Source organism: Muscardinus avellanarius, assembly GCF_963383645.1.
Source record: "Muscardinus avellanarius genome assembly, chromosome: 15".
Lineage (NCBI taxonomy): Eukaryota > Metazoa > Chordata > Mammalia > Rodentia > Gliridae > Muscardinus > Muscardinus avellanarius.
The window spans coordinates 60,343,434-60,404,815 of NC_137801.1; the positions used below are offsets into that span (position 1 = coordinate 60,343,434).

Here is a 61,382-nt window from a genome sequence, read left to right on the forward strand (position 1 = left end):
AAAACATATGTCCCTTCTCTTTCTGTGCTTGACTAACCTCACTGAACATAATGTTCTCCAGTTCGAAAGGTTTATTTTCTTATGGTTTCAGTCCATTTGAGTCCTCCTGGGACCCCAGATCTCTGGGTATGGCAGCAAGGGGACAGAAGAAAGATGTGTTCCCCATGTCATGGAAGCCGGAAGCAAGAGAGAGAGAGCGCAGGAGAAGGATGAACCGCATATAACCCCCAAGACCACACCCTCAGGAATACTTCCTACAGCCACGCCCGACCAGCCCAGGCCACTACCAGATAAATCCACTACAATAGACTTATTCACTGCTGGGTTTACAGCCCTCATGACTCAATCACATCAGCTCCGAACATTAGTAAGTGAGCTCTGTAGGACACATTTTATATCTAAACATAGTACGCTTTTCTTATTTTTAAGGAACTTTATTTTCTAATTTATTTTATTTTATTTTGCAATACTGGGGATGAAACCCAGAGGCATTCTACCTTTGAGCCACACCAGCCAGCCCCACATTTTATTCTTTATTTTGAAAGAGGGTCTCACTGAGTTGCAAAGAGCCTCACTTAAGTAGAGCCTCACTGAGGCTGTCCACGAACCGCGATGCTTCTGTCTCAACCTCCCAAATGCTGAGATTATAAACATGCACCACCATGCCCAGCAAAAAACTAATTTTGTATAAACTTATTTTCTAAGTTTTTCTTCATTTTTTTCTATATTTCTAGGCTGAGCGGTTTGTCTGCAAGTTTTTCAAACCGTGCAAATCTAAAAAATAAAATCCACTTATAAGCGGACCTGTGTGGTACAAAGCTGTGCTGTACAAGAATCAACTGTACTCAGGCATGGTGGCACATGCTTATCATCCCAGCACTCAGGAAGCTGAGACAGGAGGATTGCAGTTCGTGGACAGCCTCAGCTAATTAGTGAGGCCCTTTGCAACTCAGTGAGACCCTATTTCAAAATAAAGAATAAAAAATAGGGCTGGGGACATAGCTTGGAGGTAGAATGCTGCTGGGTTCCACCCCCAGTACTGCAAAAAATAAAAAATAAAAAAGTCAACTGTATATTAGTTATTCCACCATTTAACCTCAATGTACTTCAGTCTATTCATCTTTAAAATAAGTGCACCAGCCAGGTGTGGTGGCACAGGCTTGTAATCCCAGCATTCCAGATGCTAAGACCAGGGGATTACGGTTCACAGCCAGCCGCAGCTACTTAGTGAGGCCCTCCGCAACTTAGTGAGACCCTGTTTCAAAATAAAAATACAAAATAGGAAAGGAGGTGTAGCTTGGAGGTCAAATGCCCATGGGTTCCATCCCCAAACCCACAAATAAAATAAAATAAAATAAAATAAACGCACCAAAAAAAAAAAAAATCTCAAAAGCTACCCTGAGGCAGGCACACTGTAATTACAGGCATACCCCTGTAATCTCTGCTACTTTTTTTTTTTTTTTTTTTTGTGGGTCTGGGGATGGAACTCAGGGGCATTTGACCTCTGAGCTACACCCCCTGCCCTATTTTTTTATTCTTTATTTTGAAACCGGGTCTCACTGAGTTGCAGAGGGCCTCACTAAGTAACTGAGGCTGTCCGCGAACCGCGATCGTCCAGGTCTCAGCCTCCCGAATGATGGGATTACAAGCATGCGCCACCACGTCCGGCTAATCTCTGCTACTTTGGATACTGAGGCAAGAGAATCACGAGTTTGAGTCCAGCCTGGACAACTTAATAAGACTGTCTCAAAATTGATTAATAAATTGAAAGGGCAGAGGTGGTATAACTCAGTGGTAGAGCACTTGTTTAGCATGAGAGAGGTTTGGGTTCAATCCCCAGCACCACAAAATAAATACATAGATAAAGTGAGGAACTGTAACACATCTGCAGGTTTCTCCATTCCATAAAAGAACAGTGATAATGATTATTTCAGGGCACATTCAGGTGTTGGAGGCATGTGTCAGGCAGTCTTCTACACTTGCTGCAGGGAGTACTGTGCTCTGCCGGGCAGGAGCTCAGAATGACTTGTTGGACCTGTCGGCCCCCAGGAAGCACACACCCTCCCAGTAATCACTCACAGGCAGAAGTCGATGCAATTTGCAAGAGGTTTTATTATGTCCAGCGCTGGGGTCGCCTCTCAAGTTGAGGAATCGACCCTTAGCAACAGATGTGGGCAGTTTTTATACACTTTAATTACAGAGGCGCGGTTACCATTAGGTGTTTTATTATCATTGGTTCTTATTTTTAACCTGTCTCAGGATTGGGTGGTTTGGCCAGAGATATCATTTTTTAGCTTTAATGACAGTTTGTGGTAACCAAGGTCCTGTTATTCTGGTGAGTGGAAAGTCCCTGAATTGTTACTTTTGTCTTCTAACAAGGGCTGATGGGGAGCTAGTTCCTGGAACACAGGGAAGTAAAGTCCGAGTAACGGCGAGTCCCAGTACCTGCAAACAGGGGCACTGGGGTGGAAAGTTCCGAATGCCGAGGTGGTTGGTGTACTGGGGTCCTACAGACTAGCCAAAGCCGGGCTCAGCAGTGTATGCCCATTGTCCCAGCTACTTGGGACAATGAGACAATGAGGCTGAGACAGGAGGATCATTTGAACCCATGAGTTCAAAACCAGCCTGGGCAACCTAACAAGATGGGAGATAGAGATGATAAAGATAGATAGATAGATAGATAGATACATATGTGTGTGTGTGTGTGTGTGTGTGTGTGTGTGAGAGAGAGAGAGAGAGAGAGAGAGAGAGAGAGAGAGAGAGATTTGCAGTCAGCCTCAGCAACTTAGTGAGGCCCTCCACAATTTAGCTAGAGCTTGCTTACAAATTTTTAAAAAATAGAGTTCAGAGGTAGAATGCCTCTGGGTTCAATCTCCAGTACAAGAAAAAAAGAGAGAGAGAGAGAGAGAAAGAGAGAGAGAGAGAGAGAGAGAGAGAAAAGAAAAGATCGTGAAAAGAAGTGTCGTAGCACTTCCATGATACCTGTACTTAGGAGACTAGAACAGGGATCACAGATTGGATGCCAGCCCCAGCAATTTAGGAGACTCTGTTGCAAAGTAAAAAGGGTTGGGGGTGCAGCTCAAAGGTAGAGTGCCCCTGGGTTCAATCCTCAGTACCAAGAGAAGAAGAAAGAGGAAGAGGAGGAAGAAGAAAGGAAGAAAGAAAATAGACAGCTTAAATCAAACAGCAGCAAAACGCCCTCCATGATATCTTCACGCCGCCGCACTCAATTGCTATTGTTGCTTTAGATTGGTGAGGAAAAGGAACTCCAGCTCCCTGCTCTTTTTTACTTGTTATCTGAAAGTGAGGACTAGAAAATGAGCCAGTTCAAAGAGAGCTGCTGGGAGCTTCCCGGGCACTGCAGGTGAAGATCTCATCAGGACTCATCGTCATAGAGCACAGGTAAGAAGTCCCCCAGGGAAGGAGAGCAGAGAGAGCTTAGGCTGCGAGGCCAGCCCACGGGAGGATCTGAGCTGAGCCTTACTGGGCTCTATTTTTACTTCCATAAATTCACATATTTTTATTTTAGACTTGTTTGTTAAGCTTCAAGGCCTGAAACAGCTTGTGACAATAAGCTCTTGATGTTCCCGACACGGCTGCCGGGGGGACTTGGCTGTGGAACATGTCCCCTTTTAATATTTCATTAGGAATTTAAATTTACCACTGCCCCCACAGGCCTTGTGTGTGTTCTCTTTTTAATGGCAAGTTAGTAACATCCAGATTTTCACCACCAAGTTGAAGCCATAAAGTATCTTATTTAGGTTATTAATACGCAAATCATGAATTAAATCAAAGTTCATGCGTCTTATCTAGATAATTTGAGTGATCCTTCAGTTCCTTTGCTGTTGGTCTCATCATTCACTTTTCTTTTAGTGATCGGCAAAATAGAAGTTGGAAGCTAGTATTTTGATGTTAGGTACTGTTGTCAGGCACAATGTTTTCCCCTTAAATAACATGGAAAAAAATCCCTCAAACTTAGTTATTTTTTTTTCTTTTCATTTCATTTTTGCTACTGATGATTGAACCCAGGAGAATTCTACCTCTGAACTATAACCCCAGCTCCATTTGATTTGGAACAATGCCCCACTAGGTTGAACCTCACTACTTGCTGAGGCTGTCCTCGAACCAGCAATCTTCCTGTCTCAGCCTCCCAGGTACTAGAATTAAGAAGCACGTGCCACCACGCCCAACTAAAACTTAGTAATTTTAAAAACTATTTAGAGCCAGGCATGGTGGCGCATGCTTGTAATCCCAGCATTTGGGAGGCTGAGGCAGGAGGATTGCAGTTCGTGGACAGCCTCAGCTACTTAGGAAGGAGGCCCTTTGCAACTCAGTGAGACCCTGTTTCAAAACATAAAGAATAAAAAAAGACAGGGTGTGTAGCTTGGAGGTAGAATGCCACTGGGTTCCATTCGCAGTACTGCAAAACAAACAAACAAACAAACAAACAAACAAACAAATAATTTAGGGCTAGGCATGCTGATGCATGCCTGCAGTTCCAGTACTAGGGAAGGCTAAGATAAGAAGAACACAGGTTTGAGGGAAGCTTCAACAACATAGGGACACTCTCAGCAATCTAGCAAGACACTGTTTAAATAAATAAATAAATAAATAAATAAATAAATAAATAAATAAATAGAGCTGGGGGTGTAGCTTAGAAACAGAATGCCCCTAGGTTCAACCCCCAGTAACAAAACAAAACAAATGTATAGGCAACTAGACCCTTATTGGAAAATCAACTGCTCAAAGTAAAATGCTTTCCTTTTTTTTTTTTTTTTGGGGGGGTGATACTGGGGGTGGAACCCAGAGGCTTTCTACCTCCGGGCTATATTCCCAGCCCTATTTTATATTTTATTTGGAAACAGGGTCTTACTAAGTTGCTGAGAGCCTCACTAAGTAGCTGAGGCTGTCCATGAACCAGATCCTCCTGTCTCAGCCTCCCAAGCGTGGGGATTACAAGTGTGCGCCACCACGCCTGGCTTTCAAAGTAAAATTCTGACTCCAATAAAAATGACTTAGATCCTCTAGGCATAGATTTTATCATATGTATGTTGTTTGTATGTAAGTGTGTGTATGTGTGGTAGTGCTGGGGATAGAACCCACTAGAATGTTACATTTGAGCTGTACTTCCAGCCCTATTTATTTATTTATTTTTTATTTTTTATTTTTCATAGTACTGAGGATGGAACCCAGGGGCATTCTACCGCCAATCTACACCACCAGCCCTATTTTAAAAAATTCTTTATTCTTTATTTTGAAACAGGGTCTCGACAACCAAGATGGTGGCAGCAGAGGCGGAGGCCAGTATTCAGGACTGGCAGACAGATCCAATCTAATTCACCTTGAGCTCTTGAAGAAATCTTCCTGGAAGTAGACTGCTCCTGTCTCACATGCTCAGGAACTCTGGACAACATACCATGCAAGAAAAATGTTCAGGGTGCACCAGAGGGAGCCCCGCATAGCCGGGTCAGGCAGCCACGCCGCGCATCCGGGGAGACGTCAGTGCTCATGGCCGCTGCATTCTTCTGCACAGCGCTGGGGGCCAGGGTGCTCTTGGAGGAGCAGATCCCGCTCTGCATGGTGAAGCTTAGACCTCTGCCTTTGGAGGGGAGACAAAATTCATTGCTGCTAGATAATTGGGCTCCCAGCTTTTGCAAAAGACACATACTATTTTCTCCTACTAAAAAAAAAAAAAAAAAAAAAAAGATAGGAGACGCAAGATGGTGGCGGCCAAATAGGACATGCATTCCTCTGAGAAACCCTGGACATCAGATTTTGGTTTAATATCTGATTGGGACAACATATAGAGACATTTACAGCCATGACTTCCTAGCTAAAATATAAGAGAGAAGATTTCAGCAAATGGGAAATAGTGTGGAAAATAAAAAAAAGGACTTCCAAGGAAGAGATAAACTGTAATTGACCGGGTGTGGAAAAGTAGAAACTAATACATTATTGGTGGGATGGCAAATTAATGCAACCCCTTTGAAAAACAGCATGGAAGATCCTCAAAAGAATGAAAACAAACTTACCATATGACCCAGCAACACCACCTATGAGTATCCACCCAAAATTGAAAACAAACTACCAAACCAATGCACACGTATTTATGATCATAGCTGCACAATTCATCATTACCAAACTATGGAACCAGCCAAGATGCCCATCAACAGATGAGTGTATTACAAAACTACGGATATGTACACAATGGAATCTTACCCAGCCATAAAGGAGAACAAAATTATGGTATCTACAGGGAAATGTCACAAAAAATATAAAATCAGATGCTTTCCCTAATATGCGAAAACTAGAGAGAAATGGGTAATAGGAGGAACTCTAGTTGAAGAAGGGGTCCTATAGAGGAGCAATTAAGGTGACCTATCTGAGGGGATGGGAGGAGGAAGAGGGAAACCAAAGCACACGATGTTCTTAAAACATATCAATCACTAAATCAAGCATGGGAACGAGGGAGGGGAAGGAATGTGATGGGGATTGGATAAAGGCTAATTGGATGAGGTGTGCATGTATATCTCCACAAGTTTTTTTTTTCCATTAAGAGGTTTGACTACAATGCACTAATAAAAACATATTTAAGAAAAGAATTAACAGTTTCCAGGGCATTAAGAAAATGATCTTAACTGTATTGGTTAATAGAAATACATTTGCATAAATGTTGAGAAAAAAAAAAGGGTCTCACTGGGTTGAAAAGGGGCTCACTAAGTAGTAGCTGAGGCTGTAGTGAACCGTGAGCCTCCTGTCTCAGCCTCCCAAGTCCTGCGATTACAAGCGTGCGCCACCATGCCCGGCTTTCTATTTTATTTTTATTTTGAGACAGGGTCTCTCTAGGTTGATGAGAGTCTCACTACTTGCTAAGACTGTCCTCCAACCTGCGGTCCTCCTGTCTCAGCCTCCCAACCAAGTACCGGGATTATAAGTGTGTACCACCACACCTGGCTCGGATTATCTCTTTTCTATATTGAGTCCCTAGTCTCCCAGTTCTGGTGATTCCATATTTCTGGAACAACTCCATCATTTCTAGGAGTACATTCTTCAGTAACTTCTTGAGAAAGGGAAAATACCTAGAAAATTGTTTTTTCAATTCTGCTTTTTGGTTTGTTTTTTTAGCCATTCTGAGGATTGAGCCCTGGGGTGTCCTACCACCAAGGTTCAGCCTCAGCCTTTCTTTTATTTTATTTTGAACACAAGGTCTTGCTAACTTTCCTGGCCTGGCCTCGTTTTTGTGATCCTTCTGCCTCAGTCTCCCAAGTAGCTGGCGTAACAGGCATGCACCACTGCACCGCACTCAGTTTGTTTCTAAACTTTTGAAAGCAATATTATGTTTTTTTAAAAATAATTTTTCTCTCTTTTCTGTTTTTTATTTTCCTGGAAATTCTATTATTCAGAGATTGGTCTGATGACTCTAGACTATCCAATCTTTTTTTTTTTTTTTTTTGGTGGTACTGGAAACCCTTCTACCTCGAGGTTATACTCCCAGACCTATTTTATACTTTTTATTTGGAAACAGGGTCTCTTAAGCCAGCGCAGCTGGCTTTGAACCTGGGCGATCCTCTTGTTTCCGCCTCCCAAGAGTGGGGATTACAAGCGTGTGCCACCACGCCTGGCTATCCAATCATTTTTAAAAATAAAACACAAACTGGGGCCGGGCGTGGTGGCGCACGCTTGTAATCCCCGCGCTTGGGAGGCGGAGACAGGAGGATCGCGCAGGTTCGAAGCCAGCCGCGCGTGCTGGCTTAGGAGACCCTGTTTCCAAATATAAAATGTAAAAAGAGGTCTGGGAGTGTAGCCCGGAGGTAGAAGGGCTTCCAGGAACCCCAGTACCACCAAATAAATAAATAAATAAATAAATAAATAAATAAATAAATAAAACACAAACTGGGCCTGTTGGTGCACACCTGTAATTGCAGTAGTTGGAAGGCTGAGATAGGAGTATGGCAGGTTTCAGGCCAGCCTCAGCAATTTAGCGAGAACATGTTTCAAAATAAAAAGGGATGGGGTGTGTAACTTGGAGGTAGAATGCCCCTGAGTTCAATACCTAGTGTTACGTTGAAAATAGAGTTAGGGGGTTTAGGAGGGAGGTAAAAACACCAACCGGGTTATCAGAGACCACTGTTTTATTAGGCCCCAACCCTAGTACCCTCTGGAGAGTCAGCCGGCCAGGGTAAAGGGACCAACGGGCCACGCATCTGGAGAGTTGCGCATAGTCCTGATCGGCCGACTGAGTCACGGGGCAGATCGGAGGCACCGATGTTTTATAGGCATGCTGATTCTCGCGCGGCATCCGGAGTCTCGCGATGTTTGGAGTCTCGAGGCCCCTGGAGTCTCGTGACCGCTTCTGGCTTCCGAGTTCCGCTGCGAGATCACGTGGGGGAGGGACCCAGCTTATCACCTAGTGCCAAAAAAAAAAAAAAAAGAAGAAGAAAAAAAGAAAAGGAAAAAGAAAAAAGAAAAGGTAAAACACAGGCATTAATTGCAAGCATTGAGTTAGCTATTGAGTCTTGCTGACTACTAGACTGTATTGCGCTGTGTTTTATTTATTTTTTTGGTGGTACTGGGGTTCCTGGAAACCCTTCTACATCCGGGCTACACTCCCAGACCTATTTTATAGTTTTTAAATTTGAAACAGGGTCTCTTAAGCCAGCGCAGCTGGCTTGGAACCTGGGCGATCCTCCTGTCTCTACCTCCCAAGTGCGGGGATTACAAGCCTGCACCACCACGCCCAGATTGCACTGTGTTTTAATAGGGATGTAGGGACCCCCAGCTATCAGTTCTTGTGGGTCTTCCCTTTTTGCCAAGGGAAGAAGGAGAGTAGGCGGGGGAGGGGGTGAAAAACTGGTCACTGGCTTATAGCATCCCAATAAGAAAGAGCTGGGTTTCTTGAATCTATTTGTGTGTGTGTGCGCGCTACCGGGAATTGAGCCCAGGGGCATTCTCCTTCTAAGGTACACGCCAACCCTTTTTATTTATTTTTTATTTTATTGTGAAGCTCAATTTTTTTTTTTTTTTTTTTTTTTTTTTGGTGGTACTGGGGTTCCTGGAAGCCCTTCTACCTCCGGGCTACACTCCCAGACCTATTTTTACATTTTTTAAATTTGGAAACAGGGTCTCCTAAGCCAGCGCGCGCAGCTGGCTTCGAACCTGTGCGATCCTCCTGTCTCTGCCTCCCAAGCGCAGGGATTACAAGCGTGCGCCACCACGCCCGGCTGAAGCTCAATTTTTTATTCTTTATTTTGAAACAGGGTCTTTCTATGTTGCAGTGGCTGGTCGAGAACCCAGATCCTCCTGGCTCAGCCTCTCAAGTACTGAGGTTACAAGCATGTGCCACCATGCCTGGGTTATATATTTTTTATTTATTTTTAAAAAATTATTTATTTATTTATTTATTTATTTATTTATTTTGCAGTACTGGGGATGGAACCCAGGGGCATTCTACTTCCAAGCTACACTCCCAGCCCAATTTTTTAATTTTTTAATTTTTAAAAATCTTTTGGTGGTACTGGGGGTGGAACCCAGAGGCTTTCTACCTCCAGGCTATACTCCCAGACCTATTTTTATTTTTATTTTATTTATTTATTTATTTATTTATTTATTTATTTATTTTGCGGGTCTAAGGATGGAACCCAGGGGCATTTGACCTCTGAGCTACACCCCCTGCCCTATTTTTTATTCTTTATTTTGAAACCGGGTCTCATTGAGTTGCAAAGGGCCTCGCTGAGGCTGTCCACAAACCACAATCTTCTTGTCTCAGCCTCCCAAATGCTGGGATTACAAGCATGTGCCACCACACCTGGCTTCTAATTGATATTTTTTTCTTTTGGTGGTGGTATTGGTGTTCCTGGAAACCCTTCTACCTCTGGGCTACATTCCCAGACCTATTTTATATTTTTATTTGGAAACAGGGTCTCTTAACCCAGCGAAGCTGGCTTCAAACCTGCGCGATCCTCCTGTCTCCGCCTCCCAAGCACAGGGATTACAAGCGTGTGCCACCATGCCCGGCCCAATTGATTTTTTTAATGCATTTCAGTCTGTTCCTTTTTGGGATTCTGCCTTACAAATAGGTTTGCTCCCCCCCCCATTCTTTTTTTTTTTTTTTTTTTTTTTGTGGTACCTGGGCTTGAATGCAGGAACATTCTACCTCTGAGCTACATCCCCAGTCCCTTTTTTTTTTTTTTTTTTTTTTAATGAAACAGGATCTCATGAAATTGCAGAGGACCTCACTAAGTAGTTGAGGCTGTCCTCAAACCTGGATTCTCCTGTGTTCTAAGTACTGGGATTACAAGCATGCACCACCATGCCGGTTTGTTTTTGTTATTTCTTAAGGTGTTGTTATAAAATGAAACCTTCCAAAACTGCTTAGAACCTTCTAAAGGATGTCACTGAACAGAAATAAAATGTAATATCCCTTTGGTTTCCAAAGTCCTTTTTTTTTTTTTTTTTTTTTTTTTTTAGTACTGAGGATTGAAACCAAGGGCATTCTCCCTCTGTTTACATGCCCCAGCCACACCAGCCTTCTTCCACATGCCACGTTCATTTTTTCATTCCCTTTTCTTTAAAGATCACTAGTTGCCCCACCATGTCATTCTCTCTTCTTCTCTGGTAATAAGACCCCTAATTTTTAGCTCAGCACATGGCCATCCAGAACAGAGACTATATTTTGTAGCCTCTCGTCCAGAGAGCTGTGGCTAGCAACGTTCTAGCCACAAGGTGGAACTAGAAATAACTTAGGTAACTCTCAGAAGAGTCTTTAAAAAGCAGAAGTTTGAAGCCGGGCGTGGTGGCGCATGCTTGTAATCCCAGCATTTGGGAGGCTGAGACAGGACGATCGTGGTTAACAGACAGCCTCAGCTACTTAGTGAGGCCCTTTGCAACTTAGTGAGACCTGGTATCAAAATAAAAAATAAAAAATAGGCTAGGGGGTGTAGCTCGAAGTTAGAATGCCCTTGGGTTTCATCCCCAGTACAAAAAAAAAAAAAAAAAAGAAGAAGAAGTTTGACCTTTTTCATTACTTCTACAAGCCAACCCCAGCCCGTTCTCCTCCCTGCTGGCTGTGATGCAGAAGTCAGCACGCACTGTGAAATAGAAGCTGTGCGGTGAACGTGGCCAGCAGCAAGACACGGGTGGCAGATCCCTGTCACCAGGATGTTCACTTACAGGATACATTTTTGTGGCAGGGACATAAATACCAATTTTCTAAGTCACCGTTATCTGGGTTTCCTGTCACTCACAGCTGAACCTAACCAGCACACAAAAGTTCAGGCTCTATGTTACCTCCTCAGAGTGGTGTCCCCCATCCTAAGTCACATTCTATTCCTTTCTTTCTTTCTTTCTTTCTTTTTTATTCTTGTGTGTGTGTGTGTGTGTGTGTGTGTGTGTGTGTGTGTGTGTGTGTGTGTGTGGTACTGGGGTTCCTGGAAGCCCTTCTACCTCCGGGCTATACTCCCAGACCAAAACAGTATCTCTTAAGCCAGTGAATCTGGCTTCGAACCTACGTGATCCTCCTGTCTTGACCTCCCAAGCGTGGGTATTACAAGTGTGCGCCACCAAGCCCAGCTCTATTATTTTCTTTATAGCCCTTCTCAGTATCTGAACTTACTGTATTTTCCAGTCTACTTATTTAATATTTGTTTTTCCCAACAAGAATGTAAACTTTGAGCCAGGCATGGTGGTGCATGCTTGTAATCCCAGCATTTGGGAGGCTGAGACAGGAGGATCATGGTTTGAGGACAGCCTCAGCTACTTAGTGAGGCCCTTTGCAACTCAGTGAGAACCTGTTTCAAAATAAAGAATAATAAAAAAAAATAGGGCTGGGGTTATAGTTTGGAGGTAGAATGCCCCTGGGTTTCATCCCCAGTACCGCAAAAAAAAAAAAAAAAAAAAAAAAAAAACTATGGGAGATTTTTTATTTTTTATTTCATGTGTTGGAATCCATAGATAGTTAAATTTGAATAAAGCACTGTATGCCTTTAGAAAGGTTTGGAAACCACTTTTTTTTTGGACTGAGGACTGAAACCAGGGGACAGTTATACCGCCAGCTCTTTTTAAAATGTATTTTTGTGGTACTGGGGATTGAACCCAGGGGCACTCTACCTCTGAGCTACACCCCAACCCTATTTTTTATTCTTAATTTTGAAACAGGGTCTCACTGAGTTGCGGAGGGCCTCACTAAGTAGCTGAGGCTGGCTGCAAACCTGAGATCCTCCTGTCTCAGCCTCCCAAGTACTGGGATTAAAAGTGTGCACCATCATGCCTGGCCTATTTTTTGTTTTGAAATAGGTTCTTACTAGGTTGCTGAGAGTCTTGCTATGATGCGGATGCTGTCCTCAAACCTGCAATCCTCCTGTCTCAGCCTCCCAAGTACTGGGATTACGGGCATATGCCACCGTGCCCAGCTGAAAACCACTTTAATAAAAGATCAAAGTGAAAATCTGCTAGTCTTATGGAAAGGATGCTGAGCTGAGTTGGGGTGTTCATGGTCACATTTTATTGTGAATGCCCTTTGTGTACAGCCACGTGGGAGGCACAATTTTCACTTTTGAAGATGATGCCGCTTTTTCTATGTGAAGATTAATGTCATTTGTCCAAGAAATATTTGTGGAGTGTAATAAGCACAATGTTATCCATATATCTGTAGTAGAGTAATGGCAAGGAGGGGGGTGAAGAACATGTTGAGGGATCAGCAAAGTCTGCAACGAGATTGACAAGCTGAGTCTTACAGCACGAGTACAAGTCTGCCTCTTTCTTTCTTTCTTTCTTTCTTTCTTTCTTTCTTTCTTTCTTTCTTTCGTGGAGATTGAACTCAGGGGCATTCTGCCTTTGAGCTACACTCCCAGCTCTATTTTATTTGGAAACAGGGTCTCACCAAGTTGCTGAGGGCCTAGCTGAGTTGCTGAGGCTGAACTCTCCTGTTTCGGCCTCACCAGTACTGGTATTATAGGCTTATACCACCGTGTCTGGTTTAAGTCTACCAAATGATTAAAAAAAAAAAAAAAAGGATAGGGGCATTTCAGGCAGGCTCAAAAGCATACAATTAATAATAAAATGACCACTGAATGCCTACTTTATGCACAGAATTTTATCCTTACAACCAACCATGGAGATAGAAGTTGTCATCCCTTGACAAACATGTACCCACATCACGAAACTCTTTACTGGCAGGAACAGATTTGAAACTGGGGTTGTGTGATTTCAAAGCCAAGGCTCCAGGTTCAAACTGGTACCTGTATTTAAGAGGTACGTGCAACACGGGGCTAAGGAAATGGTGGGCGATGAGGCTGGAAACAGGCCCCCACTCTCGCTCACTTGACCACAGGGCAACTTGAGCAAAGAAGAGTTGGGCTGGAACTGGAGGTATCAAATAAGCGCAAGATTTCAAGTGTGTGTGTGTGTGTGTGTGTGTGTGTGTGTGTGTGTGTGTGTGTGTGTGTGTGTGTGTGTGTGCCATTCCAGAGCTGTGCACCGCAAAGGCCTAGAGGTAATGACATCCTAATCCACATTCAATGGTGGGCCAGGCAAGGACCTCCAGGTTTGCTCCCCGCCCAGTGCCACCTCGAGTAGAGCCGGTGTCCTTCACCTGCCTGCCTCTTCTGCAGTACGTGAAACTGTGCCCTTAAACCTGCCCCCAACGCCGGTTTCGCCCGCCATCAAACCAGGCAGAGCGCTGGGAACCATAATCCCGAACAGCACCAGAGCCAGACAACCCTGACGGCGGAGCTGGAGGAGCCGTTTCTTATTGGGCTTCACCGCTGCCAGTCACGGCCTCCCACATCTATCCCCGCCCCTTCCGCTGAAGCTGTCAGCTAAATGTTGGGCGGGGGCCGGCGGCGACTTCCGGTTCGGGGAAGAAAGTTGGGCCGAAGGAGGGGCCACGCAGAGGGCGGAGGAGGAAGAGGCTCGAGCCGGGCGGCGGCGGCGGCTGTAGGTTCGGCGACGGCGGGGGCTTTCTCCGGGGCGGACGATGGACAGCCAGGGCAGGAAGGTGGTGGTGTGCGACAACGGCACTGGGGTGAGTACCGGGCGAGGAGGCCGCAGGCCCGGCGGGGATGTGCGGGGGCCTGGGCCCTCGGGAAGAAGGGGCGCGGGCGGCACTTCCCGCCTCCGCGGCGCGGGGAGCGAGCGGCGGGCCTGGCCTGCGTCTCCCCGAGCCCTCCACCCCTCAGCGGGCCACCCCGCGCCCCCGGCCCGGGCGGCGCTCGCGAGCGGACCCGGGACCCCACCTGCTGCCCCGAGGCCCGGCTCCGTGGGGAGCGGGCGCGGCGTGCTCTCAGTGCCCCGGTAGGGAGAAAGCTGGGCTTCTGCGTTCGGAGAAGGGCTCCATTTTCCAGATTCGCCGGTGTGTAAAAAGGAGAAAGACCCAGAGGCCTTCCTCTTCCTGTATAGTTGAAGATACCGAATGAGAGGCAGGAAACGGGCTCACAGAAAGAAGAAGAAGAAAAAAAAGGGGGAAGTGCTGTCATGCAACTGGCCTCAGACCTTTCGCAAGTGCCTCTTGAGGGTATTCATTCTGTCAGCCTGTCTTTTTGAAAGATCGGCAGCGCACCATTTACTTTTTCTTCTGCCTGCTGGTGGTTTGGCCCAGGTGCAGCCAAGCAGAGACTTAGCAGCGTGCTCCATGAGTTGATTTTAGGAGATCTAAGTGTTCATTCCACTGACTGTGGAGTCAGTTTTAGGTCCTCCTTCCTGGCCTCCCCCCTTACCCCTAAGCACAGAATACAGATGTTAGTTTTGAAGATTCTGGTTAAAATCCAGACAAGCACTGATTTAGAAATTATTGGAAAGTGATTTATTTCCAGCCCCTCCCTTTAAAAATTTATTTTTTGAGCGCAGCAAATTAAAGACAAATTCAGCCATCTAGTAATACTCTTAGCAATATAGGGAGACCCTGTTTCAAAACAAAAAAAGGGCTGAGGGTATAACCCGGAGCTACGTAGAATATCCCTGGGCTCAATCTCCAGTATACCCCTTTCCCCCCCACAGAAGAACAGAAACGGCTGGGTTCAATCCCCAGGCCTCCACCCCCAACAGAAATGTCCAGACATGGTGGCGAAGGCAGTAATCCCAGTATTTGGAGACTGACATAGGAGGATTGCAGATTTGAGGCCATCCTCAGCAACTTAGCCAGATCCTGTTTCCAAATAAAACATAAAAGAGCTGGAGGTGTTGGCTGGGAGGTAGAATTTCCCTGGGTTCAATCCCCGTTACAACAACAAGAAGACAGAAATGTTTTATTTTGAGTGAATTCTATGGTGATTTTTAGTCTTTTTTGGCTTTTGCCCCTCCTTCCCATGAATGTGACATATGAATTTAAATAGATTTTTCTTGATTTTTAAAACACGTTGGATTGCTGGGGGGGGGGGGAGAACTGGTCTTTACTGTCATAATAGTGTCTTTACTGGCATAATAGTGCCCTTGATTGAATTTGTTACAGGCTTTTAAAAGCAGTAATTGTGCTAGCTTTAACCGAACTAAGTTAAAAATGCAATACAGCAGAAGAGTGTTATAATACAATTGAGACATCCGTACAAAATACTTTGTGTGTCTATGTGTGGTACAGGAAATTGAACCCAGGAGCAGAACGTTCCGCTTCTTAGCTAGACCCTCAGCCCTTTTTATTTATTTTTAATTAATGAATGAATTTGGCTCTGGGAATTGAACCCAGGGCCATTCTACCTCTCAGATATACCCCCAGCATTATTTTATATTTTATTTTGAAGCTGACGCTGGTTGTGAACCTGTAAGCCTCCTGTCTCAACCTCCCAAGTACTGGGATTACAAGCGTATGCCACCATACCTGGCATTTATTTATTTATTTATTTATTTATTTATTTATTTATTTATTTATTTATTTATGGTACTGGGGGTGAAACTCAGAGGCTTTCTACCTCCAAGCTATACTCCCAGCCCTATTTTATATTTTATTTGGAAACAGGGTCTCGCTAAATTGCTGAGAGCCTCACTAAGTAGCTGGGTTCGAAACTGTGCAATTCTCCTGTCTCAGCCTCCCAAGTGCAGGGATTACAAGCATGCGGCACCACATCCGGCCTGGCTTTTATTTTATTATTTATTTTGAAACAAGGTCCTGCAGAGTGGCTGAGACTGTTCTGGAACCTATGATCCTCCTGTCTCAGCCTCCCAAATGCTGGATTTGAGGCATGGGCCACCACACCCTGCTCAAAATACTTTTTTTTTTTTTTTTTTTTTTGCGGTACCAGGGATGGAACCTAGGGCATTTACCTCTGAGTTACTCCCCCAGCCCTGTTTTTTATTCTTTTTTTTTTTTAATTTTTTATGCGGGTCTGGGATGGAACCTGGGGGCATTTGACCTCCGAGCTACACCCCCTGCCCTTGTTTTTATTCTTTAATTTGAAACAGGGTCTCATTAAGTTGCAGAGGGCCTCACTAAGGAGCTGAAGCTGTCCACGAACCGTGATCCTCCAGTCCTGTATTTTATTCTTTACACATATTTTTTAAAACAGTGTTTCACTGAGTGACAAAGGGCCTCACTAAGTAGCTGAGGCTGTCCTTTAACCACGATTCTCCTGTGTCAGCCTCTCAAATGCTCACATTACAAGCATGCACCACCACACCTGGATTCTCAAAATACCCTTTAAAAGGAAGCAGATCCATTGGTAGGGAAGTATGTGTAAAATTTATTAATCTTGCTTTATTTATTTATTTATTTATTTATTTATTTATTTATTTATTGTACTGGGGTTCCTGGAAGCCCTTCTACCTCTGGCTACACTCCCAGACCTATTTTTTTTAATATATTTTTTTATTTGGAAACAGGCTTTGAACCTGCGGGATCCTCCTGTCTCTGCCTCCCAAGCTTGGGGATTACAAGCATGCACCACCACGCCCGGCAAATTTAATACTTTAAAAATTGAATTTAAAATGTTTTGTAGCTGAATGTGTTGGTGCACATTTGTAATTCAGTACTTGGGAGGCTGAGACAGGAGGATCACAGGTTTGCAGCCAGCCTCAGCAACTTATTGAGGCCCTCTGTAACTTATTGAGACCTTGTTTCAAAGATAATATAAGGCTGAGGGCCATATATTTGTAGTATGTGTATATAAGATTTTTGTTAGCCAGGTGTGGTGATGCACACCTGTAATCCCATAACTTGGGAGGCTGCAACAGGAGGATTGCAGGTTTAAGGACAGCTTCAGCAAGTATCGAGACACTCATCAACCTAATGAGACCCTATTTCAAAATGAAAATAAAATAGGCCTGGGAGTATAACTTGGAGGTAGAATGCTCGTTTTACTTTAGTTTTGAGACAAGTTCTCACTAGATTACCTAGGCTATTCTGGAGTTTGCTGTCTTCCTGCTTCAGCTTCCTAGGAGCTGGGATTACAAACTTGTACTACCGTGACCAGCAGGAATTTTGATAAATTCATTTAGAACAGGAATGTTTGCCTCTGGGTGGTTCATCCCTGTAACCCAGCTAGCTGTTCCAGAGGCTGAGGCAGGAGAATTGATCATGTGAGCCCAAGGAGTTCAAGGCTAGACTGAGCAATTTAGACCCTGTCTCAAAATAAAAAGTAAAAAATGGTTGGGAATGTAGCTCAATGGTGTGTATAGTGTGTGTGTGTGTGTGTGTGTGTGTGTCTATCAAATTTCATCAAGCTTGCCTTACATGTTTGAGGCCTTGGGTTCAATCCTCAGCCAGGCCTGGTGGCTCATGCCTGTAATCCCAGTACTTGAGAGGCTGAGACAGGAAGATCACAGGTTCAAGAATAGCCTTAGCAAGTAGTGAGACGCTCATTAATCTAGCAAGACCCTGTTTCAAAATAAGAATGAGATAAGAATGCAAGTGTAGCTTGGAGGTAGAATACCCCTGGGTTCAGTGCCCAGTACCCCCTCCCCATGATAAAGTGGTAGTGGTGGTGGTAGTAGAGTAGTGTGTTGCTGGGCATTAGACATAAGCTAATTTTTGTTACTATTTCATTAGTTTAGCTAATATTAGAAGACTAATTATATGTATTGTTGTGTTACATGTAACACATAATTCTAAAATCCTGTTCTGTATATCAAAATGACATAAATAAAAAACATATAACTAATTGAAACAAAAATTTATGTATTTTGGTGTTATACGGTAGCATATTACGTCCATATTTATGTAGACATGATTGGCTGTAAATGAAGAGCTCTGATGTAATATGTGAATCATATAACAATCAGGAATGCAGTGATACTTCAGAAAATTTAGAGGAATAGGAACCTCTTAGAGTCTGTATTCTCTTTCTTACTACTTACTCTTCTAGACACAAATGGCTGTCTATTTAGGAACCTGAAGTTATGATTCCTTTACAATTATTAAAGAGATATTCAGATTTTATTTTTTACAATTTAGGAAATAGCTGTTACCCAAAGTAACATTTGCCTCTTTCATGCTTTAGATTCAGGGGTTTTGTGTTTGTTTGATTTTTTTTTTTTTTTTTTTTTTTTTTGTGGTGCTACGGGTGGAACCCAGGGGTGAGCTGTACGCCCAGCCTTTTTTTAAAAATCATTTTATTTATTTATTTATTTATTTATTTATTTATTTTTGCGGGTTTGGGGATGGAACCCAGGGGCATTCAAACTCTGAGCTACACCCCCTGCCCTATTTTTTATCCTTTATTTTGAAACCGGGTCTCACTGTGTTGCAGAGAGCCTCACTAAGTAGCTGAGGCTGTACGTGAACCCCGATCCTCCGGTCTCAGCCTCCTAAATGCTGGGATTACAAATGTGCGCCACCATGCCCTGCTTATTTTTTGTTTTGAAAGGAGGTCTCCCAAGGTTGAAGTAGCTGAGGCTGGCCACGAACCTGGATCCTTTTCTCTTAGCCTCCCAAATGCTGGGATTACAAACGTGCATCACCATGCCTGGCTGCCCCAGTCCTATTTTTTGCTTTATTTTTTAAATTTTGAAACAGGATCTCACTGGGTTAATAGAGTCTTACTAGCCGGGCGTGGTGGCACACACTTGTAATCCCAGCACTTGGGAGGTTGAGACAGAAGGATCGCACAGGTTCGAAGCCAGCCTCAGCTACTTAGGCTCTCAGCAATTTAGTGAGACCCTGTTTCCAAATAAAATATAAAATAGGTCTGGAAGTATAGCCCCAGGGGTAGAAAAGCCCCTGGGTTCCACCCCCAGTACCACACACACAAAAAAAAAAAAAAAAGAAAAGAAAAAAAGAAAAAAAAAGTCTCACTACTTGCTGAAGCTACTCTCGAACTTCCTCCTGTCTTAGCCTTCCAAATATTGGGATTAGGAGTGTGGGCCTACACACCTGGTTTATTTTATTTTTTTTTATTTTTTTTAATTTTTTTTTATTTTTTTTTATTTTTTGCGGGTCTGGGGTGGAACCCAGGGACTTTTGACCTCCGAGCTATACCCCATGCCCTATTTTTTATTCTTTATTTTGAAACCGGGTCTCCCTGAGTTGCAGAGGACCTCACTAAGTAGCTGAGGCTGTCCACAAACTGCGATCCTCCAGGTCTCAGCCTCCCGAATGCTGGGATTACAAGCATGTGCCACCACGCCCGGCTTTGGTTTAGGTTTTAAAAAGCCTGCGTGTGGTGGCACATACCTGTAATCCCAGTACTTGGGAGGCTGAGGATTCCAGGTTCAAAGACAGCCTCAGCAATTTAGTGAGATCTTGTTTCAAAATAAAAAAAGAGCATGGGGGTATAGCTCGGAGGAGGAACACCCCTAATTCAACTCTCAGTACAAAAAAAAAAAAAAAAAAAAAAACAAGAAAAAAGAAAAAGAAAAAAAACCCCAAGCCACATGAGAACTTAATTTTTTTCTTTCAGTGATGGAAATTGAACCCAGGGCCTTCAGTATGCTAGGCAAGTGCATTATCACTAAGCTGCCTCCCCATCCCCAAGAAGTTGATCTTTTTAACCCATCAGGCAGACCCAAAGTTGAATGCTCTAAATGTAGGTGCATTGTTTTGATCACATGCCATATTGGTCCTGATCCCTTTCATCATCTCCCAGCTAGACCAGTGTGTCAGTAAGGTGGTCTGGAGGAGGAAAGCTCTTCTGATTTCAATAATTTATGTGCTTCTCTCTCTTAATCATTCAAACCTACTTTCTAAAATAGAGCCAGTAGAAAATAAGATGGAGCCGGGCCTGGTGGTGCAGGCTTGTAATCCCAGGATTTGGGAGGCTGAGACAGGAGGATTGCAGGTTTGTGGCCAGCCTCAGCTACTTAGGCTCTCAGCAATGTAGTGAGACCTTGTTTCAAAAAAAAAAATAGGGTTGGAGGTGTAGCTTAGAGGTAGACTGCTCCTGGGTTCCATCCCCAGTTTCACAAGATTAAAAAAAAAAAAAAAAAAGGATAAAATGGAGTCAATAAAAGAGGCAAGATAGGCAAAAATTGGAGATCTGTGAATCTCTAGGTTTTAGTCTCTTTACAGTTGGGCTCAGGTTCCTGGAGTTATGTATCCCATTACCAAAGAGAGTGATTTTATCAGCAGTGAGTTCATTCACAAACAAAATGAAGACTTCTGAGTGCCTGCTGTGTTCCTGGCACAATAGTGTGTGTGTGTGTGTGTGTGTGTGTGTGTGTGTGTGTGTGTGTGTGTGTGTGTAAGAGACGCAGACAGACAGACACTGGGGATTGAACCCTGGGGCTTTATACAACTGGGCTAGGCTTATAATGGGGGTGGAATCCAGGACCTTCTACCTCCGAGCTACACTCCCAGCCCTATATTATTATTATTATTATTATTATTATTATTATTATTATTATTATTATTATTAGAAACAGGCTCTCACTGAGTTGCAAAGGCCTTACTGAGTAGCTGTGAACCGCGATCCTCCTATCTCAACCTCCCAAATGCTGGGATTACAAGTATGCGCCATCACGCCTGGCTAATGTCTTTTATTTTATTTTATTTTATTTTTTGTTGTATTTGGGATAGAACCCAGGGGCACTCTATCTCTAAGTCACACCCTTAGCCCTATTTTATTTTTTATTTGGAAATAGGGTTTAGCTAAATTGATGTAAGCATCACTGAGTTGCTGAGGCTGGCTTTGAACCTTTAATCCTCTTGTCTCAGTCTCCCAAGTACTGGGATTACAGGCGTGCACCACCACTCCCGGCTCCCCCCTGCCCTCTTTAATTTTTTATATTCAGAGTCCTGCTAGGTTGCCCACAGTCTCGCTAAATGGCTGAGACTGGTCTCAAACCTGCAATCCTCCTGCCTTAGTCTCCCAAGTACTTAGTCTCTCCAAGTAGTAGGAGGTGGTGTGCACCACCACACACAGCTCTGACAATGCTTATTAAGATCTAGCACACTTGTAATCCCAGCATTTGGGAGGCTAAGACTGGAGGATCGTGGTTCGCAGACAGCCTCAGCTACTTAGGCCCTCTGCAACTTAGTGGAACCCTGTTTCAGAATAAAGAATAAAAAATAGGGCAATAGGTGTAGCTCTATGGTCAGATGCCCCTGGGTTCCATCCCCAGACCCACACACACACAAAAAGATCTAGTGAGCCGGCCGGGCGTGGTGGCGCATGCTTGTAATCCCCACCCTTGGGAGGCTGAGACAGGAGGATCACACAGGTTTGAAGCCAGCCTCAGCTACTGGATGAGGCTCTCAGCAACTTAGTGAGACCCTGTTTCCAAATAAAGTGTAAAAAAATAGGTCTGGGAGTGTAGCCCGGAGGTAGAAAGTCCCTGGGTTCCATCCCCAGTACCACAAAAACAAACAAACAAAATTCTAGTGAGCCAGGCATGGTGGCCCACATCTGTAATCCTAGTATTTGGGAGGCTGAGACAGGAGGTTTGCAGGTTTGGGGCCATCCTGGGCAATTTAGCAAGACCTTTAGCAACCTAGTGAGATCTTGTTTCAAAATAAAATAACAATAAAGGGCAGGAGGGTATGTGGCTCAGAGGTGGAATGAATGTCCCTAGGTTAAATCCTTAATACACACACACACACACACACACACACACACACACACACAATCTAGTGATGCAGAGAAGCTGATAGTCCTAGTATATTTTCTTTTATAATTCACATTCATAGTTGATTGTGGTCTGCTTTACCAGGCTTGTGTTAATTTATATGTTGAATTTAGGAGTGTTTGAAATAGAAACAAATCAGAACCTTTGGTTTCACCCTGTGAACTGCTTTAGGATAATAGAATGTCTTGGTGGCCAAGATAAGGACAGTCATTGTAAGGGAAAAATAAAAAGTAAGCAAGCCCAAATGGGCTTTATAAATCTCTCCCCCCTTTTTTTTTTAAAGTAAAAAGGTACTTTCAGAACAGATGTAGACAGTTATTCCTCATTCTTTCTTGAAGGAACATACTATTCATGCTCTTACCAGTTGATGACTCAGTGGGAAGTAAGAAAGCCAGTGTAAACCACACTGTTACGAAGAGGAAACTATATATGGTAAAATCTATTCCCTAAACATGGCCGTTGCATACAATGACAGAACCAAGTCACAAAGTCTTAAAATGATTGGCCGGGGATAGGAATTTCAAGGATTTCTTTCTTTCTTTCTTTCTTTCTTTCTTTCTTTCTTTCTTTCTTTCTTCCTTTCTTTCTGTACTAAAAGTTGAATCTAGAGGCAGTGTACCTTCGAGTTCCATCCCCACCCTTTATATTTTTATTTTACAACAGGTTTGTGCAAAGTTACTAAGAGTCTTGCTAACCTACTACTGGCCTCAAACCTGCAGTCTTCCTGTCTTAGCCTCCTAAATACTGGGGTTACAGGTGTGTGTTAACATGGTTGGTGAGCTAGATTTTGAATTAAGGACAAAAGAGAGGCATATGAAGAAATTTTGTGAGGTTTTCTTTCATTTTTCTTTTTTTAGTTTGAACTTCTAAAAAGTACTAGGTATTATTCTCCCCCCCCCTCTACTTCTAAAAAGTACTAGGTATTATTCCCACCCCCACCCCCCTTGTGGTACTGGGGATGGAACCCAGGGGCATTCTACTTCGGAGCTTTACCCCCAGCCCTATTTTTTATTCTTTTATTTTGAAATAGGGTCTCGCTGAGTTGCAAAGGGCCTTGTTAAGTAGCTGAGGCTGTTCGCAAATCGTGATCCTCCTGTCTCAGCCTCTCAAATGCTGGGATTACTTACCAGTCCTGCTTAAGTGTTACACTGCTACCCATTTCTAAAAGTGTTACACTTAAATTGTGTGTGGTGGCACAAGCTTATAGTCCCAACATTTGGGAGGCTGAGGATCATGGTTCGCGAACAGCCTCATCTACTTAGCGAGACCCTTCACAACTAAGTAAGACACTGTTTCAAGTATAAAAAGACTAAAAAATAGGGCTGGGAGTGTAGTTCAGAGATACAATGCCCCTGGGTTCCATCCTCAGTACCACAAAAAGAAAAAAAGAAAAAGAAATGGATAGCAATACCTGAAAAATGCTCTAGTTTTGGTGGCTCAGTGGTAAACAACTAGGACTAGGTTTTGTGGGTTTAGAAGAAAACATCTAAAAGCCAGATGTGGTGGTACACACTGGTAATCCTAGTACTTGGGAGGCTGAGACAGGAAGATCGAGGTTTGTGGACAGCCTTAGCTACTTAGTGAAGCCTTCTGCAACTTAGTGAGACCCTGTTTCTAAATAATGTAAAATAGGGTTGGGGGTGTAGCTTGTAGGTAGAATGCCCCAGGGTTCCATCTCCAGTACCACACAAAAGAAGAAAACATCTAAATATTATGTTTTATTAAAGTTCTGAAATTAAAAATTAAAAGGATAAGAATTAAGGTAGTATTGGGAATATGAAATTCTCTCATTTCAGACAGATTTTTCATAAAAGCTTTAATTTGTTTTAAAAGCTGTCTTTATAAAAGAGAATTCTAAGACAGAATGTTCTAGGCTATTTATAATTAAGTGTGGTTCATCAACATTTTCAATAAGATTGCTGTAGAAATATTTGAAATTTTTTATATTTTCGAGGGTAAGTCAAAAGTCAGTGAGCTTGAAAGCCGGGCGTGGTGGCGCACGCTTGTAATCCTCGTGCTTGGGAGGCTGAGACAGGAGGATCGCGCAGGTTCGAAGCCAGCCGTGCACGCTGGCTTAGGAGACCCTGTTTCCAAATAAAAATGTAAAAATAAGTCTGGGAGTGTAGCCCGGAGGTAAAAGGGCTTCCAGGAACCCCAGTACCACAAAAAAAAGAAGAAAAAAAAAAGAAAAGTATATGATAGCTGGGCACCTGGGCACTGTGGTACATACCTGTAATCCCACTTGAGAGGCTGAGACAGGAGAATTACAGGATCAAGGCCAGTCTCAGCAACTTAAAAGTGCTTTTTTTTTTTTTTTTGGTGGTATTAGAGATTGAATCCAGGGGCATTTTACCTCTGACTTATACTCCAATATCCAGCTTTATTTTATTTTATTTTATTTTATTTGGAACAGGTTCTTATTAGGTTGCTGAGAGTCTCACTACATTGTGGAGGCTGTCCTTGATTCTACAATCCTTCTGACTCAGCCTTCCAAGTATTGGGATTGTAGGCATGTGCTACCATGCCCTGCTAAAATTACTATGTTAAACTGGGCATGGTGGCGTACACTTGTAATTCCAGCGCTTGGGAGGCTGAGAGAGGAGGATCAAAGGTTCACGGTCAGCTTCAGCTACTTAGTGAGGCTCTCCACAATTTAGTGAGACCCTGTTTCAAAATGAAGAATAAGAGCTGGGCGTGGTGGTGCACACTTGTAATCCCAGCGCTTGGGAGGCTGAGACAGGAGGATCACATAGGTTCGAAGCCAGCCTCAGCTACTGAGTGAGGCTCTCAGCAACTTAGTGAGACCCTGTTTCCAAATAAAATGTAAAATAGGTCTGGGAATATAGTTTGGAGGTAGAAAAGCCCCTGGGTTTTACCCCCAATACCACATACACACAAAAATGAAGAATAAAAACATAGGGCTGGGAGTGTAGCTTGAAGGTTGAATGCCTCTGGGTTCAAGCCCCAACACCACATTCAATCAATAAAATAAAAATACTATGTTATATATGTTAAAAAAAAAAATCCTTATTTAGCCGGGCGTGGTGGCGCACACTTGTAATCCCCCGCTTGGGAGGCGGAGACAGGAGGATTGCGCAGGTTCGAAGCCAGCCGCACTGGCTTAAAAGACCCTGTTTCAAAAAAAAAAAAAAAGTATAAAATAGGCCTGGGAGTGTAGCCCAAAGGTAGAAGGGCTTCCAGGAACCCTAGTACCACCAAAAAAAAAAAAAAAAAAAAAAAAAAAAAAAAAAAAAAAAAATCCTTATTTTAAGTTTTATCATCATTGTTTAATCTCCTAGAATATTAGTTCCTTATACAATAAACAGAAGTATTATTAGAATCAATGATGTTCCCCTTTGGGAGAAATATACTACCTGAAAATGAAATTATGTTACTTGGTGTTACTAAGTATATGTATCTAAATATAAAAATGAAAGTAGCCAAAAATACCTGAGTAATATTTATTTTCACCTGATACTAGTTCAGATGCTGTTTGGTTTTCCCATTGTGGACAATGAGATCAGTGGTGCATGCCTGTATCCCAGAATCTGAGAGGCTGAAAAAGGAGGATTGCAGGTTTGAGGCCATCCTCAGCAATTCAGTGAGACCTTGTCTCAAAATAAAGTAGGGTTAGGGGTGTATCTCAGAGATGGAATACTCCTGGGTTCAATTCCCAGTACTGCATAATCAGAAAGAGAGAGGGAGAGGGAGAGGGAGAGGGAAAGGGAGAGGGGGAGGGAGAGAGAGAGAGAGGGAGGGAGGGAGGGAGGGAGTGAGGGATATGGATGGATGTTGTTTAACTGAACCAGCCAAGATAAATGAAAGTCTCCTTTAAAGTCAAAGCTCTAGTTTTGTTCATTTTTTTAAAAATTTCTTTTTGTGGTACTGGGGTGGAGCCCAGGGGCATTCTACCTCCGAGCTACACCTCCCAGCCCTATTTTTGATTCTTTCTTTTGAAACAGGGCCTCACTGAGTTGTTGCAGAGGGCCTCACTCAGTAGATGAGGCTGTCCGTGAACCCCGATCATCCTGTCTCAGCCTCCCAAATGCTGGGATTACAAGCTTAGTTTTGTTAAATTTTTAACACTTTTTAAAAATACTTCGCATTTGTTGAGTGAATTTGTTTATGCCCCAGGTATTGCTTGAATGACCACTGTGTTCCAAGGCCTCGGAGAGGCTCCAGCATGAACCGCTCAGCTTAGCGACCTGCTCCTGTGCGGTTTCCCTTTAGTGGGGGCACTTAGGCCTAAGTCAGAAGTTAACTCGTAAATAAACATGAACCGAAAGGTGCCATGAAAGAAGCAAAGGGGATGGTGCTGGAAGTGAAGTGAGTGTCTGCTCTGGGTGGTTTTGAATCACCAGGAGTTTATAATATTGTGCAAACGCGAAGTATATAGGTCGGGTGTGGTGGTGCGTGCTTGTAATCCCAGTATTTGGGAGGCCCTTCGCAACTTAGTAAGACCCTGCTTCAAAATAAAGAATAAAGGGGGAGTGGTGAGTTGGCCCGGGCCACTCTCCCCCCTCATGCCATTTTGGCATGGGGCTGTAACTATTTTCTGTATTTCTATCTTTTTAATAAACTTCTTTAAATCTTCAAAAAAAAAAAGAATAAAAATAGGGCTGGGAGTATAGCTTGGAGGTAGAATTTCCCCAGATTCAATCCCCAGTACTGCAACAAACAAACAAACAATAACAACAACAAAAAAAAAACCCAAAACAAGGTAGTGTTTTTCAGATACTGTGTTTATTTTTATTTTTTGTGGCACTGAGGGTGGAACCCAGGGGCTTTTCTACCTCCGGGCTATACTCCCAGACCTATTTTACATTTTATTTGGAAACAGGGTCTCACTAAGTTGCTGAGAGCCTCACTCAGTAGCTGAGGCTGGCTTCGAACCTGTGTGATCCTCCTGTCTCCGCCTCCCAAGCGCGGGGATTCCAAGCGGTGCCACTACACCCGGCTTTAGATACTGCATTTAAATGAATATAGTAAATCCTTTGATACTAACCCACGTTTACCATTTCCTTCTAGTTTGTGAAGTGTGGATATGCAGGCTCTAACTTCCCAGAACACATCTTTCCAGCTTTGGTTGGAAGACCTATTATCAGATCAACCACCAAAGTGGGAAACATTGAAATCAAGGTAATGTTTTATTTATTATTAAAGTGATCATCAAGACTTGTGAAGTACTCTTTGACATAAGCAGTTTTAAAGTATGATGCCTTAAAAAGCAGAGGGGGGACAATGGGTCATATTTTAATTTAATCTGCACCTGAACCGAGACACAGAACCGAAGTTGATTTCATCTAGTTTGTGCATGGCTTGACGTCATCGGTGGCTAGAGTATGACTTAGGTTTTTACATTGACGCAAAGCACTGTGCTAGTGACTGAGTCTTAGTATATAGCTTCATTTTTTAAAAGAAAAGTGAATTTTATGTCTTTCAATTGATATAATATTTATTATTATACCTTAGTGTCTCTTTGGAACTCTAGACTGAACCCCTCCGTATTTTCTTGGCTGGGTTTCCCTACTTTTTTATATTAGGAAGACAATACGCATCTCACTGCTTTCTCTTCTCACGAGTATGATAACTGATTTGCATAAGTGTCGAGGAAGCCGTGCAGATTTCACTTGGCCTTGCACTAGAGCTCTCACCACAAGGAGAGAGGGAGGAAAGTGTCGTTGCCCACTCCCTGCACCTAAACCTGAGAGAGTCTACATCAATGTCGATAAGTTTTTCTCCCACAGGGATACATATCAGGCAGGAGTTAGATTATTTTAGAAGAAAGAAATAGAATAATCAGAAAGACAGTGGTCACCAATTGACTAAAATCTTCAGGTGGCCTTAGGGGCTTTTCAGTGAATTGTTGGTGAAAAAGGTAGTGTTGGTCCTATCTGGACTGTCTTTGGCAGGATGTCAGTGAGCTAGCTGGGCATGGTGGCACACACTTGTAATCCCAGCATTTGGGAGACTGAGATAGGAGGATCTTGGTTCGCAGACAGCCTTAGCTACTTAGGTTTATTGCAAGTCAGTGAGACCCTGTTTCAAGATAAAGAATAAAAAGCCGGGCATGGTGGCGCACACTTGTAATCCCCTTGCTTGGGAGGCTGAGACAGGAGGATTGTGCAGGTTCAAAGCCAGCCTCGCTGGCTTCAGAGACCCTGTCTCCCCCCACCCCCCCAAAAAAAAAGTATAAAATAGGTCTGGGAGTGTAGCCTGGAGATAGAAGGGTTTCCAGGAACCCCAGTACCACCAAAATAAATAAAGAAAGAAAGAAAGAAAGAAAGAATTAAAAATAGGGCTGGGAGTATCGCTCACAGGTAGAATACCCCTGGCTTCCATTCCCATTACTGCAAAAAACAAAAAAGATGTCAGTGAACTGTTAGGTTATGATTTAAAATGTAAGTTAGGATGTACCTTTTTAGGACTTTTGATTTGAGATCGCTAGGAAAGTAGTAATAGATGGTAGAAATTTGCTACTTGGTAGTTCTCCACAGTTGGGACTAGAGAATTGAGTTACACAATGAATAAAAATAGAAACTAAAGAAATTTAGGTTCTCTGTCAACTTTTAAAGATAAAGTAGTAGATTCTGGCCTCTGTTATGTTACAAAAATTAAAATAGTACTGAGAAGGCTTTTTTAAAAGGAGGTCTTTTCTATTGGGAAATTTATGGGATTGCTTTTTGTGAATGCTTTTTATTCTGATTGAATTTTATTTTAAATGAACTTCAGACAGGCGTGGTGGCACATGCTTGTAATCTCAGCGCATGGGAGGCTGAGACAGGAGGATCGCACAGGTTCAAAGCCAGCCTCAGCTACTGAGTGAGGCTCTCAGCAACTTAGTGAGACCCTGTTTCCAAATAAAGTATAAAATAGGTCTGGGAATATAGCCCAGAGGTAGAAAAGCCCCTGGGTTTCACCCCCAGTACCACCAAAAAAACAAACAGACAAATAAATAAATAAAAATAACTTCAGCTTGAAATTTAGCTAATAATAGTGATAAGAACAGATTTGTTTGGAGGTAATACTTTTGTTTAGTGTCTGGCTTTTATTTTTATTTTTCACTTTTTTGTACTGAGGATTTTATCTAGAGGCATTTTACCTCCAAGATATACTCCCAGCCATTTATTGATTTTTTTTTTGGGGGGGGGGTCTGAGGATGGAACCCAGGAGCATTGAACCTCTGAGCTACACCCCTGCCCTATTTTTTTTTTTTTTAATTCTTTAGTTTGAAACAGGGTCTCACTAATTTGCAGAGGGCCTCACTAAGTAGCTGAAGCTGACTGCGAACCGTGATCCTCAGGTCTCAGCCTCCCAAATGCTGGAATTACAAGCATGCGCCACTCCTGGCTTTGATTTATTGATTTATTTAGTGGTAGTAGAGATGGAATCCAAGGGCATATTCTACTTCTGAGCTATACCTTCAGTCCTATTTTATTTTTATTTTTAAACAGGGTGTTGCTAGGTTGATGAGTTTCGCTGCTTATTGAGGCTGTCTTCAAATCTGTGATTCTCCTGTCTCAGCCTCCCAAGTACTGGGATTACAGTACCACTATACCTAGCTAGCCTTTAACCTGCAATCCGTTCTCAGCCTCTCAACTACTGGGATTACTCATGGGCCACCATGCCTGGCAGGTTTTTTTGTCTTCTTTATGGTCAATAAAATTTTTGAGATATAAAGATAACATTGTGTACAGCCATCTTTACTTTTTTTTTTTTTTTTTTTTTTGGTACTGGGAATGGAACCCTGAGGCAGTCTACCTCTGAGCTACACCTCCAGGCCTATTTGCTTATTCTTTATTTTGAAACAGGGTGTCACTGAGTTGCAAAGGGTCTCACTAAGTGGCTGAGGCTGTCCTCGAACCAGGATCTTCCTGTCTCAGCCTCCCAAATGTTGGGATTACAAGGGTGTGCCACCATGACTGGCTGTGTATAGCCATTTTTAATCATCAAGATAGGTACAAATAATTAAACATCTTTTGATGCCCACTTTCTTACTTTTTGAAGCCAAGAAGTAGAAATCACAAAGTCACACTTGTCAGTTTTCTAAAAAGACATATTAAGCAACAATCCCCCTGTATCCTTGCTAAATCTGTATTCTGTTGGCTCAGCTCCTTTTACTCAGCTCAATCTTGTTTTTATTTATTTATTTTTGTGGTACTGGGAATGGAACACAGGGGTGTTCTATCTCTGAGCTGTATTTTCTTTTTTTAAATTTGAAACAGTCTCACTGAGTTGCAGAGGCTGGTTTTGAGCCTGTGATCTGCCTGTCTCAGCCTCCCAAGTTCTGGGATTATAAGCGTGTACCACCACTGTCCAGTCTTTTTAACCTTTCAGGTTAAGTTGCTTTTTTCCAGCAGAAAATAATAAAAGATATCTGTGTTAAATTAACATGAATACTAGGGCTTGGGCAAACAACCCCGAACTATCTTTCTATCTACTCAGCTAGACCTTTGCTGTAGTCATTTATTGTCCTTAAAGTTCTTAAATTCATTTATGAGTTAAACTTGACTTTGGAATTCCTGTGCATAGTGGATTGACTTGTACTCTGTGTCTTATTAGCTAAAGTGTGATAGACTAGAAAACGGAAATTAAAATCATTTTTGTAGTTAAGTTTCATTCAGGAATAATAACTGTCCATGTTAACTTGGCCCTAATTATTAGCTCCATAAAATATAGTAGTACTGCATCTGACCTCAACCTAATTTGTCTCTGTTGCTTGTGTGTTTAAAAATTTCAGTGAGGATTTTATTTAGGCCTTTTCTGACTCTTACTTCTACCTTCTCTTTCTTCACCTTTCTTGACCTGTTGAAGTAGAATAACAAAAAGATGGTAAGTGAGGTTACACACATGCTCTGTTTGTTTTCCACTTTTGCTTGGTGGGACAGTAGTTGTTGTTTTGTGTCCCTTTAGTACTGGGGAGGGGGGTAACTCATATTTTTTATTTTAAGTACTTTAATTTTTAACCTTTTTTCATTGCTTCAATTTGGTATCAACTAATTAAGTCCTATTACTTTCCTGATTGCATACAATGGACCAAACAAGAACTGATTACTAACATTGTAGATGAATGTTGTAATTAAAATGGAATGTGGTGTGTATAATGTTAGAAGCCAGGGCTTTACAGGCTATGTATGTTTTAGGAAACGGGTGAAGTTTGGAAAAATTCACTTTACTGACTGATGTTAAGCTTTGTCTATTATACCTTGCATATATATTGGCATACAGTGTAGTATCATATATGTACTTAATAAACTGAGTAGAATTTAATATGCAAATGTACCATAAATGGAAATAAAAAAAGAATGACTTGTTTCTATGTCATCCTGAGGGGTGAGCAGATTTGACAACATGATCTGAGAATGAATAAAAAGCACAGTACTTGTAGGGCTCCCCCAAACAGCAAACCCCCAGTTAATACCATTTTGTATTTGCTGCCGTCTTTATTTTCAAACAGAAGTTTGCTGGGCAGCTTATCACAAACATTTGATTTGATTCTTACTACATTTTTCTGTGATAGTTTTAAGTGCTTTTATAGTAGGTATTTTCCAAGTTTGTTTTTAATATTGTTTGTAAGCAACTTTGACAAAAGTAAATAAAAAAGTAAACATTAAGCATTTCTAAATATATGATATATTTTAACTGGTAACAGTAACTTTGTGAGATTTTATTTTAAATAAACAGAATCTTGTATTTATTTATTTATTTATTTATTTATTTATTTATTTTTGGTGGTACTGGAGGTTGAACCCAGGAGTATTCTTGAGCTATACCCCCAGTCCTATTTTATTTTGAAACAGATGGCCTCAAACCTACCATCCTCTGTCTGTTTCCCAGGTACTGGTGTTACAAGCATGTGCCACCATGCCCAGCTAAATATATTTAAAAGGGGGAAATGTCTATATTTCTCCTAATTAAAATATTATACATTGGTCTTAAAACCCAAAACAGATTTTAAAAGGGGTGTACTTGTAGAGAATAGCATAGCTTAACTTAGCAAAAATTTTAAGTGGGATTTCTTTCTAGGGTTGTAATTGTGGTTTTTAAACCTGTGTTTGTTCTGTTTATAATTTGAGGTAACATTGTTCAAAATGATTCTTGGCAAATATAGACTCTATTGCCCAGCCGGGAGTGGTGGTGCACGCTTGTAATCCCAGCACTTGGGAGGATGAGACAGGAGGATAGCGCAGGTTGGAAGCCAGCCTCAGCTACTTAGTGAGGCTCTCAGCAACTTAGTGAGACCCTGTTTCCAAATAAAGTATAAAATAGGTCTGGGAGTGTAGCCCGGGGGTAGAAAGCCCCTGGGTTCCATCCCAGTACCGAAGAATAAATAAATAAATAAATAACCTCTATTGCCTGTTTTTAGTAAAGTATAAAGGCCTTTGAAACTGTGTCCCAAACAGTTACTATGATTTTTTTATTCTTTCAAGTAATAGGTGATGGTTTAGGGTTCGAAGCCCAGTGGTGGAGCCATGGTAAAGTCCTAAGGCCTGCTGGGTGTGTGACACACACCTGTAATCCCAGTATTTGGGAGGATTGCAGATTCTAGGCCAGCCCTAGCAATTTAGTGAAGCCCTCTGCAATTTAGCAAGATCCTATTTCAAAACAAAAGTAAAATAGGGTTGGATGTGTGTAACTGATTCCAATCTCCACTAACACAACCTGGAATGTAATCTGATCCTTTAAAACTTGGTTCTGAGGGATTAGAGCGAAGTTACATAATAGCATTTTTGAATTTTGAAAGTTGAAGGGTACTAGGGAGGATTATATATGGTCTAGGATTCTAGGATTTTTTTTTTTTTTAAAGAGAAAATCAAACTCGTTAAGTTGCCCAGTCTGGCCTTGAACTCTTGATCTTTTTGCTGCTTTCTCCAGATTTGCTGGAATTACAGGCATATACCACCTTTCCCAACTGTTCTAAGATTTTTTAAATTAAAATTTTAGCTACAAGCCGGACGTGGTGGCACACGCTTGTAATCCTAGCATTTGGGAGGCGGAGACTGGAGGATCATGGTTCACGGACAGCCTCAGTTACTACTTAGTGAGACCCTTTGCTACTCAATGAGACCCTGTTTCAAAAGAATAAAAAATAGGGCTGGAGGTGTAGTTCAGAGGTAGAATGCCCCTGGTTTCCATCCCCAATACCAAAATAATTTTTTTTAGCTACTGAGTCCAGTGTGGTGGCACACGTCTGTAACTCCAGTACCTGGGAAGCCGAGATAGGAGGATTGAAGGTTCAAGGACAGCCTTAGCAAGTAGTGAGACTCAGCAACTTAGCAAGAAAGACCCTGTTTCAAAATAAAAATAAAATATAGGGGTGGGGGTATAGTTCAGAGGTAGAATGCCCCTGGGTTCAAACCCCAGTACCAAACCAAACAAAACAAACTTTAGCTACAGAAATTTTTCAGTTAGGCAGCTTGAGTTTCATTTATCTTTATAAATTATTTATTCATTTAGTAAGTACTGAGGATTGAACCTAGGGCTTTACATATGCCAGGAAGATGTTCTACCACCTAGCTCCATCCCTGATCCTTTTTCTTAGCTCCATTCCAAGCCCTTTTTCTAAATTTTACTTTGAGACAGTTTTGGTGTGCTATCCTGACTGGCCTCAAACTTTTGATCCTCTTGTTTCAGCCTCCCCAGTAGCAGGATTACAGGTATGAGCCACCATGATTGGCTTTGAATTCCTTCCTTTCTCCCTCTCTCCTTTCCTTCCTTCCATGGTACTGGGGATTGAACCCAGGAGCACTCTACCCCTGAGCTACACCTGCAGCACTTTTTATTTTTATTTTTAATTTTGAAATGGTCTCATCTTGTTGAGAGTCTTGCTATGTCACTAGGGCTGGTCTCAAACTTGTGATCTTCCTGTCTCAGCCTTCCAAGTGCTGGGATTACAGTGTGCGCCACCATATCCAGCCTGGTTTTGAATTTCTACTTAAGAAATTTTGCACTTCTCAAATAAATTAGTAGTTTTTTTCTTCCATTTAAAATGTCCTTTTGAGCCGGGCGTGGTGGCGCACGCTTGTAATCCCAGCTTTCGGGAGACTGAGACTGGAGGATTTCGGTTCGCGGACAGCCTCAGCTACTTAGTGAGGCCCTCTGCAACTCAGTGAGACCCTGTTTCAAAGAAAAGAATAAAAATAGGGCAGAGGGTATAGCTCGGAGGTCAAATGCCCCTGGGTTCCATCCCCAAACCCGCAAAAATTAAATAAATAAATAAATAAGTAAATAAATAAATAAAATGTCCTTTTTGTTCAGAGAAAGCTAAGGATACTCAATGCCAGATGTTTCTTTCAGTTAATCCTGTATAATATGTGTAGTCCTAGCAGTAGCTGTGTGAGGCTTTTAGTTGGCATTGGGTCAGACATGTCTAAGCCCCTATTCTTGCATGGAATAAGAAGTAAATGTTCTGTTGAAATCAGACTCATTCTAAATTGGATGAAATAATACTATTTACATAAACTAGCTAACACAGAAAAATATATTTACTATAGAGGAAAGTACGTAAAACAGATATGAGATTAAATTTATTAATGGCCCAAAGTAGTGTATATACTTAAAGGTACATGTCTTTTTCCTAACATTTTATTAAGCAGTGTTTAAAAACTTGCAGCAAAAAGAAAGGAAAAAGGAAAAAGAACTTACAGCCGTGTCAAAAGAATTGTATAGTGAAACCTCTCAGCCTTTCACCTAGAGTCTGATACTAATATATATTACACTGATTTATCACATATCTATTCAACTATCCACTGTTACATTATCTTGTTTTTTGATGTATTTCAAAGAAAGATACAGATATCAGTATACTTCTCCCTAAATACTTCAACATACTCATGCCATTAACTAAAGAGTTCACAGATACATACGCTTTAGTTTTGTAGTTTTTCCCCCTGAAGATTCTAAATAGCATATAAGAAATTGGGTGTTAAGTTATGAGAAATTTAACTTTATAAGAAAGTAGTTTAGCAGCCTCTTTGATACTGCTTTCAGTGGGTTTCCCAGAATGTATTTTAATAATTCCTCACCCTGAGTTTACCTCTGATTTTTTTTAAGTTTAAAACTCAATATTTTACAAATCTCCATTTTTAAGTCATCTCATGTTTATTTTCCTCCATCTTCATTTCCTAATAATTTGAACTTTATATTATAGCAAATAGTAGTTACTTTTGATACTAGTTTTTTAAGTTGAATTCATTAGCACATATGGAAATTAATATATTTAATATCTCCATAACCTGATTTCTAAAATAAGTTTAAATTCTAGGACATCATTAGCTTTAGCCTTATTATACAAAATGTGATTTTTTTTCCCCCTAATGTGGGTCATCTTAAATATATTCTCATTAGAGACAAAAGTTGTGTTTTATATGTGATAGTATTGATTTTCATTATTATACTTTAAGATGGAAAATATTGCCCATGAATTGTTCTGTTGTGTCCTAATTTTTGTATCACTACAAATTTTCGTTCATCTTGGTGAGACATATGTAGAAATTTAATTTAAATTTTAGTTTAGACATTACGATAGGAGGTTATGCAAATTACAGGTTAATTGGTACATATATGCATTACTATAGAGTGATCATGTTTTGCTTCTTATGTTGTATAAGTTACATTTATCATTTTTATATTTAGTACAAAGAAATGTGCTGCATGCGTTGAGCATTTTTCTACAAGTCTTTTTCCCCTGATGTACTATTTCACATATCACAGGACTTAGTTTTTGAACATTTGAGCAAAAGAAACAGATGAAACCTCATACAAACCCCTCCAAAATATGAAAATATGGGGTTTATTTGTGCTAATGTTCTTCTTTTGGAAACATATGTATTAAAGGTAAGGTCAATTTATGATTTAAACCACATAGTACATAAAAATGTATTCTCCATGATTAAACTTTGCAAGATATTTTGAAAGAAAATTAACTTGTAGAATAAAACTTTTTGTGAAAGTGCCAGAAAGCTTAAAGTTAATTATTCCCAAGTTTTCTGAAATATGAGAATGTAATTTTCTGAAGGCACTTTTACACAAAAATTGATTGGCTTAAAACTTTGATGTAATTTTCTAGGATCTCATGGTCGGTGATGAGGCGAGTGAATTACGCTCAATGTTAGAAGTTAACTACCCTATGGAAAATGGCATTGTACGAAATTGGGATGACATGAAACACTTGTGGGACTATACATTTGGACCAGAGAAGCTGAACATAGATACCAGAAATTGTAAAATCTTACTCACAGAACCGCCTATGAACCCAACCAAAAACAGAGAGAAGATTGTAGAGGTAAGCTTTTAGATGAGATATGTGTATGTGTCTTTCTGTGATATAATGTTAAATCAGAAATTCTTTTGTCTTACCCTTATTACTATGCATAAACAGAATAAAAAGAACTCTTTTCCCCCAGATTCTATTTGTTTTACTCTTACTACAGTTTGAGCATTTCTAATCTGAAACCTCTTAAGCACATTTACATAATGCTCAAGAAGTTTCGATTGTAGAACTTTTTAGGATTTAGATTTTGGCATATGGGATGCTCAGACTGGTAAAGACTATGCAAATAATCTGAAAAACTCTGAAACAATTCTGGTCTCAAGCATTTTAGTTAAGAGATACCCAACCTATATATACTAGTCATTGTTCTAAGAAGAAAATAGTAAACAAAATAAAATCCTGTTGACATGAAGTTGATGTTTGAACAGGGTAAAATAGACCAAAAAAGATTAGTGGTTTGTTAAAAGGTAATAGATGCTAACGGAAAAAATGTAGAGGAAGTTAAGGGGAGTGGGAGGCTTCAGTTGTAGATAGGTAGTTGTAGATAGGTTGTGGTAGTAGGCCTCCACGTGAAACTATCGTTTAAACAGAGACAGGAACTAAGGTGGATAAAAAACAACATTAGGGCCTTGTAGGCCCAAACGGGGACTTAGACTCTGCAAAATGAGGGCCGCTGTAGGGAAGAGTGCCAAGATTTAGATTTCTATGGCTGCTGTGTTTTAAACATACCAAAGGGAGGCAAAGGTGGAAGAGAGACCCGTTTGGAGACTTTTTGAGTTAGTTAGGCAAAAGATAATGATTTCCTGGACATGGTGACTCGTGCCTCTAATCCCAGTTCTTGGAGGCTGAGACAGGAGGATTGCAGGTTCAAAGCCAGCCTCAGCAACTTAGCTGAAAACCTTGTTTTAAAATAAAAAAGGCTGAGGGTATAACTTGAAGTTAGAGCACCTCTGGGTTCAATCTCCAGTATGCCCCCCACCCCCCCCCCCGCTCACACACATAGAAAGATAATGACTGTTAAGATCAGGAATAGTAATAGTGGAAGTGTAAAAAGTGATGGAATTGTAGCTTTATTTTTAAGGTAGGGTAAAGAATTTTCTGATGCTTTAGATATGAGTAATAGAGATAAAATAGTCAGCAAAGTTTCAAATTGAATAACGAAATACAGTTCCCATCAACTCAGATGAGGGGAAAACTGAGACTAGTAGAACAGGATTTAATGGAAATGATCAGTTTATTTTTATTTTATTACTATTTTTTATTTTTTATTATATTTTTGTGGTACTGGGATTGAACCCAGAGACATTATACCTCTGTGCTACACCCCCAGCCCTATATGTTTTTTATTTTATTTTGAAACAGGGTCTCACTGAGTTGCAAAGGGCCTCTCTAAGTAGCTGAGGTTGTCTGCGAACTGCGATCCTACTGTCTCAGCTTCTTGAAAGGAGTTCATTTTAGCCGGGCGTGGTGGTGCACACTTGTAATCCCTGTGCTTGGGAGGCTGAGACAGGAGGATCGCACAGGTTCAAAGCCAGCCTCAGCTACTTAGTGAGACCCTGTTACCAAATAAAATATAAAATAGGTCTGGGAGTATAGCCCGGAGGTAGAAAGCCTCTGGGTTCCACCCCCAGTACCACAAAAGAAAGAAAGAAAGAAAGAAAGAAAGAAAGAAAGAAAGAGAGAGAGGGGGGGGAGGAAGGAAGGAAGGAAGGAAGGAAGGAAGGAAAGAAAGAAAGAAAGAAAGAAAGAAAGAAAGAAAGAAAGAAAGAAAGAAAATTCATTTTTAGACATGTTAATACCGGGCATGGTGGCTCACGCTTGTAGGAAGGAAGGAAGGAAGGAAGGAAGGAAGGAAGGAAGGAAGGAAGGAAGGAAGGAAGGAAAGAAAGAAAGAAAGAAAGAAATTCATTTTTAGACATGTTAATACCGGGCATGGTGGCTCACGCTTGTAATCATGGTGCTTGGGAGGCTGAGACAGGAGGATCACACAGGTTCGAAGCCAGCCTCAGCTACTTAGTGAGGCTCTCAGCAACTTAGTGGGATGCTGTTTCCAAATAAAGTATAAAGTAGGTCTGGGAATATAGCCCGGAGGTAGAAAGCCCTGGGTTCCATCCCCAGTACCACCAAAAAAAATAAAACAAAAATAAATAGACATGTTAAGTTTGAGGTTTTCATTAGACATCCAAGCAGAAGTGTCACATGTATAGGTAACTTTTTTTTTTTTTTTTTTTTTTTGTACTGGGGATGGAACCCAGGGGAATTGTACCTCCAACCTACACCTCCAGCCCTATTTTTTAGTTCTTTCTTAATTTTTGAAACAGGGTCTCACTGAGTTGCAAAGTGCCTCGCTAAGTAGCTGAGGCTGTCAGGGAACCTCCTGTCTCTGCCTTCTAAATTCTGGGATTACAAGCATGTCTGGCCTGGTAAAGGGGTTTTAAGAGATTAATTCAGGAGAAAAGCCCGGAGCTAGAGATATAAGCTTGAGAGTATGGAGATACAGTTGAGGATGTTCACCAAAGAAGTGAGAGTAAGCAGTGTCAAGAAGGCCAAGGAAGGGAGAGCTGGCGCCAGTGGAGAGACTGGCAGGGCCAGTGGATGGTGGGCAGGGAGTCTTGGGGGGCTGCACTCCGCAGGCAAGAGGAGCCGCTCTAGAGTTCTTCTTACACGTGGAGAAGCTTTTGATAGTTTCTGTGTTTTAATAGCTTTCTAGTTATTATGCATTGTAAATAAAACATTTTTACATGTTTTGTTTTACCTGAATCTTTAGATGTTGCAGGTTAATTTCATAGAGGCTCTAGAAGAAATTGCTGTTAGACAATATTTAAAAAGTTTGAATTAATCTGGCCATGGTGGCGCATGCTTGTAATCCTAGCTTTCTGCCTTGGAGCTATATTCCCAGCCTTTTTTATTTTTTGTTTTGAAACAGGGTTCACTAAGTTGCACTGGGCCTTGCTAAGTTGCTGAGACTGGCCTTGAACCTATGATTCTCCTGTCTTAGCCTCCCAAGTACTAATATTATAGGTGTATGCCACCACATTCAGCATGGTTCATATTTTGATACTCTTGCTCGTGAGTGCAAATTTAGTTATAACTGATAATGTTCTACTTTAATCTCATCTAGAAAATTGTTTTAGTAGTACACAAGTACTTTAGAGGTCTTACAAATAGAGACTCTCAGATGATATGTGCATACATAGCATCATTCTTCTATTTTCATCCCGGTGGAGGGGATTTATTCAAAGGATAATGGACTAGAGTACTAATCAGACTATCTTCTTGTTTAATTGATGAGTATGCGTGTCAGAGTTGTAAAAACTACATTCTATATAATTATCACTGTGATCAATTGAAACATTTCTAAATACCCAGATATTCAGCGGCAGCCTTACCCGTCAAGGAATGCTCACTGGAGATGAGCAGAGGAAGTTATGCAGGAGATTCGCAGCTGACGTGGGCTGCAGAGAATGAGCGTAGGTGTGCCAGAGAGTTTTTGGGGAGATGGTGTCACAGCCTTGGTTCAAGTTGGGAAGATGAGCTCAGCAACCAAGTGGTTCTTAATCCGCAGCTATTAGCTCTGTTAATTTTGGTCTTCACCTTCTCATTTTACTTTTAGTCTGTTCATTTTGAGGTTTTTGTTTTTGTTCTCTTTTTTGGGGGTTGGGTTGTACAGAAACTTTTCTTTCTGTACTTCACTGTAATGCACTCAGAAATATTTGCTTTATAGCACTTAGAGATGCTTGTAGACTCAGTGTGCATACAAGGTCTGTCCTCGGAGCTGGAGCTTTGTGACAGCAGGACTTTACAGACGAGATGAGCTGATTAGGATGGAGAGCGCTCCAGCCCTTTGACTCTATTTGGGTAAACTAATCACTCTATGAGCATGAAGAAACCATATAAATGTGTGTTATGTACCTTTGTAAACACCACTCTTTTCTTCCTCTCTGTTTTCAGGTCATGTTTGAAACTTACCAGTTTTCCGGTGTGTATGTAGCCATCCAGGCAGTTCTGACTTTATATGCTCAAGGTAGGTGAAGCTTAACCATTAGGAAAATGAACTCATCAAACACTTATTGGATGTATTTTGTGCCACAGATATTTGATTTCTCATTAAGTTACAAATCCCAGAAAAACACATTTTTATATGCCTCTTTGAAACATTTTGCAATTTCTGTTGTTTGTTAAATAAAATATTGTGTATATTTTATTTGTTTTACCAAACAGTGAAGATTTAGGGTAAAAAGAGTTATTACTTAGCCAGGCATGGTGGTGCACACGTAAGCCCAGCTCTTGGGAGGTTGAGACAGGAGGATCACAGGTCTGTGGCCAGTCTCAGCTGCCTAGTGAGGCCCTCTGCAGTTTAGTGACAGTGTTTCAAAATAAAGATAAAACATAAGCCTGTCGCGGTGGCACAGGTTTGTAATCTCCATGCTTGGGAGGCTGAGACAGGAGGAGGATCACACAGGTTTGACAGCTACTTAGTGAGGCTCTCAGCAACTTAGTGAGACCCTGTTTCCAAATAAAATAGAAAATAGGTCTGGGAGTATAGCCCAGAGGTAGAAAGCCTCTGTGTTCCACCCCCAGTAACTAACACACACACACACACACACACACACACACACACACACACACACACCAAAAAAAAAAAAAAAAAAAAAGAATAAAAAATAGGGCTGGGGGTGTAGCTTGGAGGTAGAAGGCTCCTAGGTTAATTTCTTAGTACCTCAAAAAAAAAAGAGCTATTACTTTTTTAAATTATATTTTACTTTTAAAATTTATAAAATAAAATATGGCACTGGGGATTGAACCCAGGGGCATCCTACCTCTGAGCTACACTCTCAGCCCTATTTTATTTTTATTTTGAAACAGGGTCTTCCTGGGTTAATGAGAGTCTCAGTATTTGCTGAGGCACAAAGATAGGCATGGTCTTTTTGCCGTTAAGGCGATTTATTTATTTATTTATTTATTTATTATTTATTATGGTACCAGAGATAGAACCCAGGGGCTTTCTACCTCTGGGCTACATCCCCGACCTATTTTATATTATATTTGGAAACAGAGTCTCACTAAGTTGCTGAGAGCCACACTCAGTAGCTGAGGCTGGCTTTGAACCTGTGCGATCCTCCTGTCTCAGCCTCCCAAGTGCTGGAATTACAAGGGTGTGCTACCACGCCCGGCTTGTCCTTAAGGTGATTTTAGTCCAGTTCTGATAATTTTTCTTTGAAAGAGAAATAAAAATCATATAATAGCCAGGCATGGTGACCCACTCTTGTATTTATTAAGGTGCAAAAAGTGAAACATTTTTTTGCAGCCATTTTTACTTTCCAAGACAGCACATGGAAAGGCAGTTTCCTTGCTGATCTTTTATTATAAATAAAGCTTAACTGATAGTTTTTCTGGTTTCCAGTAAATAACTGAAGTGATGCTTGGGTTAGGCAAAATTACTTTTTCATAGGTCTAGTGTAGACATCTTTTTTTTTTTTTCTTTCTTTCTTTCTTTTTTTTTTTTTTTTTTTGGTGGTACTGAGGGTGAAACCCCAGAGGCTTTCTACCCTGGGACTATACTCTCAGACCTATTTTATATTTTATTTGGAAACAGGGTCTCACTAAATTGCTGAGGGCCTCACTAAGTAGCTGAGGCTGGCTTCGGACCTGTGTGATCCTCCTCCTGTCTCAGCCTCCCAAGCGTGGGGATTACAAGCGTGCGCCACCACACCTGGCTCGCTTCCTTCCTTCCTTCCTTCCTTCCTTTCTTCCTTCCTTCCTGGTCTGGGGATGGAACCCAGGGGCATTTGACCTCCGAACTACATCCCCTGCCCTATTTTTTATTCATTATTTTGAAACAGGGTCTCACTAAGTTGCAGAGGGCCTCACTAAGTAGTAGCTGAAGCTGTCCACGAACCGCAATCCTCCAGTCTCAGCCTCCCGAATGCTGGGATTACAAGCCTGCACCACCACGCCTGGCTCTTATTCTTTATTTTGAAACAGGTTCTAAGTAGCTGAGGATTGCCGTAAACCCAGATCCTCATGTCTCAGCCTCCCAAGTACTGGGATTACAAGCATGTGCCACCATGCCTGGCTCAACACAGTGTTTTAAATATACTGTGTCAAAAATGATAATTTCAGCAGATTCACTTAACAACTTGTAACTTAATACTCATATTATTACTTTTAACTGTTAATACTCTTCACTATGATTTTCATAAAAGTTATTTCTGATACTTTAGAAAAATTTATTTTAAGGGAAGTCACCAATCAAGATTAAGTTGGAAAGAAAAATAATTGTACTGAGATTTAATAATATGTCCTATTTTTAGTCCTAGGTATTGGAGTTTGTCTCTATCTCCTTGGGAAGTCAAATGATTATACTGAGTCTCTCTTTTGAGAGCTGATGAGAGAATGCTCACTTTAATATCTATTTCTTAGAAACAATCTGCAAAATAAATTAATAAGGAAGTGCTGGTTTCTAGACCTTTTCATTTTGTTAATTTTTCAGTTTGGCTTTATACTATGTTTGAAACTTGCTAGCTCTGATTTTTCTGATTTGGTTTTTTACATAAAATCTACTGCTTCTTGTATAGGTTTGTTGACGGGTGTCGTCGTGGACTCTGGAGATGGTGTAACTCACATTTGCCCAGTGTATGAGGGCTTTTCTCTCCCTCATCTTACCAGGAGACTGGATATTGCTGGGCGGGATATTACCAGATATCTTATCAAGGTAAGTAAAAGGAAAATATCTTAAACACTACTTTTGTAGCTTGTTTATTGATTTCACATAAAAGTCAATAAGTATTCCAGAAAATCCATACCTCCTGGGAAATTACTCAGTTACTCCACTATTCATGTAAAAATCAACATAAGATTCCTACACAAGCTAGGTCTGGTGGCGCACACTTGTAATCCCAGTACTTGGGAGGCTGAGACAGGAGGATTGAAGGTTCACAGCCAGCCTTAGCTACTTAGTGAGGCCCTCCACAACTTAGTGAGACCCTGTTTCAAAATAAAGAATAGCTGGGCATGGTGGCACATGCTTGTAATCCCAGCATTCGGAATGGAGGCAGAGACTGGAGGATCATAGTTCATGGTCAGCCTCAGCTACTTAGCAAGGCACTTTGCAACTCAGTAAAACCCTGTTTCAAAAATAAATGGACTAAGCCGGGTATGGTGACACACGCTTGTAATCCCTGCACGTGGGAGGCTGAGACAGGAGGATCACACAGGTTCGAAACCAGCCTCAGTTACTTAGTGAGGCTCTCAGCAACTTAGACCCTGTTTTCAAATAAAGCCCAGAGGTAGAAAGCCCCTGGGTTCCACCCCTAGTACCACAAAATAATGAATGAATGAATAAACTAAAAATAGGTCTGGGTGTATAGCTGGGAGGTACAGTGTCCCTGGGTTCCATCCCCAGTACTGGGAAAAAAAAAAAAAGAATAAAAAATAGAACTGGGGGCTTACCTTGGAGGACGAATGTTCATGGGTTTAATCCCCAGTACTAGGGGAAAAAACAAACAAGATTATCACACAATCAGTCTTTGCTATGCTGTTGAGAATGTATTATTTACTGCTATTGAGAAATGCTAACTGTGCATTAATATGGGTTATAGTCAGTCTACACCTTGATATTGGGTTCCCTTGGGCTCATATAGAATAGTCTTCATCATGTGGGGAGATGAAGGTAATGAGAAGTTTTATATTCTCACTCTAGGCCAAAATTCTGTGTGAAGTAACCAACAAAATTTCTGGGGGGTCTTTTTGAATAAAAACACAAAAATTAGAGCCGGGTGTGGTGGCGCACGCTTGTAATCCCTGTGCTTGGGAGGCTGAGACAGGAGGATCGCACAGGTTCGAAGCCAGCCTCAGCTATTAGTGAGGCTCTCAGCAACTTAGTGAGACCCTGTTTCCAAATAAAGTATAAAATAGGTCTGGGAGTATAGCCTGGAGGTAGAAAGCCCCTGGGTTCCACCCCCAGTACCACCCCCCAAAAAAGAAATCAATAAATAGATCAACGCAAAGATTAGGGAAATCCTTCTTCTATACAAAAAATCCAGTTGTGTTTGTGATGCTTATGTTATTTTCTCTTAGCAGTTTGCCGTATTTTCCTTTTTCTTTTTTCTTTTTTCTCTTTTCTGTGTGTGTGTGTGTGTGTGTGTGTGTGTGTGTGTGTGTGTGTGCGCGCGTGCGCGCGCATTACTATGAATTGAACCCAGGGGCACTTTTACCACAGAGCTACATCCACAGCCCTTTTTTTGTTTTGTTTTGTTTTGTTTTGTTTTGTTTTTTTGGTGGTACTGGGGTTTCTGGAAGCCCTTCTACCTCCGGGCTACACTCCCAGACTTATTTTTACATTTTTATTTGGAAACAGGGTCTCCTAAGCCAGCACGCGCGGCTGGCTTCGAACCTGCGCGATCCTCCTGTCTCTGCCGCCACCACGCCCGGCCTTTTGTTTTGTTTTTTAAAGTTTTGGGACAGAGTCTCACTAAATTTCTCAGACAGTTCTTGTACTTGTGATCCTCCTGGCTCAGCCTCTTGGGTTGCTGGGATTATAAGCATGTGCCTAGCAGGTTGCTTATAAAATAATATTTTCTATCTATCATTTGAGAAATGAAGAAGCCAGCATGGTGGTACATGCCTGTAATATCCCAGTCCTTGTGAGTCTGACACAGGATTGCAGGCTTAAGGCCAGGTTTATTGCAGGTTTTAAGAGGGCTAGGGGTGTAGGTCAGAAATAGAATGCCCCAGTGTTAAATCCCCAGTATGAAAGGAGGAAGGAAAGAAGGAAGGAAGGAGGGAAGGGAGGGCCATTAAGGCACACCTGTAGTCCCAGCTACTCAGGAAGCTGAGGCAGAGGATCACTTGAGCCTAGAATTCAAGGCCAGTCTGTGCAACATAGCGAGACCTTGTCCCTAAATAAAAGAAGGGAAATAATAGAGAAAAATCTTCAAGCCGGGCATGGTGGCGCACGCTTCTAATCCCCGCGCTTGGGAGTCAGAGACAGGAGGATCGCGCAGGTTCGAAGCCAGCCGCGTGTGCTGGCTTAGGAGACCCTGTTTCCAAATAAAAAATATAAAAATGGGTCTGGGAGTGTAGCCTGGAGGTAGAAGAGCTTCCAGGAACCCCAGTACCACCAAAAAAAAAAAAAAAAAAAAAAAATCTTCAAGTATATCAATAATTCTCTTATTTAAGAAATTCTGTTGCCTTGCTGATATATGCCAGATACAGTATTAGAAATAGAGATAAAACTTTCAAAGACCAAGGGGTATTTCATAAATATGGCATTGGTTGAGCAAATTGGAGGCTCTAGGAGTCCAGTACTGATAAAATATTTATTCACTAATATTCTTTTGGTTGTTAAAAACACTATCTAAACATTAGTAAGCAAATAGTTCTCTTTAAAAAGTGGCAGTTTTTTTCTATCGTGTTTTACCCATTTATGATTCAGAACTGTTAATTTTATTACTCTCTGTGAAAGAGAAATATAAAACCTTTTCTGGCTGGGCATGGTGGGTCACACCTGTAATCCCAGAACTTGGGAGGCTGAAAGAGAGAATGGCAGGTTCAAGGACAGCCTCAGCAAGTAGTGAGACTCTGAGCAACCTAGCAAGACCTTGTTTCCAAATGAAAATAAAATAGGGCTGGAGGTAGTTTGAGGGTAGAATGTCCCTGGGTTCAATCTCTGGTGCAACAAAAAAACAAAACAAACAATAAAAAAATGCCTTTTATGGCAGGTAAGATCCCCACTTCTGACATATTCAGGAGGAACTGGGGATATACTGCCATTGTACTTGTTATTGATGTGACATACTTAATGAGCATTAATAACTTTTTCAGAGTAGACCTCATTTGGATCTATTATGAACTTTGTGGTATTCTTTTTGTTTGTACCAGCTGCTTCTGTTGCGAGGATATGCCTTCAACCATTCTGCTGATTTTGAAACGGTTCGCATGATTAAAGAAAAATTGTGTTATGTGGGATACAATATTGAGCAAGAACAGAAACTGGCCTTAGAAACCACAGTATTAGTCGAATCTTACACAGTAAGTATAACTAGTGCATAATATATATGTGGTTTAAAAGTGGGCAGTCATATACCAGTTGTGGTGGTGCATGCTTGTAATTCCAAAACTTGGGAGGTTGAGAAAGGAGGATCACAGGTTCAAGGACAGCCTCAATAAGTAGTGAAACTCTCATCAACGTAGTGAGACCCTGTTTCAAAATAAAAATAAGACTGGTGGTGTACCTCGGAGGAAGAATGCCCTGGGTTCAATCTCCAGTACCACAAAAAAATTATATAAATAAAATAAAAATGGGCAGCCATGATTATTGGCATTATCCTAATTTTGGGTTCTATTTTGTTTTGTGTTTGCTGGGGTTTGAACTCAAGGGCCTTATACATGCTAGGAAAGCACTTTACCACTGTGCTCTTTCTAGCCCCTGGAATCAGTATTTTTATATAACTTAAATATTTCTTCTTATATTAAGATCTATGATTTAATTATTTGGGGGCATAATAAATGCAGATTAAGTCAGAATCATAAATTACTTTCTACTTTAGGATATAATTAGATATGAGAAGCTGAGCGCAGTGGCACATGACTGTAATCCCTCCAAGCTACACCCCCAACCCTTTGTTTTTTTATTTTGAAGCAGGATCTCATTTAAGTTACTAAGGGTTTCACTAAATCTCCAAGGCTGACCTCAAACCTTCAATCATCCTGTCTCAGCCTCCACTAGGATTATTGGCTGATTTCTTAAACCTTTTATGGTTATTTATTTATTTAATTTGCAGTACTGGGGATAGGACCCAGGGGCATTCTACCTCCAAGCTACACCCCCAGCCCAATTTTTTTATTTTTTATTTTGAAACAGGGTTTCACTGAGTTGCAGAGGGTCTCATTAAATAGCTGAGGCTGACTGTGAACTGCAGTCCTCCTGTCTCAGTCTCCCAAATGCTGGGATTAAAATCATGCACCACCACGCCTGGCTAATCTTAAATTTTTTTATTTTTTATTTTTGGTGGTACTGGGGGTGGAACCCAGGGGCTTTTCTACTTCTGGGCTATATTCCCAAACCTATTTTTTTTTAATACTTTATTTGGAAACAAGGTCTCACTAAGTTGATGAGAGCCTCACTAAGTAGCTGAGGCTGGTTTTTAACCTGTGAGATCCTCCTGTCTCAGCCTCCCAAGCACTGAAATTATCTCATATGAATTGAGATTATAGAACAGGAAGAGTTAACATACACCAGTGATAGAATAGGAGGGCGAAGCTGGGCGTGGTGGCGCACGCTTATAATCCCAGCATTCGGGAGGCTGAGACAGGAGGATCGCGGTTCGTGGACAGCCTCAGCTACTCAGTGAGACCCTCTGCAACTCAGTGAGACCCGATTTCAAAATAGAGAATTAAAAGTATAGGGCAGGGGGTGTAGCTCGGAGGTTGAATGCCCCTGGGTTCCAGACCTGCAACAAAAAAAAGAATGGGAGGGCGGTCAGTCGGTGACTCCTTGCTTTGCTGCACGTGCCATGAATGCATGCACTGATGCTTGCTCCGAGAAATTCCTGATATTTTGGGATATGGCAAACCATATGTCTTACTTTTTTTCCCTAAAAAATGCTTTAGGAAAATTTAATTACTTTTAATGATTTTGGTTACAGATGTATTTAAAAGTACTGATATTCAGTGAAACACTGGGGAGGTTTAATCTTTTGCTGACTAACACCTGGTTATTTATTTTTAGCTCCCAGATGGACGCATTATTAAAGTTGGGGGGGAGAGATTCGAAGCACCGGAAGCTCTGTTTCAGCCTCACTTGATCAATGTCGAGGGAGTTGGTGTTGCTGAATTGCTTTTTAACACAATCCAGGCGGCTGACATTGATACCAGGTACGTTAGAAGATCTTCAAATTGTCAGAAATACAGGATTGCTCATCACCTCGTTCATATTTTTAGAAAAATAAAGCAAACACATTTTTGATAGGGTAATTCTGGATTTGAACAACACATATTAAATCATTGTTTCTCAAAAGCCACTTTAAACTTATTTTGAAATAATTTTATATATACAAGAAAGTGAAACCAGGCGTGGTGGCACACGCTTGTAATCCCAGCATTCGAGAGGCTGAGACCGGAGGATCGTGGTTCGTGGACAGCCTCAGCTACTTAGTGAGGCTCTGTTTGAAAATGAAGAATAAAAAAGAGCAGGGGTGTAGCTCGGAGGTCAATGCCCCTGGGCGCCATTCCCAGACCCCACCAATAAAGGAAGTGACAAGAATAAAAAAAAAAACTCAGCTACTTTTGTGGCTTGCACATTCACTTTATCATTGTTGCTTTTTTCCTGAACCACTCAAGAGTGGGTTGAATGCATCCTTTCTCTGTTTGTGTTGCCTAAGGAAAAAAGGAAAAAAAGGTATTCTCTTACATAGTCACAGAGTAGTTATCAAATTCAGAAATTTTTAATTAATTAATTAACTGGTGCTGGGGATTGAACCCAGGGACAGTCTATCTCTGAGCTACACCTCTAGCCCTTTTTAAAATTATTTATTTATTTAGGTATTGGGAATTGAGGCCAGCGGTGTTCTGCCTTCAAGGTGCACCCCCAGCTCTATTTTACTTTTACTTGGAAAAGTAAATAAAAAATAATAAAATAATATTAATATAAAATATTATGTTATATTAAAGTTAATTAAGAGCCGAGTGTGGTGGCTCACGCTTGTAATCCCCGCACTTGGGAGGCTGAGACAGGAGGATCGCAGGTTCGAAGCCAGCCTCAGCTACTTAGTGAGGCTCTCAGCAACTTAGTGAGACCCAGTTTCCAAATAAAATATAAAAATAGGTCTGGGAGTATAGTCCTGAGGTAGAAGGGCTTCCAGGAACCCCAGTACCACCAAAAATGATAATAAAATAAAATAATATAAAAGTAAATAATAAAAAGGAGCCTGATCCATTTTTTTTTAATTTTGAAACAGGATCTTGCTAAATTGTTAATGCTGGTCTCCAACTTGCTGTCTTCCTGTCTCAGCCTCTAAAGTACTGGGATTATGTGCCACTACATCTGAACTTTGTATTTTTCTTTTGACTCAGTTGTTAGTTGCCTCTTTGCTGTTTCCTTTGGTGTTGAGAAGCTTTATATCTTGATGTGGGTTGTGTAGTTTTTAGGTGTCACCGGGCTCCCTCTATGGGAATTGCACCGTGCTTCCTCCTCAGTAACATGTGAGGGTTGTTTGCTCACAGCTTTGCTCACAGTTTTGTTATTTTTATGCCAATCTGGTAAACAAGGAATTATCTTGTGGTTTGAGGGGTTTAATTTTGTTTTTAGTACTGGGGATTGAACCCAGGGGCATTCTACCTCGCTCATACTGCACTCTCAGTCCTACAATTTTTTTTTTTTTTTTTAAACAGGGTCTCACTAAGTTGCAGAGGACCTCACTAGGTAGCTGAGGCTGGCTGTGAACCTGTGATCCTGTGATCCTCCTGTCTCAGCCTCCCAAGTACTGGGATGACAAGTGTGCGTCACCACACCCGGCTTTTGTTTTATTTTTTGAAATAGGATTTCACTCATAGGATTTCATAATAAGAGAAACACAAATTAAAACCATACAGAAGCTAGGTACAACGGCACACACCTGTAATACCAGTACCTGGGAGGCTACAATAGAAGGATAACAGGTTTGAGGCCAGCCTCAGCAACTTAGGCCCTCTGCAACTCAGGGAGACCCGATTTCAAAATAAAGAATAAAAAAAAAGGGCTGTGGTTGTAGCTCGGAGGTCAAATGCCCCTGGGTTTCATCCCCAGACCTGCAAAAAAAAAAATCTGAACACCAGATTATATGGTTAAGGCCCCTTTTTTTGCTATGTTTCCCTACCATGGTGTGTATGTGTGTGTGTGTGTGTGTGTGTGTGTGAGTGATAGAGGGAGAGGGAAGAGAGAATTGTCTGTTCGTGGCTTTGTGGGTTTTTTTTTTTTTTTTTTTTTTTTTTTTGGAGGGAGTTTGTTTTGTTTTTTTTTGGTGGTACTGGGGATGGAACCTTTCTACCTCTGGACTACACTCCCAAACCTATTTTATATTTTATTTGGAAACAGGTTCTATTAAGCCAGCAAGGCTGGCTTCGAACCTGTGCGATCCTCCTGTCTCCGCATCCCAAGCGCGGGGATTACAAGCGTGTGCCACCACACCTGGCTTATTCTTTATTTTGAAATTTGCAGAGGGCTTCACTAAGTAACTGATGTTGGTTTTGAACCTTCTTGCTATCTTTCTGTCGCAGCCTCTCAAGTACTGGGATTACAAGCATGTGCCATCATGCCTGGCTTACTCATGGCGTTTTTAACCATGCAATTTTTTTTTTTTTACTTAGCTTTATAGAAATATTTATAATTTTATCTTTTATTGCATCAAGAGCTTGAGTCATAGAAACACCCAGTTTTTGTGTGTGTGCCCGTGTGTGTGTGTTACTGGGGATTAAACCTAGCATTATTCTACCTTTGAACTACCCCCCCAGTCCTATTCTTTTTTTTTTTTTTTTTAAACGGCTTCAATAAGGAGGCTGTTCATGAACCTGTGATCCTCCTACCTCAGCTTCCCAGATATTGGGATTACAAGTGTGTACCACCATACCTGGCTTACCTAGAAGCACATGTTTGTTTGTTTATTTAACCCTGAATTAAATAATTTTGGTAGGATGGCTGGGGAGCCAGGATTATAACGGAAGTTAATAAAAATAGTTAACTCTCTAATAAACTATCACTGTCTACCAGTGGAAGACAGTTAAAAAATTTATGTTTTTCATGATTATGACTGGGTTTGGTTTTTTCCCCTATGTAGTACTGGGATTAAACCCAAGGGCATTCTACTTCCAAGCTCTACCCCCAGCCCTTTTTTATTTTTTGCTTTGAAACAGGGTCTCACTATGTTGCTGAGGCTGTCCTCAAACCTGTGATCCTTCTGTCTCAGCCTCCCAAGTATTGGGATTACAGGTATGCGCCACCATGCCTGACTCATGGTACAGATTTTGGTAGATCTTTTGTGCTCTGATTAAATCATTAACAACAGAATTGTATTTAATAGTACATGCTTGTTGGTGGTGATTAATGTTTTGGTTGTTCTGGGTGTTAAAAGCATACATGCACATATCACACGTAGCTGTACCTCACCTACTTGGTTTATGCCACCTCCACAGCACCTGTCTCCATAGTTGAATAAAAACACTTGTCTGGAAGATGGAATTACAGTAGCCTTAGCTCTTGAGAACTTGAAAGCAAGTAAAAACTTAGAAGTTGTGTGTGTGTGTACGCACACGTGTGCGCACATTACTGGAAACTGAACCCAAGGTCATTGTACCTCCAAGTTAAACCCCTAGCCAGCTGGGCGTGGTGGCGCACGCTTGTGATCCCCGCGCTTGGGAGGCTGAGACAGGAGGATGGCACGGGTTCGAAGCCAGCCTCAGCTACTTAGTGAGGCTCTCAGCAACTTAGTGAGACCCTGTTTCCAAATTAAAAAAAAAAAAAAAAAAAAAAGGTCTGGGAGTATAGCCCGGAGGTAGAAAGCCTCTGGGTTCCACCCCCAGTACCACAAAAAAAAACAAAAAAAAAAACCCTAGCCTATTTTATTTTGTATTTAGAAACAGGGTTTCAGTAAGTTGCTGGCGCTGACCTTGAACCTGCAATCTTCCTTTTTCGGCCTCCCAAGTGCTGGGACCATAGGTGTGTGGCACCACGTCCAGTTAGAAACCGATTTGAATGGCTAGGATAAATGAGGCCTATCTCTAACCCTAACACCCAGCTTCCGGACTGACTGAGAGGAGTTTGCCAGCCTTCACGCAGACTCCATTACTTTTACTCCATGTGCAGCTATTTCAGATTTGATTTTCCGAAATCATGTCCAAGCATACTTTAAAAAAAGGGACTGTTAGAAGCAAATACATCTGTCTAGCCAAAAATAATAGCAGACAGCCTCAAGGAAAGAAACAAAAGGAAAAACTACAAAAGGCAAATGGAAAAATTAAAAAGAAATTCAAAGGAGAATATAGCTAATTATAGTAAACAAAACATTTCAGTGGCTCCAGGGAAGCACTGTGATAACACAGTCCAAATACTAGACGTTTATAATATAAACCCTTGTCATTATTAAGACTCAACCTATTACATTTATGAGGTGTCAAGTGCTTTTAGGAGAGGTCGTTATCCAGCGATAGTGGACATATAGCCCTGTGAGCTCTGTGTGGAATTTTACTTAATTTTCCCAGCAACTTCCTGAGTCTGAAAAAATAACAGCAACTCTAGCACCAGGTTCTGTGCTGAGGCTGAGGCTGGGGCTGGGGCCAAATGGAGAATTGCTTGAGCCCGAGAGTTCCAGGCCAGCCTGGGCAGTCTAGTGAAAGACTGTCCCTAGGAAAAAAAAGTAAAGAAAATAACAGGGGCCAGCCTTAGCAAGACTCTGTCACAAAAAATAAGCTGGGCATGGTGGCACACGTCTATAATCCCAATACTTGTTTGAGAGGTTTGAGGATAGCCTCAGCAAATAGTGAGACTCTCATAAGCATAACAAGACCCTATTTCAAAATTAAAAAAAAAAAAACACATAGGACTAGGGGTATAGCTCAAAGGTAGAATGCCCTTGCGTTTAATCCCTAGTACTGCTAAAAATAATAGTAAATGAATAGCTGTCACCTGAGGATACTGTTTTCCTAATCCAAACCTCACCTGAATACCCACTGTCTTCCTAGGTCTGAATTCTATAAGCACATTGTGCTTTCTGGAGGGTCTACCATGTATCCTGGCCTGCCATCTCGGTTGGAAAGAGAACTCAAGCAGCTTTACTTAGAACGAGTTTTAAAGGGAGATGTGGAAAAGCTTTCTGTAAGTATTAACAATGCTCTTAAAATCCTGTGAAGTAGCTTGTGAATCTTGTCAGCCACCAGAGGGAGCAAGAAATCTTCCTAACTGAACTCCAACTGCTTTAAGTATAGCCTGGAAGAGATGGGGAAAAAGTGAATGGTTCAAGATAAACTCTGTCCCAGACAGTGTTTCCACCAGTCACATCCTTAGCAGTGGATGGAAGTAACTAGGTCCAGGGCAGAATGTCCTGGTTCACATCTAACATGGCCTGGACGCCAACTCTTTGGGAGAGCCTGATGTACTATGTATAGAGAAATAAATACTCTGTTCTTGGGGTTTTGTTTTTAACTTTGAGTGTATAATTAGCCGTTAGTACTACTCTTAGCCTATCTCATAATTCTTATTTTAGGTTCTTTTTTTTTTTTTTTTTTTTTTTGCTGGTCTGGGGATGGAACCCAGAGGCATTTGACCTCCGAGCTACACCCCCTGCCCTTTTTTTTTTTTTTTTTTTTTTTTTTGCGGGTCTGGGGATGGAACCCAGGGGCATTCAACCTCTGAGCTACACCCCCTGCCCTATTTTTTTAGTCTTTACTTTGAAACAGGGTCTCACTGAATTGCAGAGGGCCTCACTAAGTAGCTGAGGCTGTCCATGAACTGCGATCCTCCTGTCTCAGCCTCCCAAATGCTGGGATTACAAGCGTGTGCCACCACGCCCGGCTATTTTTGGTTATTTTTCTGGCTGTTACATATGACTTATCTCCCCAATTATGTTTTTAATTCTTTTCCATTGTCAAGCCGGACGTGGTGGCACATGCTTGTAATCCTAGCATTTGGGAGGCTGAGACAGAATGATTGCAGGTTCACAGCCAACCTCAGCTACTTAGTGAGGCCTTCTGCAGCTTAGTGAGACCCTGTTTTAAAATAAAGAATTAGCTGGCCATGGTGGCGCACGCTTGTAATCCCCGCGCTTGGGAGGTGGAGACAGGAGGATTGTGCTGCCTTGCTGGCTTAAGAGACCCTGTTTCCAATTAAAAATATAAAATGGGTCTGGGAGTTTAGCCTGGAGGTAGAAGGGTTTCCAGGAACCCCAGTACCACCAAAAAGAAAGAGAGACAGAGAGAGAGAAACAGAGACAGAGAGAGAGAGAAAGAGAGAGAGGAGGGAGGGAGGGAGGGGAGAAAAATAGGACTAGGCATGTAGCTTGGAGGTAGAATGCCCCTGGGTTCAATCCCTAGTACTCAAAAAAAAAAAAAAAAAAAAACCCTGCCTCCCAGTAACGATCATAGCTCTTGAAACAGAATATAATGGATAATTGTTGATGTGTACAATAGGAACTTTTAAAGTAAGCCGGGCATGGTGGCACGTGCTTATATAATCCAAGTACCAGGGAGGCTGAGACAGGAGGACTCCAGGTTTGAGGCCAGCCCCAGAAATTTAGTAAGGCCATCAACAACTTACCCTGTTTCAAAGTAAAAAATAAAATTGGGCTGAGGTGAAGTTTAGAGGTAGAATTGCCCTTGAGTTAAATCACACACACACACACACACACACACACACATGTTTCTCTGGCATACCCTCAAAAAACTCTGGACTGTGTACAGTATACTGTATATGTTATGCACCTAACCAAAGGTCATTTAATCTGGGGTCACTCGCTGATCTTGTCTTACTGTCTTTGGTCATCTCTTTTAGATAAGGAGATTACATATTATGGAGTATTGCAGGTTTTGTAGACACTAATGTTTTATCTTTTATATATGTCTTTTAAAAAAAATTTTTTACTGGTGCATTGTAGTCGTGCATCTTAATGGGATAAAAGACTTGTGGAGACATAAATGCACCCATCGTGCCATTAGCCCGCACCCGATCCCCACCCCATCCCTCCTTCCCACGCTTGGCTTAGTGGTTTTGATGTGTGTTTAAGTACATCCTGTGCTTTAGAGAGTTTCCCTCCTCCCCCTCCCATCCCCTCAGTCAGGTCGCCTTATTTGCTCCTCTGTAGGATCTCCTTCTTCAGCTAGAGTTGTCCCTGGCCTTCGCATATTAGCGAAAGCATCTGATTTCTTGTTTTTTGAGTCTGACTAATCTCACTTAGCATAATGTCCTCCAGCTCCATCTATTTCCCTACAAATGATGTAATTGTGTTTTTCTCTATGGCTGAGTACAATTCCATTGTGTACATATCCCACAGTTTTGTAATCCATTCATCTGTTGATGGACATCTTGGCTGGTTCCATAGTTTGGCTATGGTGACTTGTGCAGTTATGAACATAGATACACGTGCATTAGTTTGGTAGTTTGGTTTCCTATCTTTTGGCTAGATGCCCAGAAGTGGTATTGTTGGATCAAATGGTAAGTTCATTCCCATTCTTCTGAGGATCCTTCATACTGTTTTCCAAAGTGGTTACACTAATTTGCAATCCCATCAACAATGTTTTAGAGTTCCTATATGTCTTAAATTGTTGAAATTTAATTGAGTATGGGCCCACATACATTAAAAAAAACTAAAAGACTGGAAAAGAGCCATTTATTTATTTATTTATTTACTTACTTACTTACTTACTTACTTATTGGTGGTACTGGGCTTCCTGGAAAACCTTCTATCTCTGGGCTACACTCTCAGATATATATATATATATATATATATATATATATATATATATATATGTATGTATATGTATGTATATGTATATGTATATATAATTTCTTTTTTTTTTTTATGGAAACAGGGTCTCTTAAGCCAGCGAGGCTGGCTTTGAACCTGTGCGATCCTCCTGTCTCTGCCTCCCAAGTGCGGGGATTACAAGTGTGCGCCACCACGCCCAGCAAGAGCCACTCATTTTTAAAACTATTGAATTACACATAAAAGTTAAAAAATACCGGGCGTGGTGGCACATGCTTGTAATAACAGCATTTGGGAGGTTGAGACAAGAGGATCACAGTTTGTGGATAGTCTCAGCTACTTAGGCCCTTTGCAACTTGATACCCTGTTTCAAAATACAGAAAAAAAAAATTTAAAAATAAGACTGGGAGTGTAGCTCAGAGGTAGAATAACCCTGGGTTTCATCCCCAATACTGCAAAATAATAATAATAATAATAAAGTCCATTACAGGTGATCATTTGTTTATTCAGCAAACATTTTTGAACTCCCTCTGGGTGCAGACACTGTCCCAGGGGCCAGTGTGGCGGAGCAGCGAGAGCAGGCAGGGCTGGAGATGAGGTCAGAAAGGTGGCAAGGAGGCAGGTCTGGTTCGACCATCGTAAAGCGCTTAGCTTTCCTCCTAGTGGGGTGGAAAGTCTTGGGAGAGTTTTGAGTAGAGAAATTGACAGAATCTGACTTATGTTTTGAAAGGATGAGTAAGTCTGGTATAGGGAATAGAATCTTGGGGGGAGAAGGGAACAAAGACGGACAGAGAATAGTTAGGCTGTGAGAGGAAGGAGGAGGCGGCAGGGTCTTAAGATGGAGGAGAAGGCTGAAGTGGTGATCTTGTCTGGAAGAGAGGATGGAGAAATGTAGGAGGACTGCCAGGCAGCTGTCTGTGGACATTGAAGGCCAGATGTTCTCCTTTCCTAGCTTGTTCGGCTGCTCAAGGGCAGGTGCAAAGTAGAGTTGGTAACTCAGGGTGGTGGTTTGCCAACCAACCGAGTGTAAGGGAGAGAAGGACAGAGGCACCAGGAGAACCTCGGGAGATGGTGGGGAGAGCACGAGAGGCGTGAGCCAGGCGCGGGTCAGAAGAATGAGCCTGGAGACCTGTCCGTGTCCACGGGATCTGTGGATGAATTTGACTAGGAGGACCGGTGGGTGGAGTAGCCTGATGGGATGCGTTCCCGAGCACTGGCGGAGTTGTCGGGAGGAAAGATAGAGCAGCAATGAAGAACAAGAACTGGCCCAAACCTGCGGATCAGGCAGGCAGTGTGAGAGCCCCAGCAGCTGGCAGGGCCTCAGGGGAAGCCCATCTTCAGGCCTGGGCTAGTTTCCCTTAGAGCCACGGCGGGCATTACAGCCCTTAGAAAATGTTGCTGGAAAACAGCCAGGCCCACTTGTTCACATCGTGTTATCCATTGTCGCATATTGCCTCTGGCTGTCCTGTAGGGGGGTGTGTATAGTGGCCCAAAACCTGAAGAGCCTCAAGTGTTACCTGGCTCATTACAAGAAACTGACCCCTACCTAAGAGCGAAAAAGCAGAATAACAGTAGGTTGGTCTCAGAATTGACTAATAAGTAAATTTATGGTTTTCTATGTTATTGATGACCAAATTCTTACATTTTGTTTATGTGACATAATAATTCAGATAATATAGTAAACTGAGTCTTTTTTGCATGATTTGTGACCCCAAATGAAAACTGCCCTATCATTTTAAGGTTTCTCTTTCAGATGTTGAGTGACCATACAGATTAGGGTTTGTCTTTTTTAGAAAATTAATAGTAACTACAGAGTATAAAATTCTTCTCAGTTGCCTTTAATTTTGGTTACTGTGTTCATTTTGTTTCCAACTTCTCCAAGATTTTGACTATATTTGGCCTTATTTATTTTGAGAACATTTCATTTGAATTTGAGACAGTAAAAAGTGAGTTTTGCTTAAAAGAAAGATCTTCAGCTGGTCACGGTGGTGCACGCTTGAAATCCCAGTACTTGGGAGGCTGAGACAGGAGGATTGCAGGTTAGTGAGGGTCTCAGCAACCTAATGGACTCTGTTTCCAAATAAATAAAAAAATCCGGCTGGGGTGTGGCTGGGTTCACACCAATACCAAAAAAAAAAAAAATCTTCAGGGCTGGGGAGTAGGTCAGTGGTGGTGCATACTGGCTGCACAAAGCCCTGGGTTCAGTCCCCAGCCTCCCCCAAAGAAGAGCGAAGGAAGAGAGTTCAGTTTTGCTCTGTCACATAGGACTAGAGTCACAGTGGCATTCAGCTCTTGAAAGCATCCGCGTCGTCCTCTCCAGCTTCAGTTCACAGTTCGTATGTGATGGGAGCCTGCCGTCGGCACACCTGGAGGCCCTCAGCGAGGTGACTGGTCACTCAGCGTCTTCACCTCAGGACACTTGAGTGAAAGGTGCTGCTGACAGTGGAGCAGAGCCGCAGCGGGTGTGAGTTGGGACCCGCTGGAATAGATGTGTCGCCACCCAGCCATGAGCGGGGACAGATTACTAATGTCTCTGTGCCTCAGATACCAGATTTTCCTGTCCTAATTCATTGCGGGGTGTTGTGAGATTCAACAAGGGAATGTCTGAAAAGTAATTTTCATGAAGTGCAAAGCACGGTGCACACGTAATATTTATTATCCTTGCTTTTTCCTCTAGAAATTTAAGATCCGAATTGAAGACCCGCCCCGCAGGAAGCACATGGTGTTCCTGGGTGGCGCGGTTCTGGCAGACATCATGAAAGACAAAGACAACTTTTGGATGACGAGACAAGAGTACCAAGAGAAGGGTGTCCGAGTGCTGGAAAAACTTGGTGTGACCGTTCGGTAGAGCGCAAGGCTCCTTCCCATCACACCCCTAACGGTTCCTTTTTTTTCTTTATTGCCAACCTTTGAACTCATTCAACTTCAGGACGGGGAAGAGGCATTCTGCCCTTTGAGTGAAAAGGTCGTTTTATGCTGGTATCTTGGGGAAGCTTTGTTAAATTTTTGTTAATGTGGGTACATCTGGCTGTTTAATCAACCACTTCCCTACAAACAACCAGAGGGCTAAGGGTCCTGTCGCTGCTTTTCTTCTTCTAAATAGCCCACTCCTGTGGGCTTCCTATTTTCACTTTACTGCTCTTAATCTGTCTAGTCTTAGTCTTTAGCACTGTAGGTGGTCCGCCTTTATTAGCATAAGAAAACCTATATCGGAGCTTTTACTTATTCCTGGGGTGGGGTGGGGGGGTGGGCAGCCCTGAACCCTTCAGGGCGTTTTCCTCTGTAGTGTGGCGCTTTCAACAGTTACTGCTGCAGCTTTAAGTACCTTAAAGCTTCTCCTCTCAACATCTTAGGGAACGTTAAAGCTCAGAACTAAAACGTGTTGGGGTGGGTTTTTGTGTGGCGGGGGAGTGGGTAGTCTTTTTGATTGTGATTTTTGAGGTTTTCTGCTTGGGGGTACTTGAGATAAATTTTATTTACAGTACTTTAATTTGACAAGTTTTCTTCTTTTGGTCTGCCTGGAACTGTTTCCATATGATATAAAAAGCGAGTGTAGTATTCTATTACCATGTGGCTTAGGGATTTATTTTATTTTTTCTTAAATCAACCATGTTAGCTGGGGTTAGACTTCATAGAATTTATCGATGGAAAATAACATTTAAAAGTGCTTTTGTTAATTCAAATTACAGGTTAAAAAGTGCTTAAGAGCTGGTGTTTCTAAATGCTGTTTACTTCAGAAGCATTAGGGTGACCAGTACCAAGTGCCATTCTCGCAAATTTTCTCTTACGTAACTGACCAGTGCTTATTCAATTAAACAAGCAGGTGCATGTAAGTAATAACTGGCAGTAGGTTACAATTTGAGGTTAAAAATAACATTAGAATATGGGACTTACTGCCAGTTAGTAATTTTCATTTGTTTTTTGTTTGTTTTGATCTGAGACCTCGGAATGAAGTAAAATTAGACTATTTAGAATGTTGGCCAAAAAAAAAAAAATCAAGATTTAAATATATATTTGTACTGAAAAGTAATCATAACTGCTAATTTGCAGCCATTTTTAATGCTTGAAAAAATGGTTGGAATGTCATAACTATTAGCAGAGCTTCCTGCATGTATCAGAAAATTCTATTTGAGTCCTGTCAACATCGCTTATTACCTGAAAAAATATCCAGTAATATCCAGGCATGGGTTCTTAAATTTTTAAAATAAAATAATGAGAAATTGTATCACACTAAATACAAAATGCAGATTCTGGGTGAAATGTTTCCCTTATTTTAAAACATTCTTTACTAACAATGGATTTGAAAGAAAAGTGGCTTAAGGTTTCAGATGAGTGAAATCAGAAAAAATTATCTTCAGAATATCTTTGTGAGAAAACTTAAAAATTAGTTTGTGAAATAAGCAGCAAAAGAAGGTTAGTTTAAATTACGAAACTTCTATTAATATAAAGGGTTTTTTTTTTTTACCTCAATTTGAACAAATAGAAGTTTGTGTGCATGCTGGACATGCTTCAGTACACAGGAATAGCCCACAAATAATGGCTACTTGATTTGGGGATGTGGCTCTTGGGTCACTTTAGAATTCCAAGGTGTTCCGAAAATCATGGTTCTGTAAACACCTAGCCTTTTGAGTCCTGGGCTTTTGTTAGACCTGTTCTGTGTGTAGGACCAGCGCCTGCTGACTGCTAAGCTCAGATAAACAGGTCGACTCTTGGCCTTGGTCATGATTTCAGAATATGAGGGTAGAAAGCAAAGAACGGATGGACTCCTGAGTAAAACCGTGGAAGAGCATTCATCGTTTGTCCCTTCCATGTGGAATTTGTTTTTATTTCATAATTCTTCTAGCAAACATGATAGTTAAAATGGTGTGTGTATTTATATATATATAATAACTTAGAAATTCCATTTTATAATTTTCCTGTTCTAAGGTGAATTTAATTATCTGGGAGTTGGGAGGTATTGTTTAACTGGAGTTGTCAGGTATGAGTCCCTCAGAAATTAAAAAAAATATATTTTAAAAAAGATCTGAGTTTTAGCTCTTGTGAAACCCATTGTCACTTAAATTTTCAATGATGGTTAAAATTCTTTTTTTAAATTAGAATTGCCAATACCTTGAAGGGTTTCTTAGAAAACATGGTATTGGATGTAAACTTTTACATAGTTCTGAGCACTGTTAATATCTGGAAAGTGTTTTGGAAGATCAGTGGAAAGCTAAACATTCAAAATTTAACATGAATATACTTCTTTTTGATTCAGAAAATAAAATCAGATTTTTCAAAGTTTGACTTTTGTCTTTGTTTTTCCTGTAACATTTTTCTCTCTTTGGTTTCATATTCTTACTCTCATTTTTTTCTAATCCAAGATGAACTGAGTATTTTATGCTGGTTGTTAGGCTACATTCAGCTTTGTGTTCTTATTGACGAAGCTGGTTGTTTCTTGTGTAATTTTTAGTTACATATGAAAAACTAGAAATGAAGATAAATTACAGCTATAGTAGAAGGTGTCCTAAGAGATCTACGGTGGCTTTCACAGGATCAGCCGTGTTTGGTGTAGCCTGCTTCTCTTCAGGGATGCTTTAGCTCATCTGTAGACTTTTAGACCTTTTTTGTGTGTGTGTGTGGTACTGGGGTTCCTGGAAGCCCTTCTACCTCCGGGCTACACTCCCAGACCTATTTTTATATAT

The 61,382-nt window shown here is 41.4% G+C and overlaps 1 protein-coding gene across 2 annotated transcripts; it reads left to right on the forward strand.

Annotated features, from left to right (window-relative positions):
• Nucleotides 1–13,972: 13,972 nt before the first annotated feature.
• On the forward strand, nt 13,973–58,549 carry ACTR2 (actin related protein 2; the record flags this gene model as incomplete). 2 transcript variants are annotated; one of them, XM_080711500.1, is made up of 10 exons in its annotated part: nt 13,973–14,020; nt 27,010–27,120; nt 30,799–30,813; nt 36,050–36,265; nt 40,205–40,277; nt 42,832–42,968; nt 46,136–46,285; nt 47,985–48,130; nt 52,967–53,099; nt 58,379–58,549. In XM_080711500.1, 10 exons carry the CDS (start codon nt 13,973–13,975, stop codon nt 58,547–58,549), a joined length of 1,200 nt encoding a protein of 399 aa, XP_080567626.1. The 2 variants fall into 2 exon arrangements, with proteins under 2 accessions (XP_080567626.1, XP_080567627.1); XM_080711501.1 differs by lacking the exon at nt 30,799–30,813.
• Nucleotides 58,550–61,382: the final 2,833 nt, after the last annotated feature.